Source organism: Gastrolobium bilobum, unplaced genomic scaffold, assembly GCF_033153095.1.
Source record: "Gastrolobium bilobum isolate Gb01-03AN ecotype WA unplaced genomic scaffold, APGP_CSIRO_Gbil_v1 utg30775, whole genome shotgun sequence".
NCBI lineage: Eukaryota > Viridiplantae > Streptophyta > Magnoliopsida > Fabales > Fabaceae > Gastrolobium > Gastrolobium bilobum.
The window spans coordinates 147892-199502 of record NW_026897554.1 but is presented as its reverse complement, the minus strand read 5'-3'; the positions used below and the strand labels follow the sequence as shown (position 1 = coordinate 199502).

The window sequence follows — 51611 nt, the reverse complement described above, 5'->3', positions numbered from 1 at the left end:
AGGATATAAGTTTATATCATTTTAGATCGTAACCGTTGATTTCCGTCCATCAACGGTTATAATTTATTGGATCAAAATTATTAATTAATTAAAAATAAATTTGGCCTATTAAGTTTGACCCAATAGATTATAACCGTTGATGGACGAAAATCAACGATTAGGATCTAAAATGATATAAGCTTATATCCGTTAGAAGGATAGATGTTTTCACCTTTAAAAATTTATATTATCTTTTTTTCAAAAAAAAATTATATTATCGTTTAATTTCTGTTTTTTTTTTCAAAATCAGTCAATTACTGGCTAGAAAAAAGCAGCATTTTAACTTTTATTTTAAAATTTACTTTTTTAAAAAAAAATTATTCAAATGAGCATTAATAAAAAGAATAACAAGTATGAATTCAAACAACAGTCATTCAACTCCTAAACAATATTTCAAGTTGATTTAAAACTCTTTTTGGTCAAATGTAAGATAAATTCAAATTCAAATTCATGTAAGATATATGTCAAATTCATGAGACTGTGACAGCGGAGTGCTCTTTGGCGCAGCAATTTCAAATTGACAATTTCGCAAAGTCAACGAAAAAGGCAATTAATCCAATTTAATTTTGCATTTATTAGAAATAAATATCCCTAAAAAAACTCCTAAATCAATTTGGGATGAAAAAAAGAAAGAAAAAAGAAGGGAAGGTATCTTTGATATGATTAGATTATATGACCGTGTAAAACTATCATAAAAGGGATTTCGGTCATTCAATATATGAAAAATAGTCCATCACAACATTGCTTACTCATTCTCTCATGTGTTAATAAATATGATTATATCATGTGGGATGATTATAAATACAAAGGTAAATTGATGGTGATAAGTGAAATGAAAAGAGAAAAAAAATTATAATAGATAATTATAAAATCATGATAATTGATTTATCTTTACAGGATTATGATTTATTCACATTATCCATTTCCCTTATCTCTATATATACAAGGTTTTTGTGTTCACCCAAAATCATTCATTCTCTCAAATGGCTAATGAGAAAGACTGGGATCTCTCTGCCATTTTCCGATGTTGCCGAACTGCAAACTTTACTGCCACCACCGCCACCACAAAAACTCCGCCGATAACCACCACCATCGCCACTCAAGACACTAACTTTTGCATGGCTGATCATTTAATCCTCAGGCAAGAAGAGGATGACTCATTTTCTTTTCCCGTTCCTGAGCCACTTCCAACCAATGGTTTCGATGAACACCCATTGTTAATGAACTTCAAACCCACCACTATCACCAACACTAACACTAGCGGTAATAATATCAAATCCTATTCCACTTTTGGAGAACAGTGGATGCAACAAGGATATCATCCTGTGCCTGCTCCCACAAATTACACCTCCATTGGAGCCTCCACAAATTATCAACCTCAATGGCATGCGCAGCAACCCCAACCCCAACCCTCACAACAACAACACCAGCACAATCAAGTACCTCAAATCAGTCCTGTGATTTTACAAAACATACGACCACCAACACCCATATCAAGAAAAAGGTATATTAAATTTTTCACATATATCTATATACTCTGTTTAGAGGAGAAAAACTTTGGTGCTCATTTTTACTAAAAAAAGCAGAGAAAAAAACTTCTCTTTTTATCCATACTTTTTTTATATATTTACATTTTAAGTTCTATTTTCTTTATCTTTTTTAGTAAAAGATGGATGTTCTCGGTGCAACAAAGTTTTCTCTTTTTTAGAGGATAAACATAAAGTGATGGTAAAATTATTCTTTTATATTTAAATCTGCAAAATAGTTTTTTTGCAATTATTTGTCCTCAGCTCAACCTCATTAGTTGAAATTTAATGGAGAGTGATTTTATCTATATACTCTTTGTGATTGAAAGTTCATCGATTCAAATTTGAAAATAATCTTCTTTAAAAATTTATAAAGATAAAATTGTGTGCAAAAATTATCCTCACAACAATTTCATATATTTTAGTTAGTTAGGTTTTAACAGAGAAATGAGTGTGATTTACGTTTTAATCAATTTCATTATATCCAATCAAATATTTTAGTTAGTTAGGTTTTAACAGAGAAATGAGTGTGATTTACGTTTTAATCAATTTCATACGTTTTAATCAATTTCATTATATCCAAAAAATATAAAGTTTTTATCATATATAAATTCCTACGATATAAAAATAATAAATTTCATTTTTTTTTTTCACAGGAAAATCGATCAGGTGGAAATGTTGTGTCATATGAACACGGATAACCTCGAAGCAGATTTGTGGGCATCGCGAAGATATGAAAAATGTATCAAATATTCTGCATATCTAAGGTACATATATGCGGAACTAGTTTGTGATTTTAAAAAATATAACTTTGTATTATTTTTAATGAAATTATATCATTTTGATGTGTATTAGAAAAAATGTAATAGCAGCAGAGAATGTCAAGGAAGGGAATAGATTTAGTACGATATAGTTTGTTATTATACTATATGTCATTAACGATCAGTAATTTTCATCAATTAATATGAATTTCAATTTTAGTACGATATAATCTAATAAAATTGATTAATTTGTTATTATATATTTAAACTAAAACGCAGCAGACAGTGCAGATTATGGCCTTGCATGCAGAAACATGAGACAGTGACAACGCAGATTATATATCCTTGTTGCATCCACTGTTCTCCAAGAGTGGAATAGGATTTGATATTATTACCGCTAGTGTTAGTGTTGGTGATAGTGGTGGGTTTGAAGTTCATTAACAATGGGTGTTCATCGAAACCATTGGTTGGAAGTGGCTCAGGAACGGGAAAAGAAAATGAGTCATCCTCTTCTTGCCTGAGGATTAAATGATCAGCCATGCAAAAGTTAGTGTCTTGAGTGGCGGTGGTGGTGGTTATCGGCAGAGTTTTTGTGGTGGCGGTGGTGGCAGTAAAGTTTGCAGTTCGGCAACATCGGAAAATGGCAGAGAGATCCCAGTCTTTCTCATTAGCCATTTGAGAGAATGAATGATTTTGGGTGAACACAAAAACCTTGTATATATAGAGATAAGAGAAATGGATAATGTGAATAAATCATAATCCTGTAAAGATAAATCAATTATCATGATTTTATAATTATCTATTATAATTTTTTTTCTCTTTTCTTTTCACTTATCACCATCAATTTACCTTTGTATTTATAATCATCCCACATGATATAATCATATTTATTAACACATGAGAGAATGAGTAAGCAATGTTGTGATGGACTATTTTTCATATATTGAATGACCGAAATCCCTTTTATGATAGTTTTACACGGTCATATAATCTAATCATATCAAAGATACCTTCCCTTCTTTTTTCTTTCTTTTTTTCTTTTTTTTCATCCCAAATTGATTTAGGAGTTTTTTTAGGGATATTTATTTCTAATAAATGCAAAATTAAATTGGATTAATTGCCTTTTTCGTTGACTTTGGGAAATTGTCAATTTGAAATTGCTGCGCCAAAGAGCACTCCGCTGTCACAGTCTCATGAATTTGACATATATCTTACATGAATTTGAATTTGAATTTATCTTACATTTGACCAAAAAGAGTTTTAAATCAACTTGAAATATTGTTTAGGAGTTGAATGACTGCTGTTTGAATTCATACTTGTTATTCTTTTTATTAATGCTCATTTGGATATGCTTTTATTTTTAAAAAAATTACTTTTTTTTTTAAAAAAAATTCTTTTGAAATTTTTTAGATGTTTGAATAACAAATTTTTAAAAAAGTAAATTTTAAAATAAAAGTTAAAATGCTGCACATGAGCAGTATAATAACATGTGAGGTATTTTTTAATGAAGTGAACGATTAAAGTCGTATTGATGCAACATTTTAATGCCTCGTAGAACTTGATTATAGAGTTCGCATAAAAAATAATGTATGCATTCTGTAACGTTCTTAAAATTAACTCTTATAAGGAATATTATATGATTTCTTCAAATTTACTATTAATGATAAGAACAATTAAAAATAACTATATGTTATCTACCAACATTACTTTATACAATACATTATGTCAGGTACATAGGAAAATTATTTTACATTGGTCCTACATTCTACTATATATTACATCACTTTAATTTATATGTTACATTATGGCATTACATAATTATATAATACAAAAGTCATATCCAAATCTAATCTATAGGTGTAGGTCTCCACACTTTCAGCATAGAATATTGCAGCATCTCCTTGATTTCCTACTATAATATAGAATTACATGTGATCATCGTAAGAGTAAACATTGATACTCCATCCTTCACCTGACAAGCTTAGGCTAGACATTATGATCATCTGAAAAGGTTAGCATAAAAATAAACAAACGTGAGAAAATTCTCAATAATATTGACATTTTCTAACTATAACCATTTTCAACCGTAATAACGAAAAATATCATTCTCTTAGACAATTTCATAAAATAAAGTAATATAATAAATAATGTATTGTTTAATATTTAACTGAAGCTAAATAATTTTTCAATTTTGTGGTTCTCTGATATGAAAGATTTATTGTGGAGGAGCTCAAACTACGTTAAGGCGTCATTTACCCTATAATCGTATGAACTCAAACTCTGTGGGTCAGTTCATAGCAGTTTTCATCAGTTAAATGTACGCATTCTCTTTGTAATTATTTGGTACCAAATAATTACTCTACTAGATAATCAGTATGTGAAAATAAATAAAATTTAAAAGAAACTAAAGATATTGTAAGAAATGAAATCATTGAACAAAATCAAACTATTGTAACGAAATAAACTTGAACTAAAGAATAAATAAAGAGAAGAGTTTGGCAAAACGACAGAGGCTTGTAAATAAATCTTCGTTTTGAAAAATAAAAAAAACGAGAGAACATTTTTCATCACCCAATATTACCTTATTTTGATTCTGTTTTCCTTTCTCCTCCTGATTTCTCTTGTTTCTCTCTCTTAAGATTTCCTTATGTTCTTTCTTATTCTCTGTCTTTGATTTTTCTTCCTTTCGTGTTATGCATGGATGTATCTATATAGTGAGAAATGTATTACGTGTACAGATTACGCAAACTTACATTACATAATCTCTTATTTTTCTAGATAAAATCTATCTCATCTAATGATTAATTTGCTAAAAGAATCATATACTTTCGTTGTGCTGGAGATGTGGGGTGTTACCATGTAGCGTTTTTAGTTTGTGCCATTTATTTTCAACTTATTTTTTTGTTCTGCACAGTGTTATTAAACCCGACATGGGTATCGACCCGGTCGGGATACTGGGTCACTAGTCGGACTGATGGGTCACTGGTCGGACCGGTTGACCTGGATATATGTAGATATATAAAAATATATATAAATATGAACATATAAATTCAGTTATATTCTCCATATCTTAAATGAATTATTTTTTATTTAAAATTTAAATTAAAAAAAATAATTCACTTTTTCTCCCATGATTTTCATTTCTTGTGTCTATCTCTCTCCTAAAATGACATAACTTATGTCATTTAAAATGACAAATATCAAACCCTATTTTTTTTTTCAAAAAAAAAAGCGCTTGAAATGCACATTGTGTGGCTTGTATAAATTTCATGGCTTGTATAACTATTGATTATTGCGTTTTCTTTTTATTTTTATTTTCTTATTTTAAAAAATGGGGTGAATCGTATTTTTTTGATGAAAAGTGAAAAAAGGCCAAATTGACATTATTAATAATAGGTTTGATATTTTTGAATTTGTAGGGATTTTAAAATATCACAACATAATGAAAATGATATTTTGAAATCTCTGTAAATTTAAAAATAATGATATGATGATTAAAAAAATGTCCTTTGTTAAATTGCCAAAAATAAGAATCACGTTGATATATTGAAATTTTAATTTGGAGAAAAAATATTCAAAATATCATTATTATTTAAATAACTTAATTGTTTAATTTAATTCTCATCATCTTCATTTATTCGAATAAATAAATTTATTTTTCGAAATAAACTGGTGAAATTTAATCAAATAACGATGAATATTGAAATGTAATTTAGAAAATGAAACCAATTAATAGTTTTTTTTTTTTTAAAGTAATCACATTTAACATTTTTGTGCACCACAGTTGGTCAGTTGCGGTCCTACCCCCACAAAAAAAAAAAAAAAAAAAAAAAAAACTTAATTGTCACGTGCAATCCTTCCTCGTTTTTACTATGTTCTCTGGTATTGTGGGTTCCAGCAATTTAAGGTTAAAATGGAAATAAAACTAAAAATAAATTGCTATAAATATTCTTGCAAAGCGCAACAAAATATGTTTTTGGTTACTTTTCTCATAGCCGTTGGATGACAGTGACAGAATCGAGAACCCTTGGAATTGGTAATATGTGATTCTGTAAATTTTTTTATTTAATAAAAAGAAGTATTTTATATACTTTTTTTCAACTTTTTTTGGAGAGAATATTTGTAACTTTAAGCGTAAGTGGAGTTATTATAAAATAATAATAATCAGTGTTATATTTTATTCTCACATTTTTTATCTTCTTGTCTTCAAGTTTTCAACACGATAAGAAAAAAATGCAATGCTATTTTATAAATTATTATTTAATAATTTTTTTTCATATCATTAAAATGGTTAATGAAATAATTTTTAATAATAATTATTGGAGGAACAAACACTATTTTAGAAATTTTATGCATTTAATATATATGTAATTGTAGAAATAGAATTAGCAGCAAACACTGTTTTGGAAATATTTTACATTTAATGTATACGTAATTGTAGGAATAGAATTAGCAACAGTAATGTAATTGACAGGTAACAGTAATGTGATTAGCTAATATGTTAATATTTTGCATTTAATGTATACATAGTTATATAAATAGAATTAGCTATCAGCATAAATTCAAATTGTAAATATTTCCTGTGTTGTTTTATATTTAAGAGTCATATTGGCACAACAAAAAAACCAGCCATATTCTTATAAGGTTATCATGGTATCAAAGATTCAAAGCTGAAGTGATCAAGTGTTATGAGTTTGATCCTTACTACCTCATTTTTAGGTGGAATTAAGAAAAACACAATGTAAACAAAAAATAGATCTATACAGCACAAGGTAGACCAAAAAATGTGTCTGTGTCATAACTACATTTCAAATTTAAAGGGCTCTTGCATTATGGTGTATTAGAGAAATACAAAATGATTAATATATTGTCTCCTAATATTTTAAGGTTTTGGATTGAAGTAGCGCTTACTAATACTAAGAATAAAAAAAACAATTAAAATTGCCATGACATGTTTCACTGAATTATTTGATGGATTCAAGTAACAGTATTGATACTAACACAGAGCAAAAATGACTAAAAAATAGGATCTATTAAAAGAAATTTTTATTACTAATTATAATTACCAAAGTAATAAAATATTTAATAACTTTAAATACATCTAAAAACTTAAATATAATTTATTTCTATTCAATTAATATTAAACATTATTTATAAATACTTTTTTTAAAAAATAAAGATGATTATATTACAAATAAATGATCATTAAACATATCTAAAATAAGGAAACAAATAAAAATAATTTACCTCCAATAATTACAAGAGAGTTATATGTATGTGTGTGTGTGAGGAGAGAGATGGAGAAGAACACGGTCAATTTGTTTAACGTAGGAAAATTTTTTCCAATGTGAAGAAGTAAAAACTCACGAGACATTAGTTCAGAATCAAACTTTCACTATAAGAATAATGGGTTATAACAGTCAAATTTCCCTAGTCTTTTACTAGAGGTACAATCAAGCTTCACCAAATATGGTGGTAACTTCAAACGTCCCTAAAGAGGTCTAACACTCAAACATCTCTTTAGAAGTATTCTTAAATAATCAAGCATCACTTGTAATGGTGGTAATCTCAAACTTTCCTAGATAGAGAGGTCTCACTCAAACTTCTCCTTAGGGGGGCGTTTGGTTGGGGGGAAATTTTTTGAATACTAGGGAAATGTAATTGATAGGGAAATGGTTGGGAAGTGAGTTTGGTAGGAAAATGTAAAAAAAGTTGTTTGGTTGGAAAAAATTTCACCAGGCAAATTAGGTAAGATTTATAAAGTCTATGTTTGGTTTGAGGTAAAATATAGATGGGGAAATAAGTGACAATTACGAAAATATCCCTGTTGTTAAATTTTTTTGAATCACCTGCCCTTTACCCTTTTTTTATTTTTTTTAGTACAAACCTATCATTTACCTCTACCCGTAAACAGGCTTACACTTGCCAACCTCCATATCAAAGTTTGTGATCTGTGTCTTTGGACACCGTGTGTGGAGGTTAATGATACAGCCTCATTCCAGTGGTACTAGGCAAGTATTTTGATAGCATTTGAAATCTATCTTATGTGTAAAAAGACATGATATGTATGAACTGGTACAAAGGCAATGTATTGTGAATTAATATATTATTCTGACTTCAGCCCAATTATATGTTATGGTGCTTGATTATCATGCATTCAATTTTACTGTAATAACTACCAATGGAGTACATAATTCACATTGCAGTCAATCTTGTGCAATGCTTGATTGTCGAATATTATTGATTGATTCTCTGAAATACAAATATGTCATTGAGGAGTTACACAACAAAATTGTACATAACTCCATACTGTCATTTTTTCTTTTGAAAAGAAATGAAAAAAAAATTGTTCTGATAAAAAGACAAATATTTAAATGAAGTGGTTGTTTGGTGCGGACAAGTATGAGTATAAGCAAGCAGACACTTCAATGCTGCAATTTTATTTACAAGTACCATTGATAAACATAAATAATAAGCCTCGTTCAAAATAAATCCGAATGACAAATACATATATCTCGGATACTTGAGAAAAGAAGACAAAAGAGAATGTGAATTGAAGACAAAAAGAAAAAGAAAAGGACAAGTTAAGGGGAGTGCTGCAATATTGCCGTGAAATTTGAGGGAACTGCTTCATCTAAAGCTAAGGGAATTGAAGCTGCACTTGTGTTTCCATAATTAGCCAAATTTGATATCTTCCTTTCTGATGGCACTTCTAACCGTGTGGCAACTGCATCAAAAATCCTCTGGTTTGCCTGCACTTAAAATCAAGTCTATATAACCTTCCTTTCTCCCAAGTAAAGATATTATCATGTATGCTATGCAATTACCAAGTTTACTCAAATTTACTTTATTTTCAATTATAAAATTAGATCTTACCACTTAGCAAAGTGATACTATAACCCACGTGCAGCTATTGAATCGTTGGATAATAGATCAGGTTTCTCCACCCTTTTAATTTATATTTCCCATTCTTTTTTCATGAAAACAAAAGTACAAATTAATTTCAAACTAATAGCCACTTATCCCTTAAATTATAATCACATTTTTATAAGCAACAGTTATGCTACGAAGACAACAGATGAAAGATTTGGTTCATTCATCAGTAATACTCCCAGGCATACATTCCCGGGTTATATATATATATATATATATATATATATATATATATATATATATATATATATATATATATATATATATATATATATATATATATATATATATATATATATATATATATATATATATATATATATATATATATATATATATATATATATATATATATATATATATATATATATATATATATATATATATATATATATATATATATATATATATATATATATATATATATATATATATATATATATATATATATATATATATATATATATATATATATATATATATATATATATATATATATATATATATATATATATATATATATATATATATATATATATATATATATATATATATATATATATATATATATATATATATATATATATATATATATATATATATATATATATATATATATATATATATATATATATATATATATATATATATATATATATATATATATATATATATATATATATATATGTATATTAGATGACATGCCAAAGTTTTATTTTATAGATCAATTTGTGTACCTGATGGAGAAGTAACCAGTCAATGCTAGATGCAGGGAGACCAGCCTTTTGAAGGGCATATTCAATTGACTGTGGCACATAATCAATTGGATTATACAAACTTGGGGAAGGGATCAACCAATAATCACTCCCACTTGAAAACTTACTATACCTTCAATCTGAAAGCAATGGATGGAGTTATTATGACACATCTCATTCCAAGATTATTGTGTGTAAAAAATTTCTTGTTGCCTAAACAATCCAATTAAGGTTCAAGCTCAAAGATAAATCAGTTTATCATGAAAAGAGAAAAATAAATAGATATAAAAATGAGAAGGAGAATTCCATGTTCATAATAAAGTGATGTCGTTTACACTAATTAGAACTTAACTCTCAGAAGAAAGAACAAAGCAATGCAGTTATCATATCTCCATTATACCTTACCTATAATAAAGCTTGTCGCTTATGATCATTAAAAAGAAACCCTTAACATCAAATATTCTTAGTTAGAGCATATTAGTTTGACAGCTTTTTTGTATACAATTTATGTGTTCTATTTTTTCTGCTAGGAGGAGTTCTCATGTCTAGTTGGTTATCTTGTCTCTTATATCAATGAATTTCTCGTGTAGTTGTATGTCAAGATAAACAAAAGAAAAAAAAAATCATGTTTAAAGCAGCAATGCAGCATATCATCCAGCCAACCACTTGCTCCTATGAACAATTTTGAAGTTTCAAAGATTTATTTTTTGGGGAAAAATTGGAATTGACCCTCAGATCTACCATGCCTAAAACCCCATATCTCACCATCCATATGAGCTAAAGCCCGGGTGGTGAGGCTGAAATGTATAATTGTAGGTTGAATTTTTCAAATACCAAAAGCAAAGAAGACACAACTTAGTCAAGCCATTACTTACCGACATAATTTGGCTCATCAGTTCCATTTGGACACCAAGCAGCCCAAATCAAAGAACCAGGGGCTAATATATCTGGTTTGAGAAGATCCGCCTCTTGGAAGCTGAAGTCCTTTATATTCTTCCCTCGAGCAGAGAATAATGCCACATGTGTTGCAGATTTATGTATAATAGGCATCAAATCATCGCCAATTTTACCTGTACCTTTGAAACTCTTCACCCGTCCAGTCCAGTCTCTTGGTGTAGAGATATTATAATAATCTATAAGTTCCTGAAAAAGTAACGATTTGTACTTGATCAATAGTGCATCTATTGATGAAAAAAGTAGAAGGAGAGATGAAAACAATGGTATAGCTGAGATGAGTAGCTGATGTGGAATGAGTTATGGACTAAGAGAAAACAGATTTAGCAGTCGTGATACTCAATCTACCTCTACATAAACATACCAGCAAAGATGAGTATGAGTACCTTCGAATTGCTGACATCTGTGATAAGAATCCTAGGAAGGCCAACAGGAACTGGATCAAATTGTGTTCCGGGGGAAACGTTTTCAACACAAAGAACAAATCCAACTGCACCAAGGGCCTTTGCTGTTTCTGAGACTTTCTTGATTGATGAAGTACCAACAACAAAGTTGAAAGAATAACCACAAAGAAGAATATTGCCCTCTATCAAGTTCTTGTTTAAAACTTCTGGTTTCTGGCAATATGTGGGGCTGTACTTCATAACTGAAGAATCTAGCAGCACATCATTTGCAGCAACTAATGTATATGTTTGGTTTAAATGTGTAGAAGTTGTACAAGCCATCAGGTATATTTTAGCAACACAGACTGAGTCATGAGTATACAAGGGAAACTGGGAAAGAACAAATCAACTATGGACAACCATAAATATGCTTTGCCACATAAGCATGAATTTACAGAACACTGAAATGAACTTAATGCTTGAGGAAGAACTGATGAATTCGCTTCGCAACTAACATAACATTCATAGCTAAACCCCAATATAACAAAACAAACCTTTTTTTTCCTCTGTTCACGACGGTGTTCTGGTTCCACTACCCGCGCTTGTCGGATGGGTTTCTTTTTCTCCATGATTTTTCTGAAATAAAAAATATCAAAAGCAAGCAGATCTTTGAGTAGATAAGCATGCAAAAATCAGACAGAAGTTGCTATGAAACCCAATCTGGTCAGCCTTTGAGTAGATCTTCAAACGAGCTTCTCCATGATGTCCAAAAGTGGATTTGCTGGGAGGAGACTCACTTTGGCGCTAACCAAGGGTAGTTTTGGCAGCACCCGTTGTCATGGTTTTCACTTGCCTGGTTATCGGTCGAATACCACCATTCAAAGAGGATTTCAGCGCTGTGATTTTGGTCCTATTTTGCATACAAAACTGAATTGCTAGGCAAATCACATAGGTATGCAAATTTTTAGATCACCTGTACCAAACGTGGATAATCAACTTACCCACTTTCAGATGCCCATCAAAATTTTGAGAAACCGTCAACCAAACGCCCCCTAATTAGAGCATGATCATTAGGTAAAACGATTATTACTCTCTTTTCTAAGTCATATATATATTCTCTCCAGCAATTGGATAGGCATAATGCATTTAACATTTCAGGAATTATTATTCTACTAACATATAAAGTTATGCCGCTTACAATATCTCTCCTTCATAGATTTTTTAATGCATACTATGGTATTTAAGATACTTCCCTGTGAAGAAAAATATACCTAATCTCCTCGGGAGACACTTCCAGAATGACATTTAATAACTGTAATAATAGAGTAACTATTTATGAATGAATTTTAGTTTGTGATGAAAAAAAAAAACTTAATATATCTAATATTGTAGGAGATAAAATAATCTCCTATATATATAAAAAAATATATGAAGCTCATAATTTTTATTTCTTTCTCTTCTCCTCACATAATTTTAGATCACACATACTTATATATATATATATATATATATATATATATATATATGAGGCAGGATCCTTTGATACCAGTGTCAAATTTCAAATTTGACACCTCATCTGAGAGCCGTTAGATCAAAAAAGATCAACGACTCTGATTTTTAAGCATGTGACACCATTGATCTTTTTAATCTAACGGCTCTCAGATGCGGTGTCAAATTTAAAATTTGACACTGATGTCAAAGGATCCTACCTCTATATATATATATATATATATATATATATATATATATATATATATATATATCAAATAAAAAGTTATCATATACCCTAAATAAGTCTATATATTTCTTGAGGAAGGTTATACTTACAATTTTTTTTACAACCTCTTACAATCATATCTTAACACAATTGATTTTCGCCAATCAACGGTTATTATTTATTGGGAATTAATAATTAATTAATGAGTTTAATTTGCGAAAATGATAACCATTGATTGACGAAAATCAACGGTGTTAAGATATGGTTGTAAGAGATTGTAAAAAAAAAAGGTTGTAAATATAACCTTCATCATATTTCTTACGTTATAAAATAAAGTGTTTTGAGATCGGCACCCATTTGGCATCATCGATTGCTTTTGTAGAATTTTCGGGAAACTGAATTTTTCTAAATTTTTAATTTTCAAATATTATCGTAAACTGAATGTTTTCATCATATTTCTGAAAATCGAGATTTTCGGATAGAAAAAAATTTCTCCTCTACCAAACACCTCAATGTTTTAAAAATCGGTTCGAATCGGCTGGGTTCTTTGGTATGAGCGGCTATTTGGATTGATTCTGCAGTTAACTCGGTTTGGATCGGTTGACCTGACCGAGACTCGGTGACCCAGTTGACTCTTTTTTGTTGTTGTTGTTGTTGTTGAGAACTCTTGGATTAAATCATATTCATATTTTGTGGTAAATATGATTAAAAAGTAAGATAAAAACAAGAAAATATTTTAGATTAGTATAGTTTGTTTATGTAATTTAGTTGCATCTTATAATGATTTCAAAAAGTTAAGGGGATAAAACTGGTGGTCTCATCTCAATAGTGGACACTTTGTTCTTAGTGTTCATGCCTACAATTTGTTATCGTGATTTAGTTTATCTGTGTTATGTCAAGGCACGAAAGATGCATTTAGCTTACATTCCAATTTTAATCCAATGTTCAATGTTAGGATATGGTCTAAAACTAAAAGCCTAGAAACATATAATATTTACTATGATTGAAATCAAATTATTTTTTGAAGCTCATTGATAATTTTTTATATAAAATTTTAATATAAGTCATATATTTATATTTTTTTTAATATGTGAAAAATAAATCTGATTAAATTCAATTGAATTAATGAGCCACTGACTGAGTACTTGGAGTGAGTGACCTATCCGAGTTTAAAAACACCCGATGGAATCACTAGGACAAAAAACAAAATTGAGAACGTGAGATTCAACCGTGTCCTCTCCTGAATGGATACTCGAATTTTGGGAACCAAAAAGGAGTTTTGTTTTTGTCAGCGGCAGCACGCGCTTACCACTTTTGACCCCCCGAGTGGCGAGTTAACTCAACAGTATATTCAACTTCTGCTTCTTCCCTCTGCGGAAATACAGAGAGTGTGCGTGTCTCAGTCGAGTCAAGTCGCATCGGTGAGTGAGGATGGGTCATGAACACTCCAAATTGTCTTCTTCAGAACCGAAAAGATCGCGTCGTGCTCGGTTCAAAGAGCGTCTTCGCCTTGGCCATTATCTTCACCGCAAAACCGGTAACGGCTCTGCTTCCTCTTCCTCTTCCGCTTCAGCTCGCAAACCTCTCTCCGCTGATAACTTCGCCGGAATTGCTCTCCTCACACTCCTTCGCGTGCGTACGCTGATTCTCTCTCTCTCTCTCTTACGCTGCTTTTCAGTTTCGCCATATTAATTTTTTTATTTTTTTATTTTTTTGTAAATTAATAGAACGTGATTGTCTTGTAGGCGGAGATGAAGTTCAAGGATAAATGGATCGCATGCCTTTCTCTTGGAGAACAGACTTTCCGCACAAAGACCTCTGACCAGTTAAGCCTTCAACTTGTTATTATCATTTTACCACTATCGATCATTGTTCATTCTATCAAAAAATAACAAATAGGATGATCTATGTTATATCATATATACATATATTGAAGTGTTTTTATTTATTTTTCAATTAGTTAGTCGTTAATGTATTGATTTTGTGTTGTTGGTGGTGCAGGACAGACAAACCAGTTTGGAATTCCGTGAGTGCTCTAAGCTATGTCATCCTTTTTGTTCCCGATTTCATTATGACTCATGCAAATTCACGGTTTTAAATGTTGTTTTCTTATTTATACGCTTAATTAAAAGGAGGTTTAGGAATACTTGCATGGTAGTTAATATAAAACTGCGCTTTTACCATTTTTTCCCCATCAAAACGTTTTTATCAACATTCCAAGTGGTTTTAATTTTTTACATTCTTTACCATTTTTTTATTACGATTCTATATTTTACGATTTTTTATCCCCATTCCGTTTTTAGGTTAAAACTCGATTTTAACTACCTTGAATGCTGGCACTACAGGTACTTAAAAACTGCTTGAGTAATTGGAACTTAAAAACTGTTTGAGTAATTGGAACTTCAAAACAGTGTTTTTGGGACAGAACACTTCTGCACGCATGATTTAGTGTATAGTTATGCGTGGTTGTTTTGACTTCAGGGAGATAATTCAAGATATTTTGATGACTTGAAATCATTTTTAAAGATCTACGAATGTTAGAGGAGAAAAGATTAATCTCCTACACACACAAAGTAGAGGAGAGAGAATAGAGGAGAGAGAAAAAGTATAGAATGGGCTCCACTTTCGATTTGTTTGTGTAGGAGAAAAATATTTTCTCAAGTAACTATGAGAAAATATTAACCCATTCTTTTAATGTGAGAACTTAAATTTCATATGGAACTTGTTAAGGAGCAGCTCTTAGAATCAATTTTCTAACGAAACAAAAAATGATTTGATGTGATCTTAGGTTAAGGTTACTCAATTTTATCTTCAATATTTCATGATTTTCATTTTCATATTTCTTCATGACTTGTGGATCCCATAAATTGGACAGTGTTTCTCCTATGTCATTGATGTATTCTTCCATAGGAAAAGAAACTTCTTTTGGAACAGAACGGGCCTCATGTTGCAAGAATTTCTGTCTTCGAGGTGTGCTATAAGAACCTTTTATTCCTTTCTTTGATTATGCATTACCCTGAATTAAGCATTTTTTATTTTTATTTTGATTAATTATTATATTATTATTATTATTATTATTTTTGGGGTTGGGGGGTGGGGGGAGATGTCACTTTTTTCAGACTAAATTGATTCAATGCCTTTCTGCAAACACAAAGTAAAGCTTGAAATCCTATGCTATGGTGCTTGTTTGGGGTATATCACTGCTGCATTTCAAGAGCAGGGTTTTTTGTCATTCTCTATGTTCTTAAAGGGAAAAAAAAGCTGCATATATTATACAAATTAAAATTGTTAAACTGTTTTGATTTTGTGCCCCTCATCCCCCAATTTTTTGTAATTAAGTTTAATACTGCATCTAAGTTTAATAGTTTTTCTTATGTAGACCAACAAACTGTCCAGCAATACTCTTGTTGGATACTGTGAGGTTGATCTGTTTGAATTTCTGACCCAGGTGAGCAAACTATTATTATTTATTTATTTTTTAAATCATATGTTACAATTGCTCAGTTATCAGATTTATCTATGCCCTTTAAGCATTATTCATTTTAAACACTTTTGTTGTGAATGAGTTGGTGGTGCAGGATTCTGATTCTGACATTGAGATATTCGACCTTTTAGATCCATCAATGCCTGGAGAAGTGGTTGGCAACATTTCCATTTCATGCTCGGTAGAGGTATGGAGCATACAATATAAATTTTATTGTTGTCTTAAGTATGATAACAATTTCTAACAATTATAAGGAAAATCTAACAGGATCCTATTGAAATGGAGAAAAGCTTTGTCAGACGCATTTTATCTATAGTGGTAAGTTTGACCTTCCTCTGTTTTCTGATAACATGTGCCTAGTGTGGGCTTAAATAAAAGACATAAGAGGGTTACACAAGAAGTGATGTATAATCTCATCCCTTTACATATGGGTACTGATCTTAAACCAATGTTGTACCAAGGATTGTTGCTGAGACTTTGTTCTGATATTAGCACACCTTTGCAAAATGTTGTACAAATTGCTAGTAGATATTTATGAACGATTATTCATGTTTACTCCTGCTGTCTCCTTTTCTTTATTGGAGGCTCCTTAAAGTTGAAAGGAAGTCTATATAAGTTGAATACATGGAAGAATATTTGAAATCTGTAAGCCATAGAAAGTGCAATATGGAATACGTTAGTTTCTTGATAATTTAAATATACTGATCACATTTAATGCCTTCTAATATTTAATATCAACCTGAAAAGTTATGTTTATGCAGGACTACAATGAAGATGGAACGCTTTCACTTTCTGAATTTTCTGACCTAATTGATGCTTTTGGCAATCAAGTAGCAACCAGCAAGGTTCAGACATGAGTGGTTATTTGCATCTTATATTTTCCTATTACTTTTTAGTTCTGAATTATTTGCTTGCTAAATAATCTTTACTTTGCTTGTACACCTGGATTTGGATTTGGACTTTGATTCAGATTTTCTGATCTTCTTTTTTCAGATTCTATGGTTTATAAAAACTACTAACATCTTAAATGTTAGAACTTTTCTTGAATTTGGACGATGAAAATTGGCTTTTTGGTTATATCTATAACTCCAAATCTTCACTTTGTTGGTTTGAATCATGAAATGAAGTTACAATATGATGTCTAGTTTTGTACTTACAAGCTTTACTGTCTCAGCAATGCAATTTCTTTTTCAATAGAAAGAGGAGCTGTTCAAAGCAGCTGACAAGAATGGAGATGGTGTTGTGAGCATGGATGAGTTGGCTGCCCTTCTTGCTTTTCAACAAGAAAAGTAATACAGAGACTAAAAGCTTTTATTTTGTATGCATATTGTTGTCTTTGCCATCAGTACAGATATATTTATTTTTTTCATTTGTATAGCTGTATCTTGTTTTAAGATTTGATGAGTTATAACAATGAATGTGTTTGACGTACTCTGAATATAGTAAGAAAGACTACAAGTAGGAATTTCTTTTTTCAAACTGTTGTTTGATTCTAATTTGCTTAGCTAAGCTTCTGGTATTGCAGGGAACCGTTAATGAATTGCTGTCCTGTTTGTGGTGAGGTTCTTCAGATTTCTGACCAGTTGAACAGCATGATCCACTTAACTCTTTGTTTTGACGAAGGGACTGGAAATCAGGTGATGACTGGAGGATTCTTAACAGATAAGGAAGCTTCGTATGGGTAAATTTCTGCAAATTATTGCTAATTGAAGCATTGAAAGCCAGGGTAAAAGAGAGAGCATGATCTTTATTGACCTAATGGATTATATTACAGCTTTTTAGTGTCATATATATGGACCATGCTTATGTATTTGTGATTGTAAATCATGATAAAATATAAAATCACTTATTTAATTTTCTTTTTATGTAGGTGGTTCTTCAAATTGAGTGAATGGGCCCATTTCTCATCCTATGATGTTGGTATTCGATCTGGATCAAGTGCTTCCCATATTCTGGTATGCCTTATTTTCCATACCGATTTCCTATTTTTCTATAACAATCTGAGGACATTTATATGCTACATCATACATGTATGTATGTATGTTTCGAGTTGTATTAGTATCTACATGACCTCTTTGAAATTCCTTCTTTCCATTGCTAATGACTGTGTTTTCCTAATTACATCCACCATAATTAGAAAAGAGGATTCCAAGCTTATATGCTTACATATATCATCATGGCTCTCTTTTCATGCTATTATCAAGTATCAGCATTTGTTATGCATACTATTTTTTAAAATCATGAGAATTTGCATTGTGTTGGATCAACCGCTTCATCAAAGTTGAGAATTAGAGATATCCTTAAGAGAACTTGATGAAATTGGAAGAACCATACTATAATACTGGTATTCTTAATCCTATGTTTGCATCTTTACCCTCTCAAATGTTTATTCACCTTAATTTATTTTGACATCAGGTATATGATCGGAAGTCTCAAAGGCTTGTCGAAGAACTAATTGACAAAAAGATTGTTTTATCGATGAGAGCTATTTATCAGTCAAAAATAGGTCTTGGCCTAATGGACGTAGGTATGCTTTTTTTTTTTTTGGTTCAAATAAGTTCTAAGCTGCATCTAAATGTAACTTCATCAGTCACCACTCTTTGTTGTGGGCCTTGTGGCATAGGATTGCCGAGGTGGTGTTGTTAGTAGAACTTATGCAATAAAAATATTGCTGGTTAAAAATTACTGCATAGATATGTTACATCTTGCTAATATTTCTTTTAAGCCGACTTGGTGCATTATTAGTAGATTAGGAATTATGGAAAGTGTATTTAGTTTTAAAGAAAAATATTTATCATAAAGCATCCGTCAGGCACTTGGGTCACGCTTACTTGAGATCTCAGTTTTGAAGTCAATATGAGATTCAAATAATAATTGAGTAAGCTTTCCTCATGTGTTGAGTTACTTTATTCATTTATTTCACATTGGTGAACCTCTTATATGCAGGAGTGAAGGAGCTGTTGCAAAGCATTTCTGAAAAGCAGGGAGCACGAATGGATTCACCTGAATCGTCTGCAGATATACTGAAATTTGTTGAATCTTTTGAGGTACAAAAATGCATCTTTTAGTTGTTAGTGACTTCGTGGGCAGCACAATTTGATTTTGACTTGTCATAGGAAAACGTAAGTTTGAAGTTATGTAGTGCCCCTTGATTGTGAGTTTCAACCAGAGTTTCACTTCGTCATGGTGCCCCTTGTTTCAGCATTGTGGTTTCTTTTGGAGGATATCTTATCCTCTCTTGTATTTTCCCCATCTTAACTTATAATATTTCTTTTTCCATACAAAAATGCATATATGCATTATATATGTGTTTAATGGACTTCCCTCAGTAACTACTTTACTTCATACCCACAAATTACTCATCTTATCTGTGATTGCTTCTGTAATTTACATGTTAACATTATACATAGTTTTTGAATAATTAACGGGGATCTTTTACAAGGGAAGTAAAGGGACTCAGGGCCAAGTAGAAAAATAATGACAATAATAAGAAAGGAATATTGAAGTACCAAATCCACAACATCACGTCCCTAGAATGCAAAAAACTTAGAAAGCACTGACCTTTTAATTAAGCAAATGGATGATAAGAGGAACTAAAGCAGCCCAAGTACACAGGCTTTGCAGGAACTTATTTTGATCTTGTGAGATACTAAGATTATTCTGTATTTAAAGCAGAAGGGTATTGCTTTCCTTTACATACTTGAGTTAAGACTTAAGACCAGCTAGTAGCAGTGTCCAAACCACGACAATATTCATGCTTAACATCTTTTATTGGCAAGCCATAAGAGCCACTCTTGCCATAAGCATGATATGAAATGTTGAATGATAAAGCATCATCCGGCAGAGTACATCACAACTGGCAATACAATAGGAAATGACATCATTCTGTTTGAACATACAAGCACCACCAACACTAGACAATCATATGTGTGTGTGAGCTATCTTGCTTTATATTTGTAGGAAATCGGAAGATTATTACCATATATATTAAGAGAGATTCTGTCAAATTCCTAATTCATGGGATTCAATCAATTAGGCTTAGTTTATTTCCTTTTTAATTAGGATTGATTAGTTTCCTTTTGTTATTTTATTTCCTTTTCCAAACACAGAAGGTGTGTATATATGCTTGTAACCTCTCTTTATTGGAATACAATTAGGTGAAACCCTTTTTCAGTATTCTCACAATATTGATGTGTTTGCTGATTGTGTTAATTATTTTTATACTTTGCTTGAGTTTCAGTTCTTGACATTTTAATAACGTCACATTAGTAACTGGACGTGTCTGTGTGTGTATCCAATTTCAAACTGAAGAAAAGTGAAGAATTTGAAGATTTAAGATAGTTATTCTGTAAAATGGTGTAGGGTGCCATTTTTTCCAGAGCACATCTATTACCATTTTTTACTTTAGCTCTTTATGTGCTGGACATTTGTCCCTATATTTAAACGCTCCTTATAAAAGTTGTGATTATTGTGTTGTAGGGTCAAATCAATTTGGCTGAGGTCAAGTATCCTCTGGAACACTTCAAGGTGGGCTAAAACTTTGTGAAGAGTTTGAATTTATATGTTATTGATTCACACACAAACACTTTTTGGTCCTTTTAGTTATTTATAATGCTTTGCAGGTTCAATTTGATTATGCTTAAGATATGTTTCATCATATGCATAAAGTCTTGCATCTTAATTTTAATGGGTCCGTCGCTTCTCATGTCTGCTGATGAGAAAAGTTGCAGCAAATTTTTAACACTAGGATACACGTGCGGATCCTAGGATACACGTGCGGATTCTATCAAAAAAAAAAAAAAAAAAACCAGGATTCGGACGCGTATCCTGTGTTGCTGCACTTTTTTTCTTTTGCAGTCACATAAGAAGTACTTTTCCCAATTTTAATATAGTTAAACTATATGCTGCCAATATTTTACTTTCCTCCTGTGTTTCCTTAAGATAGTCTATTCTTACCCAACAACATATCTCATTTAGTTCCTGTTTTTTAAAATAATATTATGACCTTCATTCCTTTGACATACAAACATCCTGTTGTCAATGGCCTTCATTCTGGATACGGTATGTTTTACAATTACAATATAGTACTGTTTGTATTACCTACTCAAGTTGTTTTTGAAATCTTTTAGCCATGATCCATGTGCTTTTGTGGGACCTTTATTTTTTCCAGCATTTCTAATTGACTATTGCTTAAGTAGCTTAACTTGTTTCGTTTTAGCTTTGTCCAGCCAGCCGTGACTCCAACAATTTGAATACTTTTTCAGTTTCCATGCATATGCATGCATTTTGTTATATATATGCCGCAAACTTTACTCCACCCTGACCACTTGAATTATGTCTTGGTTTCAATTAGATTATGTTATCATAGAATTCCTACTTCCTTCTTGTTTAATATATATTCTCTATTGATCCCACCCAGTAGAACTTGATCTATACGGGGAACTGAAGGAACTTGTTTTCCATTGAGCTAGTAACACAGTTTTGTTTGTACAAGTAGTTGGAGTGAAGATGAACAAAACGTCTGAGCAATGCTCATACTGAAAATTATGTTGGACTTCATAATGGTAGTATATATCTTCTTCGATGATACCTATCTTAAATTTTGTTCTGGCAGACATTCAATGAATTTTTCATTAGAGAGTTAAAGCCTGGTTCAAGACCAATTGCATTTGCTGAACGTGATGACGTAGCTGTATGTGCTGCTGATTGCCGTTTAATGGCATTTAAATCAGTTGATGATTGTTCAAGATTTTGGATTAAGGTATTTTTTTTTTATATTTTACATCTCTGGCACATCGAAGGTTTCTGTTCTCAAGAATGCATTTTCTTTTGAATAGTTAGATATTCACATTTGAGAATCTGCACTAAAGACATTTATCAGTCAGAAGCTGGTAATCAATTGTTGAAATCTGATATGGTACAAAGTTTTTCAGCTTGGAATTAATTGAAAATGATAAAATTATGATTTTGGTCATGAACTTGGACCTGCTTGACTCACGAGTGAGTTAGGACAGAGGTGTGAGGGAGGAAATGATCCGAGGATAGTTTTTGTCTTATTCTCCTGTTTTGCATGAAATCAAGCTTGAGATGTAACATATGAAACGATTTAGTTGCTTATTCAATTTTTAATGATTGAAAGACCGTAACTACTATTATATCCAGTGTTTTCTATGACATATATATATGTGTGTGTGTGTCTTTCATCTCTTTCATTTTCAAGAGGTTATTTTATAATATTAAGCAAAGCTAATTATTGAAATTGGTGCTAGATTGAGGCATGGAAAATTTGATTACCCTAGAAATTGGAATGTTTCTCGTTCTCTTGTCCTTTAATCTTTTCAACTTTATTTATGTATGCCAAATGAAGTGCTTTTGGAATTATTTGTGGTTACTTTTAGGGTCGAAAGTTTTCAATTCAAGGTCTTTTGGGGAATGAAATGTGTTCAAGTGCTTTTGTTGATGGAACAATGGTGATTTTCCGTTTGGCACCACAGGTATTTGTTGCTTTCTTTCAAAGTCACTTTAATTTTATATGTAATTTTGTTAGAATATATGAAAAATATCTCTTAATATTTTGATTGTTTCTTATGATAGTTTAGAGTATCTTAGATAATCTCTTAAGAATAACTTCCTAATTTCTTTACATTTCATGATTTGTTTCTTTATTTTATTAGCATTTGAAGTCTAATATTAGTATAAGGAAAAAATGTTTGTCCTTTTAAATAACATAACTTATATCATTTTACTCTCACAAAGAGGTAGGACCCACATCTTTATTTTTTCTGTTCCACTCTCTCTCCTCCTTTATTTATCTCTTTCTCTCACTTCAAATGACACAACTTTACATCCTTTAAAATGACACACACTTTTCCCTTAGTATAAATAGGGATCGCCACACTTCCTTCATATCAAATCAATATTGATTTCAGATTATTCAATTTTTTTTCACTCTTTTTTTTCCTTTCCTGCCTAAATCTCTATTCTTTCAACAAATTTGATTGCAAATTTTGATTTGAACATTCATTTGTTGCAGGATTATCACCGTTTCCATTTTCCAGTATCAGGAATCATTGAGCAATTTGTAAATATCCCTGGATGTTTATATACAGTAAGTGAAATAATAAATTTAGGAAAATGATATTTCATTTGTATATATCGGGTCTATTTTCTTTGTGGTAATTCTCATTTGCAATTTTTTTTTCTGTTGTGTTCTACTCCGCATAGGTCAATCCCATTGCTGTAAATAGCAAGTACTGTAATGTCTTCACGGAGAATAAGCGAGTTGTTTCAATGATTTCAACTGTAAATTTTGGAAAGGTTCGTCATTGTAATTAAAAGCGTATAATCCATCTACGCATTTTATTTTTGACTTATGCTTTTGTATCTCTTGCTATAATTTTGAAGGGTTGTAATGTTCCTGAAATGTTTTTACAGAGTTTCCTATAATTTCACTGGCTCCACTATAATTTTATGTCATAGCTACAGACCTGTATTTTACCTGTATCTTAGAGAGTTACCTATGATTTGGGTTCAGGTGGCATTTGTTGCAATAGGAGCTACAATGGTTGGTAGCATTACTTTTACAAAGCAAAAGGGTGACCATGTCAAGAAGGGCGATGAGGTCTGGCAAGTTACAGTTGATTACCGTTTTTTCCAATTTTGTATGTTGTCTTTGTTTCTAATTGGCGTTTGTTTGCTTAATTTACAGTTTGGATATTTCTCATTTGGTGGAAGCACTGTAATTTGTGTTTTTGAAAAGGTTGGGATTATTATAGATTATACTGCTTATCTTGTTTTTATTTTTAATTACTTCTTTTTTATTATTCTTTTATGTTTGAAATTTATTTAGTTGGATATGGTCCTGATTGCTGATTTTACTGATCTTAATTTATAGTTTTGGTATTTGGTATGATCTGTTTATGGGGCACCAATAGTTCATTCCAAATGACTAAATTAATATATTTTACTTTTTAAGCTTATAAAGAATCTCTCTTCTTTAAACTCATTGAAAATATGTGTATTTCATAGGTCATTCGTTAGCTGGTGGATGTAGAAATGATGTTGATTCATGACATTGTTATTTGAAGAAAAACTATTATTATTTTTTTTTGATACATTGAAGAAAAACTATTAGTGAAAGGTAAAAGAAGCCTTGATCCAATATAATTAAAATCTTTGTCTTGAGTCTAAGTATGAACTATTTATGATCCTCTGAATAGGTCAACTGACAAAAATTAAACAAGAAAACATATTAAACCTAACAGGAAATGTGGATGGAGAGTTAGAGAAATCTCTTTCTTGCTCTTCAATTCAGTTTTAGTGGCTGAAAATATGTTTGCGTTTAGAGCCAGTTAATGCTTAATAATTATTTCTGTTGGTATCAATTGTAAAACATTTCTAAAACATAATCTGTATTAAATTTTGACAAATATAATTGAGAAAACGGCACTACTTTAGTGCATTATTGCTTTTAGTTATGATTGATGCAAATATACAACTAATGTTCAACAAGAGTAACATTTTTTAAGTAAATTAGTTCAATTTATTGCTATTTTTATAACTTTAGCTTTTGTCTGAGGTTTTAGCTTTCTATTGAGGTGGATCGTTTCTCATGTTAATCTTTGGAATATATATGTTCACAGTGACATCCTTTTTTTTTTGTTCTCTGCAGAATTCAATTGCAATAGATGAAGATCTTCTAGCAAATAGCACCAGATCACTGGAGACCTTGGTTTCCGTAGGGATGAGATTGGGCGTCTCCACGAAGAAATCGTCTTGATATTGGGTTTTGAAATGTTGAAAATGTGTACTATTTTACTCAAACCATGACATGGTTGGCTATTCATGGCTGATGTTTTCCGAATTTGTAAAGTACACATTTTACAACCTCATTCAAAGGCGGTACTCTGGCTACTCCATGTTAGAACTATCCACTGTTTGATCTGTATGGAGCAATCTGGAATATGATACGCCTTATAGAAATGCAGTCTTCATAAGTAGAGTAATAGCTTGAACAAATTTATACTTCCACCCCTCAATGATGCATGAGCATGTTTTCACGAGTTATTAGTAACAGCACTATAACTACTTTTTTGAATGATTTATAATTTTAGAGTGTGAATTTACCATTGGCATGGGGTGTCATAGTGAAAGCAAGTTAGCATATTTTAGAGATAGGACGTATGCTCAATTATTGGTAAATTATGAAGGGAGAGGGCTATATGTATATCATTTGTTTTCGACCTGAAGGGAGTTTAGATCCCAGAACGAGCTATATTCACCTATTGCATAATTTGTGACCGATTCAACTTCTTTTTAAAACGATACTGTGTGCATGCCTCACAAGTATCTGTTTTTATGTTAGCAACACATTTTTTTTTTATATTTTATTATTATTATTGGGTAAAATATTGTTCCCATAGAAATTGTTTTTATGTTATTTGCATAGATGGAATTTCATCCAATAATAAGTAGAATGTTACAGAAAAGTGTGGCAAACGGAAGAATCTTCCGTGTTACTACTGTATTGAAATTCAGTGCATCGATAATTTATTTATTTTAGGATACATAGGTGGATTTTATTCAAATATTTAGAATTTCAAGATTCGCTTACGTATCTTAGGATAAATAAACTTGCACTGAAATATTCCTTCAAGTAATATACTTTTTTGGCATTGTAATTTTAATAATTTTCAATTTTTATTTTCTTCATTTTTTTCTTTATTTTTTTATTTGTTTTTAAAAGTGCTTCTAACTTTAAATAAGTGTTTGGATGTCAATTTTTATTTTATTTTATAAAAAAAGCAAAAGTCACAATTGTTTTTTCAAAATCTTGCTTTTTTTTAAGGTGAAATTTTTGCCTTCTAAAAAAGTAAATTAAAAAATTAAATATTTTTTTCAAAACCTAAATATGTCCAATTCCATCTTTAACCAACCTCGTTAGTTATCATCACCTCTTTGTCACCATTATTACCTCTGCTACCATAGTGTCGCTGCTCCCACCTCCCCAAAACCTTACTATTATTATTATTATTATTGCCACAACTTCAAAACTTGTTTTCATGATTTGTTTTAGGCTTTAATGTTTCTACAGTGAATGTAGATAAATTATTTATATTCACTTTCAAAATGACGTCGTTTTAGGTTGAAAAATTAAAAAATTATAATGAGAAAGACTATTATAATACTGAAATAAATTATAATTACAAAAATACATTAATTTTCGTTTCAAAACGACGTCGTCTAGGACTTAATGTAGATAAGTTATCTACATTGACTGCAGAAAAATGAACCATTTGTTTTATATGACTTTTTTAGTTATTTTACACATAAAAAGTGCTTTCAATTTTTAATATTCAAATAATTTTTTAATTAAAAAGTTATATTCGAATACTACATCCAAACGTAAAGTAGATTTATTTATTTTTTAAAAATTATTCTAAAAAAAGCAATGCATAATTATTTTTTTCTAAAGTTAATCGGAGCGGCCCTTAAATCTCAACTAACCTACTTAACATGATTTATCCTTACTAATATTTTCAATTATTGTTGACATATTTGCATCCTTTTTTCTTCAGGCCCTTGGCTTGTTTTTATTTTACTGTTTCGCATAAAATATATAATTATTTATTTATGAACTTTTCATCAAATAATTCTTAAGAAAAGAGAGGAAAACACTTAATTAAAATCAAGTCTTATGCCAAATAATAAAAAAAGAACATTGTTATGTAATATTAATTAATTAAAATCAAATGTAAAACTTATGATTTAAAACTGCAAATGAATTAGAAAATTAGGTAAAGGGAAATATCTTTTAGCCCAGGTTTTCAAGCTTGAAAAATGCCGGGATGATCCGCTATGCCTTTTACTGTGCATAATCTATCTATTAATATTAACATTTTCAGGATTGAAAAAAAGAGTTTACCAATAAAAAAAAAATTGTGAGGATCTAATCTTGATAGAGTGGGTAACGGGCGTTGGGTCAGGGTCTTACTGGGATCAGCCCAATAAGAAAATAGACCCGACCAGCCCAGTCCAGCTAATATATTCTCATTTCTCACCACCTCCATGGAACCCTAATTCCCAAAGCAATAAAAACTCAGGGCATTATTCGTCACTCTCATTTTCGCGGCGCACAACACAACGCTCTTCGGATTCCGATCTCACGCGCCGCCATCATGGTAACCTTCTCATCGCTTCCCTTATTATTTATCAGGAATCGATAACACTGCTATTTTCTTCTGCCCTAAACGATTTTATTTTAATTTTTGGGGGTTTAATTGATTTGCAGGTGAATTAGAGTTGAAATTGAGAAATTTGTCTTGAATTGTATTATTGGATGTTGTTGGGTATTTTTTAGTATGCTGAAAAATGTTAAAAGACTTAATCTTTTGCTGTTGTTATTGTTGTTGTTGTTGTTGGTAGGTGAACGTTCCAAAGACAAAGAAGACATACTGCAAGAGTAAGGAGTGCAAGAAGCACACTTTGCACAAGGTTACTCAATACAAGAAGGGTAAAGATAGCATTGCTGCTCAAGGAAAACGCCGTTATGATCGGAAACAGTCCGGTTATGGTGGACAGACTAAGCCTGTCTTCCACAAGAAGGTATCCCTTTTACCTTCATCCTCTTTTCATATCTTTTATTGTTTTATGGTTTTTGCCTATTCACTTTTCATATCTGGATAAATAAACTTGCACCGAAACATTCCTTCTTCTGGCTTTATCCTCTTGCAATTTTATTGTTTGTCAATTTGTTTTAATTGAATAGGCAAAAACCACCAAGAAAATTGTTTTGAGGTTGCAATGCCAGGGTTGCAAGCATGTCTCCCAACATGCAATCAAGGTTAGTATCTGGAAAACACAACATATTTTTGTGGTTTGACATAGTAGTTTGGCATGTGTTAATGGTTAGTTCCTGTACCTGTTGTGCAGAGGTGCAAGCATTTTGAGATTGGTGGCGACAAGAAGGGGAAAGGAACCTCTCTTTTCTAAGTGGAGAATTATGATTTGCAGTTTTTCTGTTTTTCGCAATATTGGAATGCTTTGCTTTTCTATGGATTTTTGGTAGCTATATTTTATTTTTTTGCGACACATTTTGTGATTTGAGAAGTGAAGACTATTTATAATACCATAGACTACTTGTTTCCATTCCTTGAATGATTGCAATTCTCATCTTTATGCCTTTAAACTGTAATGTTTCTTGGTTACCTCGTTGTCTAGGGCGTTTTGTACATGTTTTTCTGACTCGCTGCTTTGGAACACGATTTAATGAGTGCAGCACTGAAAGGCTCCTTACACTTTTTGATTTGCTTCTGCTACCTAGAATTATCCATTGCTATAATACATTTGGAAAGTTGTAGGCTCCTTATACATTTGCTACATATATTACCATCTAACTGTGCTTCCTCTGCACAAACTGCCTATATTTGCATTTCTGTCTTTACCGTACATATTTGTTTGAAAGAGTTTGGTTTAAAGCAGTTTCAAAAATGATTAGTGATTGGTCATCGCTCTGAATAATTGTCATGGCTTCTTCAAATCGGTGAAGTGAAATTACTCTGGAATTTGAGTTTATTTTAGACAGCTGAAACAACTTACACAGAGTTTCTATGCTTTGCCTCTGGTTTGTGTGTGAATGTTGAGAAATAAAGGCGAATGACAATTTTGTAATTCCAAACAGATGGAGAAAGTACCCGCATCCACCAAGTTCATACCTTAGGTATTATTTGTTGCATTATTATTTAAAATTTTAATTTAACCAAACATGACTTGTTTATAATTAGAGATGGTAATTCAGGTTGACATGAAATGTACACGATTAATTAGATTATTATACAGGTTAATTTTATAAATTCGAAAACCGGTTGAACTGAATATTAATTTATCATGTTATGTCAACTTGATTTAAAGATTGTCATATTTATTTACACAAATGGTTGTATTTAATCCTCAATTTTTTTATTATAAATTTGCACTACAATATTGTTATAAAGTAGTGAAATATTTCTTATTGTTGAAGTTTTTAAAATAATAATAAAATTAAGCGAATTATCCAGTCCAATTGTGATGGGGTTGATCTAATTGGAATAGATGAAATTTCCTTAAAAATATAAAATCAAACAAAGTAAAATGTGATGTGTGAATTTTTTTCCCAAACACCCCAATCCTAAAATGTCTAATATTTCATTACTATATTAATTAAGAATAAAAAATGATAACTAATGAGACTCGAAGATATTTTGCAAACCAATAATAGATGTATCCATATGTCTAAGCCTATTTATCTGATCTATCAGGTTTATCTTAACATGTCTATTAGCTTATTTACGTAGATTTTATATAATTTTAAATAAATATGAATTGCCTTATAGGTTTATAGATCGGGCATTTTATAGACCCAGTCAATTAAAATAAATTATAGATAGACTTTTAAAATTAAATTTATTATCTGATTTTTTAAATGGACATACTTTTAGGCTTAAATTTAAATTGTTTTATTAAACAAGTCAGGGGCGCATGATAAAACCTGTCACCCTATTTGGAGCAAACAAAATACCAAATAGTGGTTGCAAAAATCCACTGGGTCCTTGATTATGTCATAGAAGTCTTGTGAGATTGAGAGGCTGGGAATTTTCGCATATATCGATACAGAGTAGTGTGACTGATTACCTCACCAGTCACTACAATGTGCAATGTATGCAAAATCATGGCAGATCGTAGATGAGGACATTCAGCAGAAGGTAAGTATTGTTGGCTTAATGAAGAGCTTAATGAAGATAAGTATTGTTGGCTTCTTTTGATTTGTGACTACTTGCTTTCCCAAGTTAAAGTGAGCAAAGAAAGAAAACAATACCCATTAGACTTTGGTGAGTGAGCAAGACCTTATTAATATCTAAAGTCAGTTTTCACCCGTATTTTTAATAAAGATTGAAAACAAGTGTTTCTAATGAGCTGGATAAAATTCACCGCCCCTCAGAATAAGGAAAAAGAGTGAAAAAATTTGTTCTAGTTAACGATAATAATTGCCATTGTTCTGTGGATACCCTCCCACGTAGGTATTATTAGTAGGTTGTTGCTTTGCGCGTGCAACATGTCCTTGCCTGCCATCCCTTGCATATTGTTGCCACAGTAACTGTTCTTCAACTAACAACCTTTGTTTTTTCTCCATATCTGACATTTGCACGTAAGAGGGAGGTGCCACAGCCAATGAAGCTGCAAATGGATCAGCAGTTCCTGAACTAGAATCACTCCCTGGTGGTGCTGGCAATGCTAGCATTGCAGGCCTTCCAGCTGAACCAAGTGCCACACTGCTAGCACTTCCACTCACCCCATACCCTTGTCCTTGCATGGTTGCATTCATTTCTGCATGTTTATACATCCCATCCAACAACAACGTATCAAAGCCACCACCTAACTCTGGCTTTTGGTTCACTAAGTTGCTAGCTGATTGTACCAATGCTGTTTCCCAATCTGCACCCTCATTAAATGCATGCCATGGAAGTGCTTGTGTGGCACCTGTTGTTGCTGCAGCTCCATCAAATAGAGCCAAAGCTAATTTGTCCCCACGTTCTTCACTTGTCACTGTATCATCTCCTAAATTCAACAAATCACCTTCTGTTTGCACAACTTTTTCTTCTTTTGCCTCTTCTTCCTTTGGCTCTTCTTCAGCTGGTTCCTCCTCGATTTCCTCTGGTGGTGGTAATGCCTTGATTGCATTCATATCCTCTTCCGGTTCCTTAGCTTCTTCTTCTTCTTCCTCATTCTCCTCCTCTTCTTCTGCATTAGGCTTCTGGTTCTGTGCTAAGATGGACTTGTCTTTGATAAACTCTTCCATAACCTCTAGCTTCCTTGTAGTGACCATTTCAATCTCAGGGTACTCAGAAGAGCGTGCAATTCCAATACTCTTTGACCACCCATAGAAGAGGTCTAGCTCATCAAACTGTTTTCCAACACGGCAGAAAATGTCATACACCTTAACACAATCTGTCACCTCCAGCTCAGGGAAGCGATCAATTAAGATACCAAGTATTTCTGATATTTCATAATATATATGAAAACTCTCCTTAACAATCGGGTAATGAGCCACTATCACAATTCGATGAGTCTTTGCTCCCCCTGTTACATTGAAACAACCATGAGATTGCTTTTTATGCATGTAATGTGTGCTGCTAAAGTATGTGCAAAACATTAATTGAAAACATAAGAATGTGAACTGATATACTTACTTTAGGATATTTGATTAAATAAACATGTTTAATCAAGATGAAAGATAACAAATGATGCATATGCATTTCGAATGAAAAAAAGTTGGTCGCATGAATTTGTTAAATTCAATCTAAAAAAATGTCATCTATACACAACCTGATATCTTAATAATAAGAGTAAATACCCTTTTTAGTCCTCCGCAAATTTCACGATGCTCGCTTTAGTCCATAGCAAATAAAAAGGCCCATCATTGTTCCTAAGAAATTCAAAATGGGCTCATTTAGTTGAAATTGTGGTCCCTTACAAATTCAAAAAAGATCCATATTAGTCTTTAAAAGTACTAAAATAGGTCCATTTTGAATTTTTTAAGAACCACGATGGGCTTTTTTATTTGCCAGAGACTAAAACGGTCGTCGTGAAATCGTGAAATTTTGTTGATGATAGGAAACTTGTTAAGCAAAATTTTCTTGTCAAAGAATTACAAACCTGTAGGTCGGCAAGCCAAAAAGCGTTCAAGGAGCAATTGCAAATGCTGCATTTTGGAAAAAATTTGCTCTAACTTCATGTCACGCAATGGTGTGGATCTTACAACGATTTCCTTGCCTTTTTCTCCTTCCTTTTCCCTTTCATCCTCATCTTCATCAAAACCAAACATGCTACGCTTTCCACGCCGGCTTTGCATATTGTACTCAAGCCTTTCATCGAGATACAATGCATATGTGCGCACAAATGCAGAGAAGTCCCATGAACCAGATTTTGAGTTGTCACGAAAATCAGACATGTTGAGAAGGCGAGTACCACGTCGAGTTGAGAAGAATATTTCCTGCTCATAAGCAGGATCACCCTCTGATAACAACCTTTGAATCAAAACAAGTGTTTTCAAAGCCACTGTCCAGTTTTTGGTCTTGTTTAGACGCCTTGAGAGGGTATTAACACATGCACTGATGAATGCACGAGAGTAACATGTTAAGCTGAGAATCTCCCTTATGTACTTCTCTTCAGCTGGGTATTCATCATGCCTCGTTGCCTTCACAATGGCCACATCAAGGTCAGCAAGTGAAGTGCTGCTTCCAACCTTTGCTAGGCCTATGCTTGTTTGATCCTTCACTGCCCCAAGGGCTCTTCTGATTGAGCTTGGAGGCATGGTCTTGTTTTTAGTTTTTCTCAGGATCTAAATGTGCTAAATCTTCTTATTTATCAGCTCTGAACTTGGTCGAATATTGTCACATAAAATATGTTCGAAATTGCTGCACCCTGCAAATTTATTAAATTAGTTTGTCTAGTGTCATAATTTTTAACAAACAATATTTCAAATTTGAACACTTTTCAATCTTTCATAAATTTGTAACATGATTTTCATGTTAATATATATCTATGCCTTAAGAGATATGAAAATACTTATAGAGATGGTATATAAGGGATGATGGAACAACAAAGAGGAAAATGAGAACTCTGTCTACCTTCAATTCCAGATATTTAGAGGGAAAAGAAAAAAGACGGATAAAGAATAGAAAGATAGATAGTTTTTTTTCTTTTTCTTTTTTTCTATCTTTCCTCTGTTCCCTATTCCCTTTCTTCTGTTCCTCTCTGAGGCAAGCATTACAACCTGAGCTCAAATTGGCTGAGCATTGCCCTTTTTTGTAGGACGAAAATGTAGGAACCAAAGGATATTTAATGATATATGAATTACCCACTAGAAACCATTTGACTCTATTGATGACATTCTTGGCTTTGCTGTATTTGGTTGGTGGAATGTTTGGCTTGCATTTTCTCATCACCCTTTGACCTGTTCAAGGGTAACGTGACCAACTTTAAGTTTTCTAATTGCGGTGGAATGCTAAAATTTCTCACTTTTTAATTTATTTTATCACAGCCCAACTATATATCATATTTAATAATTTTTTGGTTCAGTATTGACTATCAAGTATAAGAACAGTTAAATACGTGCAACGCACTTATAATAGGATTGAGGATCTCTATATATAGTTCATCCCTCCAACATCCTGAGGGCCACGGCAAGGTAATTTATTCAACAAATTATGATGGGAGTTTCAATTGACGTCTGACAACTTTCAAGCATCAATGACTATCCTCACACTCTAACATGAGACTTTTCAGCGTACTTTGTCCTCACTACTCGCACACTTTCCGGGAAAACTTCTCAGGAGGTCACCCATCCCAGAATTGCCCCAAGTCAAGCACGTTTAACTATGGAGTTGTTCCATTCTGGGCTACCGAAAAGTAGATGCATCTTGTTAGTATAGGTAGTACCAATTAATTCTTATAAGTTATTCCCAACTGTACCGTCCCATACCAGCACAGTCTCTGGAATCCCTCTCTTTCGGGTGTTGATTCGATTCATTCATGTACCCCCGTCGCTGGAAGCATGCCAGGAGCCGCTCCTTGTCCATGCCCTTTCGCACCAACGATCACTCCCCGCCCTCGTCAGCGCCCGTGATGTTACAATATCTGCTCAATAGTTTGGGTTCATCAACTTAGTTACAACTTACATCATCTTCTAACTAAGAGAATATCATATGCACCTGATGTCAATTCATCCACATTTATTATGAATTTGATTTCCATATGTCGCTTTGATGATAATAAACAACTAGTATTTTAAGTTAAATCAACAAGTGGTTAGTTTAGTATAGCAAAATAGTGCTCCAATTTGTTCGGAGAATACAAGCTTTTCCGGTTTTGCATTATTTTATGGGGAAATTAGCTCTGAATCTGATTCTGATATTCAAAACTCAAAAGCATAGTGATCACTAATTTGGCTAGAAGAAAAAAAGTACTTGAAGTTATTGAAGTGAAGGAAATTTTTGGAAGGTAACTACTAGTGTTAGCTATGTTGATAGAATATTTATTGTTGTGCTGGTTTTCTCATCGTAGTGTCATATTCCTTAGCCACAGCTTTTTGTGGGAGTTATTTTTCCTTAATCAGAGATATCATTGCACGTTATTGTCTTTCCAAGTTCCAGTACATGAAAAAATGAAAAGAGTTTATGGGAGAATGGAAGAATGTGAAATTTAATTGAAATCCTCCACATTGAGTGGAGAAGAATCTATAACATTGAAGATATCCTTCCTACCTATCTATAAATAAGAAAAAAGATCTGATCAACAAGTTGAGGTAATCCTCCACGAGAGGCAAAGGAATCCTCCATGGGCTACAGAGAATATACCTTATTATGAGAGATAAACCTTAATATTCCATCTTTGAGAGGGTGAGGACTACTGGGTATCCCTCACTTAGAGAAGTTTGAATGTGTATCTCTTTCGGGGAAGATACTGAGTGTGTTCCATCCTTCTTAGGATAAAGAAATTGTGTAATTTATTGTTAGATATTCAAGTGTGATAGTCCCACATTGGTTGACAATGGGTTAAGGAAAAATCATATAAGTGGGTAAATTCATAAACCTATAGTCTTAAGATTTTGGGTTGTAACGTGGTGTCGTATTCACTTGATGTGATTGGTCTAACTTAATTCATTGGAATTGGTTCCCTGCCATGGGCTCCTCCTCCTAGACCTGCTTGACTCTAGTATCATAGCAAAGTTGAACTTGGACTATTCCCTAGCCAACTTGATTCCTAAAATGTCATGAGAGGTGCATGTTAATTGTAACATCCTGAGCCCTAACGAGGGTGGGGAGTGATTGCCCGTGCGAAAGGGCATGGACAAGGAGCAGCTTCTCACATTTCCAGCGGGGGGTTACGTGCATGAATGAATCGAATCGACACCCGAAAAAGAGAGATTCCAAAGACTGTGCAGGTGTGAGACTGCACAGTTTGGGATAGCTTATAAGAATTAATTGGTACTACCTATACTAACAAGATGCATCTGCTTGTGTTAGTGAGGAAAAAACACACTGAATAGGCTCGTGTTAGTATATAGGGATAGTCATATAGTCGTTGATTCTTGAAGCGATCAGACGTTACATTAATTGTTAGAAAAGCACAAATACTATTCCTAGCCAACTTGATTCCTAAAATATTATGAGAGGTGCATGTTAATTGTTAGAAAAGCACAATAAAAATATACGAATAAATAATGTGATGAGGTAAAAGAAAGAGAGAAATATCAATGATATAAAATATGAATATGTAAACGTCTGAGTGCGTGGTAGATGAGGTAAAAGAAAGAGAGAAATATCAAATGATCTCCGAGGAGAGTATATAGAAAAGAGAGGAAACATCTCTTCTGAGATATTAATATAAAATTATTAACCTGGTTTCACTGCAACAAGGATTGAAATTTCAATTTTACCATTCAAAATTGATTCGGTTGCAATAAACTCTATTGGATGAAAACACTTTTATTTGTTTTATATTATGTTATTCTTTAATCCACTCACTTGTACCAAAGAACCTTATAGAATTGAAGCGTGGACAATTTACAAGCTTATCACAGCAAGAGTTCTTTTTTATACGGTTTGAAACAAATTTTTTTTTTTTTTTAAAATTCAGACCTATCACATCAAGAGCCCACTTTTTAAGGTTTGAAATATATAAATTAAGTATGAGATTAACGCTTTCTCTGATAGAAGACAAGATTATCTCCTGCAATCTCAAAATAACGTTATTTTAGGATTTTGATATAAAAGTAAAGGATATTTTAGTAAAATTTATTATACAAGAGGAAAGTAAAATTTTCAAAATACATTTTATTTTTATTCCAAAAATAATGTCATTTTAAGATTATTGGAGATAATTTTATCTCATGTTACAAGAAATTTTTTTCCCTTAAACAATTTTTTATTAAAAGAATGACGGAAGCAAAAATCAAACTCTAGACTTGTAGAGTCTCTTATACTATATAAAACATTAATTTAACCCAAAAATTTAAGTCATTAAGTAAGACTATATAGATGATTTTATATTAATATCTCTAACCATATAATATAGTAAATGAGATTATATTAATATCTCTTACGCTACATGACAATTTGTTTAAATAACTGTCCACAGTTTTATCCTTCTTCAAATTAGATACATATATTGTATTAAAAAAAAAAAAAATTAGATACATATACATTGAGTGTGCATGGAAAAATGACCTAGCTGTACTAAAAATAATACTTTTTCTTGATTGAAAACTTAATCCAATAAATTGTTGCTAATTTTAATTTACATTATAAAAGTTTTCAATATTTTTTTATTTATAAAATTAAGCCTCTTGATGTAATTTTTTAATTTTATTGTCTTAGAAATATACCACGTCATTTTCTACATGTAGGCATAGCACCATATTGAAAATAACAAAGAGAACTACATTCCAACAAGTGTCGGTTGGCGTGATGGAGAAATCATTTGTTGAAAGAGGTCTAAAGAATTAATCCGACGTGTGTGACCCAAAAAGTGTTAGAACAGAGTTCTATGGAAAGAAAGAAACTAACAAATGTATTTTCTTGTTCGATTATAAGCCTCAATGAATCTCTTGAACTCTTAGACAAGACTCTGTAACTAACTCCTATTACAAGCAATGACATACAATAGCTAACACGTAACAATACATGTGATAGTAGCTTACACATGCACGTCAGCTTGCACTTGCTTAACACTACTTACAAACTAATACACGAAAGCAATTAATTACTAAACTCCTACTTACAAATACAACAGAGCAACTAACTCCTTACACGTAACAAAAAGAGAGAGACAGAGTAATAAAAAAAAATGCCACGTCAAAGATAAAAATAGCATCATATTAGTGGCAATAATATACACGTAAAAACATTGCTCAAATGAGAACCGATTTACAATTGTATCAATAAAATCAGTGAACATCAATAACCTTAAAAAAAACTAGAATGATAAAAATTATTATAATATTAAAATAAATTAAAATTATAAATACACAATAATTTCCGCTCAAAACAATGTCGTTTCTGTGAACATTATTTATATATATACATGGGAGATGATCTTTTGACTCTAGAGTAAGACTTATAACTGTTACTCCTCATTTCAACCGTTGATTTCTGTCCATCTAACGGTTATCTATAACAATTAATTATTTATTTATTTCAAATAAATAATAACAGTTAGATGGACGGAAATCAACGGTTGAGATGAAAAGTAAGAGTTGTAAGTCTTACTTTAGAGTCAAAAGATCTCTCCCTATATATATATATATACTATGTAGCACCGATACCGACACGTGACACTCCGACACGACACTCCGACACGTTAATTCTAAAAAATGTTAGATTTCGACACGTTAGGACACATTTTGATATTAAATAATATTTTTAATTTATGTAGTGGACTCAATAATTTAACACAAAAATAAATGTAATCTTATAATATTCATAAATTTTGCAAAGAAACATAAGGTATGCCAACTATTTATATTAAACTCAATAAAATGGTAATCGTAATACAACGAATGTAATAGTTGGAACTAAAAACTCAATGCAACGCAATCTTTGAACCTTTTTTTTTGAATTTCTATAACGTGTTGGAGTGTCGGAGTGTCCGAGAGTATCGAGAAGTGTCGGACATGACGTCAAAATTTTTGAAGTGTCGGTACTTCATAGTATATATATATATATATATATGAGGTAGGATCTTTTGACATCAGTGTCAAATTTGAAATTTGACACCTCATCTAAGAGCCATTAGATCAAAAAAGATCAATGACTCTGATTTGTAAGCATGTGACATCATTGATCTTTTTTGATCTATTCAAATTCTCAGATGAGGTGTCAAATTTCAAATTTGACACTGGTGTCAAAGGATCCTACCTCTTTATATATATATATATATATATAAACATCAATCACATTGCTACCGATACAATAGTCTCGTAATAAGAATTTTGGTCAACAATTACATGTAGCCAAGCGAGAACGCAACGACTTTCCATTAAGTGCCCATCGATGTGTTGAATAATTACACAATAACAGATATAATGACGTAAGAATAAATACTATAGAAGCCATCCACCCAAAAAAAATAAAAATAAACCAGAAGCCATAATACATATTATTATGATCAATTGATCATTATAATTATATATTCACTTCAATTGGCTGATGAGCACACGCGTCTAATCTCTCCAAGGAAACCTGTCTTGACTCCAATTTGGCCCATCTTCACAATTGACTCAATAAAATCAGCTTCAAAAGAATTTTCAAAAAATTGATTGAGGGGACCAAAGTAGGAGTCAATGACACCCTTGGTCCCCATGTCATCATTAAGCCTGGCATCAGATTCTAGCACAGCAAAACCTTCCCTTATGTTCTTCAAAATGTGTATGTCAAATTTCTGCTCACTCCCTTCATCCATGGCTAAACGTGTGTTAACATCTCCATTCTGAGGGCACTTTGCCTTCAACTCTGGGAGAAAGTTTGGGCTAATAGCTGGGTCTGATCCTCCACCAGCTGGGAAAAAGTTGTAAAGTCTTTTGGTCATGAAGAAGCAAGCTGTGGTTCCAATTGTATGGGCAGCTGAAATTTGTTTTGCAAAGAAATGGACCATTACTATGATAAGAAATTAACAATATATATATACCACTAGTTGCAATATATGCAATTATAACACAATTGCATCATGTGTTACCTCTCACCTTTTTACTATTTTTTAGTTGTGAATATTAATATTAATTAGAGTTCTACACGTAACGTTATCTTATTATAGCACCTGAAGAGAGTAGAGTTCTAAAATGTTACAAAAGGTAAAGTGACAGATGTATGTTAACGTTATGCACTGTAGCCCCTTTGTCCCTGTTGTGAGTGTGAACTTGTTACTTTCCCACAAATCCAGTAAACGGTTCTTCTCAAGAAACCAAAAGGAGAAAATAAGAAAAAACAGACAAACAAATAGAGATCTTTATCAATATAGGTTACAACTGTATCGCCGCTGCATGTGCACCATTTGTAATCAAAAGTACTGCCATCTGCCATTAATTTATGTCAGGTCTGATAAGAAACCTTAGGTTGTCAATGTCTAGTGGATTAGGTGAAACAAAGGAAACCAAACCAAACCAAGAAAAGAAAGGCATCGCACATAGTAATATGGCCCAAGAGCATACTATTGTTAAAATTACAAATTTTTATAAATTACTAACATTAAAGTTTACTTAAATTTTTAGCCATCTATTTTCTATTATAAACTAAACAACTGAATTTCACAATAAATACAAAATGGTTAATCATATCAAAGTGTCCTACAGCTTTAATACACCTGTTTATCAAATATAGAATCTGATAGATCCTTTCCAACAAACATAATCTTAAATGAATAAATAAAAAAATATGGTACTGTTCAGAATCCTAGAAGACCCCTTTTGTTTTATCAGATCAGTATCGGGTTCATCAAACAAAGAGCGGTAGATGACGTGGTGTAATGTTTCTTGAATTCCTGACTTTTTTTTATTCCGGATTAGTTTCATAAACTATTCAAAGTACAGCTCACGGAGATATCGGGAGAGCCAACTCGTCTCTATAGTTGATTAGAATTGGGTTAACTAAAAAAAAAAACTTTCCTTTGAATCATGAAAACTTGTTAAGATTTGGTAAAGTGTTGAAATATGATCCCATATCATACTCAAAACTTCTCCAATTGCTTCTATTGTATTAATTGTTAACCTTTGTTTAGCAGCAGTGTGACTGTTAACAACGTAGATTTACGTCATGTGTTTGGTAATTTGGCCAATATCATGTAATTTTCTCTCCATTGGCCAAGTTCATATTAATTTACCTCTTCAACAACCATGATCTCACTTACTCTGCATGACAAAGATATATGTGTTTGTTTGTGTGTGTGAGAGAGAGAAAGAGAGAGAGAGTACCACTGAGAAGGACAAGGTCTTTCTCTGTGAGACCCTTGTTCAGAAACTTGGCCTTGAGTAGTTGAATTGAGTCACTAACATCTGGCATGTCTCTTGCAAGTGAAAGATCGGAAACCAACCCATCTCTCCGCCCTGTTGGAACTTGGTATCCTGGCCCATTTGCCTGCAGATATATATAATAACATCCAACACTTTTTTCAGTCATAAACGTGGTGAAATTAAACAACTTACAAGCACACACGCTGAAGTTTCCAGTTAACAAGTTTAAAGAAAAACATTCAACTCTTTCAGATAGTAAAGATAGCAATAAGAGAAAAAAGAATCAAATAATCAAGTTATAGTTAGAACCATGATTATTGCGTCTCTGGCTGCCAATGCCACTATGTCTGCACAAGAAACCACGCCTGGACAAGACGCTTCTAGTTGTGCCTTGGCTTTTTCTATCACATCAAACCCTCTAACCCCTTGATGTCCAACTGCTAATTTCTCCGATTTTGGACCATTGTCGATCAGAATTGAACCATCACATCCCTGAAATGATCCAATCCATGTCACAAATAAGAACAAAAATGTTGAAAAAGAAATATTGACACGCTTTAGATACAAACACAAGCTATAATTATTATTATTTATATATAGAGACCTCAACAAAGCAGTCATGGAAATGAAGCCTGAGCAAGACAGCAGCAATGTTGGGGTCAGAGACAACAGCGTCTCTAACAACGGCATGGACAGTGGACTCAACTTGAGGACATGTGTTTGAGTAGAAACCCACTTGAAGCTGTCCCTTGGAACTCCCCATTAAGAATAAGAATAGGAAAGCCAAAACAAAGGGTGCCATCACTGCAAATGGAAAAAGGTGAAGGGTGAACAACAAAGTGCGCCTTAAATAAATAGACATAGTAATTCAGAATGCAGACGGCATCGTCACAATCTTAAGTTGACACCTTCAAGTTTAAGTTGGCAACGTGTCAAATACAGCTGCATGAGTCTTGTCCTATCTTCATTTTTTTGTTCTTTTTCCTTAGTCAATCCTCATCGCTTTTATTTCTCTATTTTATCAAGTTTGCACGCATTTCAACTTCCATATCCCAATAGCAATTTCCGTTTTTCCTTGGACTTCATTTGGGGATCAGCAAAGTTTTTCTAATTCAAGACATGTAAACTGTAAAGTGTCTTTATGTGAAGCTGAGATTCTTAAGAGGTTGATGACTCAATGTCAATATAGACATCACCATCTTTATGTACTTTTTTTTTTTTTTTGAAATACACCATCTTTATGTACTTTTAATTAATGTTAAGGAGTCTTTTTAGTTAACCCCAAATTTCCACTACAATTTTAGTATGTCTTGATTTCTCCATTCCAATTACCTGATAGATAAGCAAGCATAATACAGCCATCTATATCCCTTTTATTTTTAACCACAAGCTTTGGCGTGGTGTGAGTCATTGCATGCACATTGTTATGTGGCCTATCTTCTCTCAATTACTCTCGGATCATGGTTAAGATACAGTTGTCCCTTCAAAGTATAATTTGTTTCTGGAAGTCCATATTGCCCAGCATAAAGTGCTATTTCCCCCAAAAAGCCATGATGGTAGCAGCAACATAATATCGGGTAGGTAGACACAAAATAGGTTATACTATAGTTATGTACATGCTGAAATCAAAATTTGTAAGTGTGCCAAATATTTTAGACTTTTAGTCGTAAGATCATTTTTTTTTTCCCGTATGCTTAGCTTCTGAAGCCAAGATAGAGCTACTCAACCACTTCCATTTAAAGGTGTCAAATTGGATTATGTTCCACTGGCTAGCTTGAATAGCTCCACAAAATATAAGGACTGACCCAACAAAAGTAAAAGAAAAAAAAATTAATTTTAACATAATACGGCCTAACTGATTTGGCCCAATTAAATGTTAGCTGACTCATAATGGAAGAACTGGCCTGTAAGTCCAAAATTATATAATCATTAGAATAAATATCCTTTTGGTCCTCAACAAAAGAATATGGAACCTATTTTAATCTCTTAATTTTATTTTTTATCTATATTAGTCTTTTTTTAGAGACTAATATGAGTCTTCTTTGAATTTATGAAGGACTGCAATTTCAAAGAACTGAAATTTCAGAGGAATCACAAGTCGATTTTTTTTTCTTAAAGGATTAAAATGGGTTTCATATTTTTTTTTTAGGACCCAAAAGGATATTTACTCTTTTTTTGCATCGAAGGGATATTTACTCTAATAATTAATTATTTAGTTATAAAATTTCTTTTCTTTTTGACTTTATCTAAATGTTAATTATTTAAAACAAAAATTCATATATTTTAAGTAATAATTAATTTCACATATTTTAATATAAATTAATTTAAAATTTCAAATCAAATTAAATAAATAAATTATTTAAATTTTATATTTTTGACTCCAATTATAAATAAAAAAATAAAATGTAAGTCAATGGTCAACCAAAATAACCTGCAGTTCACACCAAGCTGAGCAAACTATTTTCACTTTAGACTATACAGTGATCTTCAAGCGCACTAACACTATATATAACAAGCTGATATGGACAAATCCCAAGTGAATTTGAAGGCCTAAAGGGCCCAAAGACTATTGTTTAGTAAGGAAGAAAATGTGGTCATTCTATTTTTCGTGCAGAATATTTATATAATTTTTTTTTCCTTTATTATATCTTGTTTTAAAGGGTATAATCAGAATCCATCAATAATTATTATGATTTATGATTCTATCAAATTAATAATAATAATAATAATAATCGTTGATGGACAAAAATCAAATGTTAGGATTTAGTTTTAAAATTTGATATTGGTTTCAAAAGATTTATAAAGTGTGAAGATTCCCCATAAAGTGTCAAGAAAAATATACAGAAATAATTTAAATACAATTGAAACTATTTTCTTTTATTTTTTTTACATATATATCATCCATTATTAACATTACAATATCTTGAATTATGTTATATCGGATTAATGATAACCAAAAAGTATAAGTTATTCATAAATATTATTAAGTAAACTTATGATTTTGTAACTTGCATACAAAAAAAAATTTATTTTGTAACTCTTTATAATCTAAACAAAATAAGTGAATTTTTCCTTAGTAATAACTGCTAAAATTTCGTCAATTTTATTAAACTACTAGAATTTATTTGAAAATTTGGATACATTATATTTGATTTATTTGATGATATACACACAATCAAATAAGTCTTTACACGTTATGAATTTTTAAGCAAGTTCTTATAATTTTAAAAAATATATATAACTATAAAAAGTCCTTTAAAAACTTTTAAATTATGAAATTAAAAAAAAAAATTGTAAATATGAAAAAAAACGTGGCACATAGTGGCACGTGCCATTTGCTAGCCGACCTAATAAGGCAGAATCAAAAACAGCGCCGTCTTATTTTGTTTGTGCTTCTGTTCTTTTGCTCCGTCCTAGTCTTAGGTTTTGGTCTCCTCCTCCGCCGAGAAGAAATCGTTGAGCCACCGGTACTGTTTTCAGATATTCATTCACTGTTATTCAGTTCAGCATTCGCTTGTTTCCCATTGAAATTTAAATTTGAGTTCTTCGTAAGTTTGATAATTTTGCTTCTGAAACATCTATTACAAGCTAGACGGTGATGGGGTTGTGTTTTGATTCATATATGGAAATCATGGGGTCGTTGGATTTTGCTTGGATTTTGGCCCTAAAGTTGAGAATCGTATTAAGTACACTTCAAAAGTGATTCTACTTGGTAATGCCCTAACAAACTCTAATTTTTATAATCAATTCTCTTACGATTTTACACCGACCCTTAGTAGTGTATTTGGGGTGAAATTGAAATCCTAAGTCATCGTTTTTCTAAGGTATGTGATATGAAACTTTCGGGAGTTTTATGCTTTGCATATGGTGGTAATTTATACATTTAGTGATGGGAACATACTCTAGTTTTGCTAGGTTGTGGAAAGTTTTCTAGATAGAATTTGAAATTTTGTGTTGTTATACCATTTCTGTGTTTTTCTTTTCCCCCCTACAAGTTAGATTAAGTTATGTTCTTATATTTGTTATATGAAGATTGCTTAGCCTTATAAAGAATCTGGAGAACCCCATTCGCTAAGTTCTTCTTTCTTGAATTTGATTGGGTTTATTCATGTGGAGTGAGTTTCTCCTTATTTGTGTACGTTGTAGGATGACTGACCCTGCAGAGCTAATTTAAATATTCTGGCTAATGCTAGTTTTCCTGCAAATGTGCAGTTTCAGATGTCTGACGTGGAAGAGTTTCGTTGCTTCATTGGCGGCCTTTCATGGTCAACATCTGATAGAAAGTTAAAGGATACTTTTGATAAGTTTGGCAAGCTTCTTGAGGCAAAGGTAATCAAGTCCATATTATTATTATTATTATATGGCATTTCTTGCAGTTATTATTGTCATTGTCTTATTTCAGTTTCATGCTTAGAAGTTTGTTTGGGCTTCATTTATGATGCTACCTATGCTGTACTTTTGGGCATAGATGAAAAAAGTGGCGCTTTAGCGCGCTATACTGCATTAGTAGCGGGTAGCGACACTCAGCCGTAACAAACCGCACCCAATGCTACATTTTACAGTGGCAGCCATACTAGCCGCAATTTGAATTAACATTTCACAGCCGTAGCGGTGCAATTTCCACCCTACAAGGGCAGGGGAGTGATTTTTTTATGTTATTGACTAATAATTTAATTTTAAGGGTAGAATGGACTCTTATCCTTTTCTATTTCTGAACCCTATCTCCCTTACAAGCTATTTACTTCAAATCTCAATCTGCAACGGTGGCTCTGTTTCATCTCTCTTTCTCACTCATTTTCCGACTTTGATCTCTCTTTCCCACCCATTTTCGGCAAGCCTACAGCAACGTGATCTCTCTGACTGCAGTACAATCTTGATCTCACTGATTCTGTTTTGATCTACGACGGATTCCTTCAGTCTCTCTTACTATGTTTTCGTGAAGAAGGAAAGACGGCTGTTTCGATCAACGGCGGATTCCTTCAGTCTCTTACTATATTTACGTGAAGAAAGAATGACGGTCTCTCTCACTTATTTTGTGGCAAGTCAAGCCCAAAAACCTTCTGCATGTATTTACTTCTCCAATAGTTCAATGTATATTATATGGGAATAAAACATCTCCTGCGGTAGAGATAAGATTTTGGGCCCCACTGTTTTTAAACAAAATAAAAAAATAAAATATCTCCTGGCACAATTTTCAAACTCTCATCTGCAATCAATTCTCTCCTCATGCAGCAGAAGAAGTGATTTGCCCATATATATATGTGTGTGTGTGGTTAATAGGTTTTTGATTTCTCTTGATGCTAATTTTTTTGAATAAGTTAAATTAATAATCAATATATTATTTATTTTATATTAAATAGTTATATATTTTATATTTTTAAATCAAATAATTGAACTTCACTGTAGTGGCTATACCGCTACCCGCTATAGCAATTTTAGGGTTGGCCGCTATCGGTCACTACCCGCAATTGATAACTATGCTTTTGGCAAATTATGCAACGTTCTTTGTTAATGTAGTAGGAAAATTGTAGTATGCACTGAACTTATTTATTACAAAATTGAGTTAACTAGATAAAATAAATTGGTTTAATATAATCAAAACTAGGTTTTGAAGCATTATACATATATTTGATTTATTTATTGTCAATGTTCTGTGTATATATGTTTTCCTTGCTAATGGTCATTTATTAGGTGGTTGTTGACAAATTCTCTGGGCGCTCTCGCGGTTTTGGGTTTGTCACATTTGATGACAAGAAAGCAATGGATGAGGCTATTGAGGCTATGAATGGAATGGATTTGGATGGTCGAACTATTACTGTTGATAAAGCTCAGCCTCAACAAGGATCATCTAGAGATGATGGTGATCGCCCTCGAGAACGTGGTCGTGATCGCGATCGCGATCGTAATCGAGATTATGGAGGTGGTCGAGGATCTAATGGTGGGGAATGCTTTAAGTGTGGTAAACCTGGTCATTTTGCAAGAGAATGTCCTAGTGAAGGAGCAAGAGGGGGAAGGTATGGTGGCAGAGAAAGTAGATACAGTGGTGGAAATGGTGGTGGTCACTATGGTCCTGATAGGAATGCAGATCGTTCTTCTGGTGGGCGGAACAGGGATGGTGGTAGTCATGGAGATTCTGGAAATGATCGATATTATCGTGATCGTGATCGTGCTGGGCCTTATGAGCGGCGGGGATCTGGAGGATTTCGTTGATATAATTTATCTTTGTTGAGGTATGCAACATACATTGAGCTCTACTTTTTTACATTGTTTTCATGGTTCTAATGAAATTTATATTGATTTTTGCAGCTTTCAAATTGGAGGGTTGCTGATACTTCCCCAACTTTTTTTTCATGACCATGTTCTGGGATTGTTGTTTGGATGGATGAATGATACCAGTGTTTTGATATGCAATACTCAGCATATATATCAAACTCTTTTATGTTCCTAAATGCTGATCTTTAGATTTATTAAAATCTTATGCATGCTTGACTTACAGTCAAAATATGATGTCGTGCTCTATGCTATTGATAATTGCTGCTGGTTATCCTGTGATTTGTGGCTATTGTGCTTGAGGGGTTACATATGATATATTTGCTGCTCGATTACCAGTTTCAATGTATGGGAAATTTTGTGGTGTTGGTCTATTGGATGGGTTTTTGAACGACCAAGGAGAAGATTCATCTCTGGAGTTTGCTTTTTTTCATTGGGAGAGAGGAGTCTTAAAAGTAGAAGCCTACTTGGCTATACTGTTTCAGGATCTTTTGATTATAAAGTAGTCAAGCGGGTAAATTATTAATGTTTTTCTCACACACCTACTTTCTTATTTGGTGGATTTCTGTTTTGGTCTGTGCTTTATTGATGTTATTGACCTTTGGCAGGATGCTTGGCTAAATGGGGTGTTTTTGGATTGATCATTGGGTTCCTTTGTTGCTAATAGGCCATGCATGGTTTTTTAAACTTTAAAAAACTTTTCAGCTCCAACAAGTCAATCTGCTATTGCACTCAATATGCTTGCCATTCATGTTTTCTTCACGGGGTACTGATGGAAGGGGGTTCCATTTTCTGTGGTTATGGTGCGTTGTTTGGAAGCTTTTGATGTGTTGAGCAACTGTGACCCATTGTTTTTATACACAATTGCACTTTTCGGTGGGAGGTTGCTCTCGTCAAATTTTTTACCTGCCCGCATGTGGTGTTGGTTCTGTTTGATTAGACCCAATTTAGTGGTCTTACAATGAAGCTGATTGTGAAACCTGAGTTATGGTTCTAATTTCCTTATCGCTTTCACCACAAGCTTGGGCTCACTAATGACTATGAAAGGAAATTGGTTGTGGTCATATCTAGAATTGTATAATTCATTTGTCTTGGTCTCAATTTATTTATTTTTTTAGTATCTTTGGTCGTGTTAAAGCTAAAATTCTTTCAAACTCTATTTGCGTTTATTCCGTTGAGCATGCCTAGTGGTAGATTTGACTAGATTATACATTTATAAGTGATAAATTCTATAATATTTATTTATTTTTAGTTTGTTGTGCTTTCTGTCAATCCTGAGCTATCTCTTTCCAGATGAAATGACTACAGCAAATGATGGAGGGAAAAGGGACACATATATCATTTGTTTTTTTGCCAAGAAATCGTCACGTAATTCAATGATGCATCTTTTGAATGAGATGAAATTTATAACCTGGGTGAAATTTCATGCATCAATGTGATGCCCTTTTTACTTAGGGAGGAGGTATTACTGTATTAGGAATGATGTATTGTTTCATAACCAATATGAGTGAAACTACTCATTCTTAGGCAAAGAAGAAACAGATGGATTTGGAATGTTAATATGCTCTGGCATAGTCAAAGAGGGTTAAGGGAAATATTTCTTGCAATTGAATACCATTGAAAGAAATAGTCAAAGAAACGTGATTAGACACCTCCAACACTGTAACAGTGGATTTGGGAATTTTAGAATTAGAGAGAGACTAGATGAGAAGAATAGAGGTAGAAGAAGCACTGGGAAGAAAATTCATTCAAATTCAGCATAATCCAACACTTGTCCGAGGCAACTATATATTGCCCTACCTATAATGGGCCTTACCCCTTAAGCAATTAAAAATAGTTTGTTCCACTACATAAAAGAAATAAAAGTCACACAGTTAACTCCACGGCCCACGACTATACTAATTGGTCTCATAGTCCTTGAGATAGTCGAGCTTCTTGTGATTCCTTGTCCCTGGGTCCATCTCATCATAAGGGTCTGTTACATCCCCCTTCGGTTCCAGCAAATCCTTGTCCTCAAGGATAAGAGGTTGCTGTTGGTCACTAGGAGATAAGAGTTGAAGTGGCGGTCCAACCAGAGGAGGACAGCTGTTGGTGGGGTTCACTAAGTGTGCAGTAGATGAGTAGTTGGGAAGTAGCTGGTCAGCATTAATGATAGCAGGAGTAGGTATCACATGCATTGGTTGTTTGGGAACCGATGCAGTCTGAAAAGTCTTTGGGACCAGTTCCCTTGACTCAGTGTTCAGATGCTTCTTAATTGTAAGAGGGGGATGTAGTCTCGAACGGAGAGAAAACACTTCATTCACCCTCTCCTTGTTAAGCACTCGTAACTCATCCTCTTTCTCTATTATTCCTTGGGCCTGCTCTGTGTAAGGAAGCGCTGATGCCTCGCGGGTGTGACTATGCGGTCCATCTGTGACTATCAAGTCTGCATCTTCCCACGTACTGTGTTCAGGGGGTAACCCCTGCCACTGCACAAGAACTTGTGCTACCCTGTTTCCCTTTCGCCAAACTTCATGATTTCCCACAATTGCTGCTGGTGTATGGGCTATGGGGTTGTCACGGTTAGCCTGGGGTAGATCATGGATCTGGTAACAACGATCAGATTTGAAAGGCCTCAAAAGGGATACGTGGAAAACTGGATGAATGCGAGCCAAAGGTGGTAACTTTAGACGGTAAGCAACCGGACCAACACGCTCAACCACTTCGAAGGGACCATAAAATCTCAACGCGAGTTTCTGAGAAGATCGACGCTGAACAGACATTTGACGGTGAGGTTGCAAACGCAGTAAGACTTGCTCACTGACGGTAAAAATCTTATCTTTGCGTTTCTTGTCTGCTTGATTTTTCATTTGAGTTTGAGCTCTGAGTAAGTTCTCATTTACTGTGGCGAGGATGGTGGCTCTAGTAGATAACGTGGCATCGACGACTTCATTGGAAGAAGATCCGAGAGTATACACCAATAAATTTGGAGGTGGACGACCAAAAGTAATCTGGTATGGTGTCAAGCCTGTGGAGCTGTTAAAAGAGGTGTTATGGTGATATTCGGCCCAAGCTAAGTAACGAGACCAGGAAGAGGGATTATCAAAGGTAAAAGCTCTTAAAAACTGTTCCACACATCTGTTTACGCGTTCAGTTTGCCCATCAGATTGAGGGTGATAAGCTGAACTGAATCGTAATGTAGTTCCTTGCAGATGAAAGAGGGTGGTCCAGAAGTTGCTTAAAAACAAAGGGTCACGGTCGGAAATGATGGAACGAGGAAGGCCATGAAGTTTTCCCACCGACTCCCAAAACACCTGTGCGATCTTGGTTGCTGTGTAACGTGGTGGTAAGGCCACAAAGTGAGCACCTTTGGAAAATCGATCCACAATCACAAGTATTGCTGAAGAGCCCTGTGAGAGTGGCAGGTGAGTAATAAAATCCATGCTCAAGTCTGTCCATGTCTCTGCTGGTGGTTTAATGGGTGTTAGCAAGCCAAAGGGGGAATGATTTGGGGGTTTAATCTTTTGACTAATTTCACATTTTGCCACATATTCACGTATAGTTTTCCTCATTCCTTTCCAGGTAAAATTGTTGGCAATACGTTGCAGAGTACCGGTGAAGCCAGAGTGACCCCCTTGGACAGATGTGTGCAAATCGTGTAACAATTGGGGAATTATGGAAGAGTTGACAGGAAGAACGATGCAGTTGCGGAAGAACAACAACCCATCCTTGAGTTTCCATTCTGGCCATTTAGCTGGTTCAGACAGTAGATCTTGTAATATGTTATTACAGTAGGTGTCTTGTTGTAATTCTTGTAGCAGTAGCGATTTGTAATCACTAATCGGACCACTTAGAGCAGAAAAATGGGGCTTTGTAGTGTCGAAAGCCCCTTCTGGTTGCCTGGATAGGGCATCCGCCACAATGTTGGCTTTACCGGATTTGTATGTAATAGAATAATCGAAGCCTAAGAGCTTTGAGAGGAAGGCTTGTTGCTCAGGAGATTGAACAACCTGATTCATGAGGTTGTGCAGGCTCTTGTGATCTGTGCGGATGGTGAAAGGTACCCCCAATAGGTACTGCCTCCATTTAGCTACAGCCGATGTAATAGCAAACATCTCGCGAATGTAAGTTGATTTAGTACTGCCTCCATTTAGCTACAGCCGATGTAATAGCAAACATCTCGCGAATGTAAGTTGATTTAGTGCGCATAGTGGGAGCCAACTTCCTGCTATAGAAAGCAATAGGATGATTATTTTGAATTAAAACTGCGCCCACTCCACTTCCAGATGCGTCAGTTTCCACGATGAAAGGTTCTTTAAAGTTTGGCAAAGCCAAAATGGGTGCCTCAGTCAATGATTTTTTTAACTGAGAAAATGCCTCTTCAGCAGCTGAAGACCAAATAAAACCATCCTTTGTAAGGAGGTCAGTTAATGGGGCTGCAATAGAAGCATATTGTCGAATGAACCGTCGATAGTAGCCAGAAAGACCTAGGAAGGCCCTGACTTGAGTGGCTGAGGTGGGAATGGGCCACTCTAGGATAGCTTTGGACTTGCTAGGATCCAGTGCCACACCGTTGCCAGAAATAATATGTCCCAGGAATTGTATAGAAGCTTGAGCAAAAAGGCATTTAGACATCTTAGCAAATAAAGCATGAGTGCGTAATGTATGGAGCACCTGGTGTAAATGACTAATATGTTCCTGGAGACATGAGCTATACACCAAAATATCATCAAAAAAAATCACTACAAATCGACGCAAAAATTCAGAGAA

At 33.0% G+C, this 51611-nt stretch overlaps 7 protein-coding genes across 13 annotated transcripts; 4 read left to right on the top strand and 3 right to left on the bottom strand.

The window, feature by feature from the left end:
- Positions 1–1022: 1022 nt before the first annotated feature.
- On the top strand, positions 1023–3013 carry LOC133307989 (uncharacterized). Its single transcript, XM_061508572.1, has 2 exons — positions 1023–1543; positions 2863–3013. The coding sequence occupies exons 1-2, from the start codon at positions 1023–1025 to the stop codon at positions 3011–3013; spliced, it is 672 nt and encodes a 223-aa protein (XP_061364556.1).
- A 5813-nt stretch (positions 3014–8826) lies between these two features.
- LOC133308004 (subtilisin-like protease SBT2.5) lies at positions 8827–12549 on the bottom strand. 6 transcript variants are annotated; one of them, XM_061508592.1, is made up of 5 exons: positions 11906–12549; positions 11355–11647; positions 10890–11157; positions 9997–10154; positions 8827–9078 (listed from the first exon to the last, which is right to left on the bottom strand). In XM_061508592.1, the coding sequence occupies exons 2-4, from the start codon at positions 11610–11612 to the stop codon at positions 10150–10152; spliced, it is 531 nt and encodes a 176-aa protein (XP_061364576.1). In that variant the 5' UTR covers positions 11613–11647; positions 11906–12549; the 3' UTR covers positions 8827–9078; positions 9997–10149. The 6 variants fall into 6 exon arrangements, with proteins under 6 accessions (XP_061364576.1, XP_061364577.1, XP_061364578.1 ...); XM_061508593.1 differs by having other exon boundaries at positions 11355–11623; XM_061508594.1 differs by having other exon boundaries at positions 11355–11614.
- Positions 12550–14318: 1769 nt separating this feature from the next.
- Positions 14319–25846, top strand: LOC133307998 (phosphatidylserine decarboxylase proenzyme 3-like). Of its 2 annotated transcripts, none has more exons than XM_061508581.1 (21): positions 14319–14700; positions 14814–14893; positions 15070–15094; positions 15979–16038; positions 16448–16516; positions 16647–16739; positions 16820–16870; positions 17314–17397; positions 17750–17841; positions 18078–18233; positions 18423–18507; positions 18968–19079; positions 19499–19599; positions 21032–21079; positions 22167–22313; positions 22951–23046; positions 23586–23660; positions 23777–23869; positions 24087–24173; positions 24261–24311; positions 25224–25846. In XM_061508581.1, the coding sequence occupies exons 1-21, from the start codon at positions 14500–14502 to the stop codon at positions 25329–25331; spliced, it is 1914 nt and encodes a 637-aa protein (XP_061364565.1). In that variant the 5' UTR covers positions 14319–14499; the 3' UTR covers positions 25332–25846. The 2 variants fall into 2 exon arrangements, with proteins under 2 accessions (XP_061364565.1, XP_061364566.1); XM_061508582.1 differs by having other exon boundaries at positions 14319–14704.
- Positions 25847–27626: 1780 nt separating this feature from the next.
- Positions 27627–28702, top strand: LOC133308018 (large ribosomal subunit protein eL42). Its single transcript, XM_061508607.1, has 4 exons — positions 27627–27732; positions 27977–28156; positions 28320–28394; positions 28484–28702. The coding sequence occupies exons 1-4, from the start codon at positions 27730–27732 to the stop codon at positions 28541–28543; spliced, it is 318 nt and encodes a 105-aa protein (XP_061364591.1). The 5' UTR covers positions 27627–27729; the 3' UTR covers positions 28544–28702.
- A 1858-nt stretch (positions 28703–30560) lies between these two features.
- On the bottom strand, positions 30561–32900 carry LOC133307987 (putative clathrin assembly protein At1g03050). The gene is made up of 2 exons (XM_061508571.1): positions 32243–32900; positions 30561–31666 (listed from the first exon to the last, which is right to left on the bottom strand). The coding sequence occupies exons 1-2, from the start codon at positions 32898–32900 to the stop codon at positions 30561–30563; spliced, it is 1764 nt and encodes a 587-aa protein (XP_061364555.1).
- A 5758-nt stretch (positions 32901–38658) lies between these two features.
- On the bottom strand, positions 38659–41394 carry LOC133308020 (peroxidase 43). The gene is made up of 4 exons (XM_061508608.1): positions 41197–41394; positions 40902–41084; positions 40554–40716; positions 38659–39210 (listed from the first exon to the last, which is right to left on the bottom strand). The coding sequence occupies exons 1-4, from the start codon at positions 41392–41394 to the stop codon at positions 38786–38788; spliced, it is 969 nt and encodes a 322-aa protein (XP_061364592.1). The 3' UTR covers positions 38659–38785.
- A 2596-nt stretch (positions 41395–43990) lies between these two features.
- Positions 43991–47709, top strand: LOC133308002 (glycine-rich RNA-binding protein RZ1A-like). Its single transcript, XM_061508585.1, has 5 exons — positions 43991–44059; positions 44805–44921; positions 46284–46822; positions 46899–47376; positions 47471–47709. Exons 2-3 carry the CDS (start codon positions 44811–44813, stop codon positions 46800–46802), a joined length of 630 nt encoding a protein of 209 aa, XP_061364569.1. The 5' UTR covers positions 43991–44059; positions 44805–44810; the 3' UTR covers positions 46803–46822; positions 46899–47376; positions 47471–47709.
- The last annotated feature ends 3902 nt before the right edge of the window (positions 47710–51611 follow it).

Excerpts from the sequence above, each read along its gene's own strand:
- LOC133307989 (XM_061508572.1), top strand. The coding sequence starts at position 1,023 with ATGGCTAATGAGAAAGACTGGGATCTCTCTGCCATTTTCCGATGTTGC. Across the intron at positions 1,544-2,862 it reads ACACCCATATCAAGAAAAAG|CCATGCAAAAGTTAGTGTCT; the intron begins GTATATTAAATT and ends TTAAATGATCAG.
- LOC133308004 (XM_061508590.1), bottom strand. The coding sequence starts at position 11,693 with ATGGCTTGTACAACTTCTACACATTTAAACCAAACATATACATTAGTT. Across the intron at positions 11,158-11,354 it reads CAGATGTCAGCAATTCGAAG|GAACTTATAGATTATTATAA; the intron begins GTACTCATACTC and ends TTACTTTTTCAG.
- LOC133307998 (XM_061508581.1), top strand. The coding sequence starts at position 14,500 with ATGGGTCATGAACACTCCAAATTGTCTTCTTCAGAACCGAAAAGATCG. Across the intron at positions 18,508-18,967 it reads CAAGTGCTTCCCATATTCTG|GTATATGATCGGAAGTCTCA; the intron begins GTATGCCTTATT and ends TTTTGACATCAG. Across the intron at positions 23,870-24,086 it reads CAACTGTAAATTTTGGAAAG|GTGGCATTTGTTGCAATAGG; the intron begins GTTCGTCATTGT and ends ATTTGGGTTCAG.
- LOC133308018 (XM_061508607.1), top strand. Across the intron at positions 28,157-28,319 it reads AGCCTGTCTTCCACAAGAAG|GCAAAAACCACCAAGAAAAT; the intron begins GTATCCCTTTTA and ends TTAATTGAATAG. Across the intron at positions 28,395-28,483 it reads TCTCCCAACATGCAATCAAG|AGGTGCAAGCATTTTGAGAT; the intron begins GTTAGTATCTGG and ends CCTGTTGTGCAG.
- LOC133307987 (XM_061508571.1), bottom strand. The coding sequence starts at position 32,900 with ATGCCTCCAAGCTCAATCAGAAGAGCCCTTGGGGCAGTGAAGGATCAA. Across the intron at positions 31,667-32,242 it reads TTTGGCTTGCCGACCTACAG|GGGGAGCAAAGACTCATCGA; the intron begins GTTTGTAATTCT and ends TCAATGTAACAG.
- LOC133308020 (XM_061508608.1), bottom strand. The coding sequence starts at position 41,394 with ATGGCACCCTTTGTTTTGGCTTTCCTATTCTTATTCTTAATGGGGAGT. Across the intron at positions 41,085-41,196 it reads TCCATGACTGCTTTGTTGAG|GGATGTGATGGTTCAATTCT; the intron begins GTCTCTATATAT and ends GGATCATTTCAG. Across the intron at positions 39,211-40,553 it reads AGACCTTGTCCTTCTCAGTG|CTGCCCATACAATTGGAACC; the intron begins GTACTCTCTCTC and ends AACAAATTTCAG.
- LOC133308002 (XM_061508585.1), top strand. The coding sequence starts at position 44,811 with ATGTCTGACGTGGAAGAGTTTCGTTGCTTCATTGGCGGCCTTTCATGG. Across the intron at positions 44,922-46,283 it reads GCAAGCTTCTTGAGGCAAAG|GTGGTTGTTGACAAATTCTC; the intron begins GTAATCAAGTCC and ends GTCATTTATTAG.